General features: G+C 46.9%; 8 protein-coding genes across 9 annotated transcripts in view; 3 read left to right on the top strand and 5 right to left on the bottom strand.

The window, feature by feature from the left end:
- LOC100830740 (calmodulin-binding receptor kinase CaMRLK) overlaps positions 1 to 2,016 on the top strand; it is a 3,547-nt gene extending 1,531 nt beyond the window's left edge. Inside the window, exon 2 of the mRNA XM_003571110.4 lies at positions 982 to 2,016. Within this exon, the coding sequence (XP_003571158.2) occupies positions 982 to 1,616 (635 nt within the window). The 3' untranslated portion in view covers positions 1,617 to 2,016. The remainder of the gene's footprint in view (positions 1 to 981) is intronic.
- A 7,003-nt stretch (positions 2,017 to 9,019) lies between these two features.
- On the bottom strand, positions 9,020 to 13,660 carry LOC100830117. The gene is made up of 6 exons (XM_024461347.1): positions 13,361 to 13,660; positions 13,060 to 13,251; positions 12,411 to 12,971; positions 10,279 to 10,539; positions 9,998 to 10,195; positions 9,020 to 9,884 (listed from the first exon to the last, which is right to left on the bottom strand). Exons 1-6 carry the CDS (start codon positions 13,568 to 13,570, stop codon positions 9,321 to 9,323), a joined length of 1,986 nt encoding a protein of 661 aa, XP_024317115.1. The 5' UTR covers positions 13,571 to 13,660; the 3' UTR covers positions 9,020 to 9,320.
- Positions 13,661 to 26,296: 12,636 nt separating this feature from the next.
- On the bottom strand, positions 26,297 to 27,952 carry LOC100843065 (peroxidase 70). The gene is made up of 3 exons (XM_003571871.4): positions 27,619 to 27,952; positions 27,290 to 27,481; positions 26,297 to 27,159 (listed from the first exon to the last, which is right to left on the bottom strand). The coding sequence occupies exons 1-3, from the start codon at positions 27,823 to 27,825 to the stop codon at positions 26,599 to 26,601; spliced, it is 960 nt and encodes a 319-aa protein (XP_003571919.1). The 5' UTR covers positions 27,826 to 27,952; the 3' UTR covers positions 26,297 to 26,598.
- An 8,673-nt stretch (positions 27,953 to 36,625) lies between these two features.
- LOC100829809 (thermospermine synthase ACAULIS5) lies at positions 36,626 to 38,955 on the top strand. 2 transcript variants are annotated; one of them, XM_014901380.2, is made up of 10 exons: positions 36,626 to 36,901; positions 37,019 to 37,085; positions 37,192 to 37,286; positions 37,407 to 37,509; positions 37,611 to 37,699; positions 37,819 to 37,975; positions 38,092 to 38,167; positions 38,273 to 38,331; positions 38,440 to 38,580; positions 38,704 to 38,955. In XM_014901380.2, exons 1-10 carry the CDS (start codon positions 36,729 to 36,731, stop codon positions 38,713 to 38,715), a joined length of 972 nt encoding a protein of 323 aa, XP_014756866.1. In that variant the 5' UTR covers positions 36,626 to 36,728; the 3' UTR covers positions 38,716 to 38,955. The 2 variants fall into 2 exon arrangements, with proteins under 2 accessions (XP_014756866.1, XP_003571155.1); XM_003571107.3 differs by having other exon boundaries at positions 38,440 to 38,576; positions 38,704 to 38,952.
- Positions 38,956 to 40,565: 1,610 nt separating this feature from the next.
- Positions 40,566 to 42,249, bottom strand: LOC100840634 (peroxidase P7). The gene has a single exon (XM_003571865.4). The coding sequence runs from the start codon at positions 41,856 to 41,858 to the stop codon at positions 40,854 to 40,856; it is 1,005 nt and encodes a 334-aa protein (XP_003571913.1). The 5' UTR covers positions 41,859 to 42,249; the 3' UTR covers positions 40,566 to 40,853.
- A 1,447-nt stretch (positions 42,250 to 43,696) lies between these two features.
- On the bottom strand, positions 43,697 to 45,000 carry LOC100829502 (peroxidase P7). Its single transcript, XM_003571106.4, has 3 exons — positions 44,776 to 45,000; positions 44,507 to 44,701; positions 43,697 to 44,439 (listed from the first exon to the last, which is right to left on the bottom strand). Exons 1-3 carry the CDS (start codon positions 44,998 to 45,000, stop codon positions 43,885 to 43,887), a joined length of 975 nt encoding a protein of 324 aa, XP_003571154.1. The 3' UTR covers positions 43,697 to 43,884.
- A 10,487-nt stretch (positions 45,001 to 55,487) lies between these two features.
- Positions 55,488 to 57,508, bottom strand: LOC100837890 (peroxidase P7). The gene is made up of 3 exons (XM_003571859.4): positions 57,095 to 57,508; positions 56,793 to 56,984; positions 55,488 to 56,463 (listed from the first exon to the last, which is right to left on the bottom strand). The coding sequence occupies exons 1-3, from the start codon at positions 57,311 to 57,313 to the stop codon at positions 55,906 to 55,908; spliced, it is 969 nt and encodes a 322-aa protein (XP_003571907.1). The 5' UTR covers positions 57,314 to 57,508; the 3' UTR covers positions 55,488 to 55,905.
- Positions 57,509 to 67,886: 10,378 nt separating this feature from the next.
- Positions 67,887 to 69,549, top strand: part of LOC100835733 (shaggy-related protein kinase eta) — a 10,001-nt gene continuing 8,338 nt past the window's right edge. Inside the window, exon 1 of the mRNA XM_014901188.2 lies at positions 67,887 to 68,398. Coding sequence (XP_014756674.1) covers positions 68,266 to 68,398 — 133 coding nt within the window. The 5' untranslated portion in view covers positions 67,887 to 68,265. The remainder of the gene's footprint in view (positions 68,399 to 69,549) is intronic.

Raw genomic sequence — 69,549 nt, 5'->3', positions numbered from 1 at the left:
GCAGTACCGATTGTAATTTTGTATTCTTCCAACATTCCTATTCAAACCAAAATACTACGCCAATTCGAGGATCCGGATCCTCTAACTTGAAGAAGTGAAGTCACATGGTAACTTTGCTTCAGCGAACGGACATTTCCCAAAAAAAAGAGAAATAAGAAAAAGGAAATGGGTGCGCCTGTCGAATGGAGGCGCGGACGGCGCCGGCGTGGGCGATTCGCAGTCGTCGACAAACGTGTGGACGCCGGTGCGGTCGAGTCGATGGATGAGACGAAGGCGAGGCATGGGCACAAACGAGCCGCCGGCGACGAGTGGATGGAGCTCCGTCGTCGACCAAAACGACGAAGTGGCGCCTACGTCGGTGACGACGACATACAGCCGGCAGGCAGAACAGCTTGGGGATTCGGTGCAGAAGGAGCACCGTGTAGTTTGCTTGATTGCTGTGTTGGGCAAGATGAGGAACAGAGCATCGATTTCCACAACTTCCAATCCAATGTCCTTCGCATGTCATCGTCGGTCGTTGCATCGTCTGGTGGCCTTGTCGACGTGATTCCTTGCAGCGGGAGATGGAGTGCGGCGGCTGAGAGCGGTTGGAGCACAGCGCCCGCGAGCGAGGTCCTGGAGCACGTAGGCGGCGGAGGCTGCGGCGAAGGCCTAAATAGACGGGTCCTGACCGAGTGCCGGAACTCGCGCAGCTCCGCCGGCGGCGGCGTGTTATCGTCGGCGTGGTACATGGCGCTGATTCCGTGGCCAAGCATGCCTGCGATTTCGTTTTTCTTTTTTTTTAGCGGGAAATGTTTGTTTGCTAAGCAAAGTCACCTTCTGACTTCTCTTCTTCAAGTTAGAGGATCCAGATCCCATGAATTCCATTGAACAATTGTATTGCTACAAAACAAAACAGAGAAGTAGGCCAAATACACGCATTATTTTCCATTCAAGTTGCTGGTCAAATTGCACATATTATCATAACGATCACATTTGCAGGGACACAGAAGCTTCTGCTATACGAGTACACGGAGAAGGGCGACCTACACCGGTGGCTCCACGAGCTACCAGCCGGCAGCATGGACATCCAAGAATCAGGCATCATCATCGATCCCACATGGGACGCCACGGAGGACACCTCCAACAAACCCATAGGCGACTGGCCTACCCGGTACCAGCTGATACTAGGGATCGCGCGAGGGCTGGCATTCCTGCACCAGGGATCATCAGGCCGGCCAATCGTGCACGGCCATCTGGTGCCCACCAACATCCTTCTCGGCGACGACCTGGAGCCTCGGATCTCCGACTTCGTGCACCCTGGCAGCAACGAGACGCCAGAGGGCGACGTGTACGGGTTCGGGGTTCTGGTGTTTGAGCTCGTGACGGGGCAGGCGAAATGGGACGAAGCGACCGTAAGCTGGGCTCGTGGCGTTATACGGAACAAGAAAGGGGCGAATATCGTGGATGCCAGGCTGAGGGAAGAAACGGAGACGGAGACGAGGAGGACGGAGCGGGAGGCGGAGGAGTGCCTGCAGGTGGGGCTCCTCTGCACGGCCCACTCGCCTGAGAAGAGGCCCACCATGCAGCAGGTCGTCGGGGTGCTCAAGGACGTCAGGCCAGCGCCCGCAGATTAGCCACTGCATGATTCTTTCAGATCCACCAACATTCGGAGCCGGATATATGTGCGGTGGTTTCCGAGGGCTGTAAAATATGCCCCCGTGCTTCTTTTGGGAGGGCCTCCTTTCGTTGGGTTGGCTTGTTTCTGTCTCGTTTTCGTCCCACTTTATTGGTTGGTGCAACTACTTTAATTTGTGGAAGTAGCAGTGGTGTGCTTAATCACGAGCCGCCACGCATGCACGTGATGAGAGTCCGTTTCGATTGCAAAAGAGCGTGTGCTCCGGATAACATCCAGAGCTAAGGCTAGGCTGACCGATATGGATAAGTCCAAGGACACACAGGTCCATCAACAACTTGTTTTGTTTCAAATGGATATCGAAGCTTAATTTTTTATTTATTTAGGGGAGCTTAAGTTAATGTGAGGGGCTTCGTTTCTTTTTGTTCTTCATTTCTGTTTGCTCAAGTTGACACGCCACGTAAGTTAGCACACAAGAGTCAAAGCTATTATTGCCACGTTATAGCGAAGTGTGCATGGGGATCTTGTTTCCTGAATGGAGAAAGACAAGCTACCAATGCGAGAGTTTGCTCTGTAATTACACCTTCTAGAATTGTAGCGTTTGTTATGTTGATTTCTTCCAAACTTAAAAAAAAATGAAAGTCTAGTAAAAAAATTACATACACACACAGGCTAGATCAAAATATCGAAACACACTACTGGAGTTATCTCCGGAGTCTGTTGGAATTCACCGAAATAGTTTTGCTAAAATTCAACGGATTAGTTGCCGCCACTGCTGGCTGCGGTGGCCGTCGGTCGCTGAATTAATTAGTTCAATTTCACCCAATTTGAAGAGGTGGCTTGCAATTAATTGGGAGGGAGTTGTTTTAGTTTAAGGACAATACCAAGGAATTGATTGTCCAATTCCACTTCTCAATGCTATGGACACCTAGTCCAATTCATAAAACTCAATTCCAATTCGGAATTCCCAGCTTCAGTGTCTAGTGTCTACATCCAAAAGGATTACTTATTCGGTTGCCATTTATGCAATTTGACCGACATTTCTATTTGCAAACAACTTTGTAATACTCTCAAGTTCTTTTAACGGTTATAATGGTCTGAAGTGTGTAACGTAGGAAACATTAACAATTAAGTTTGTAAGTCGTCTGGTTAAGAACAAGAGAGAAATTAGCACAACACGGATCAAATGACCTTATGTTTGAAACCTTGTGTGTTTGATTAAGTTGCATTATTCGTTCAGTAGAAAGAGATGTACTTGTCGAACCAAGGCTACCGTGATACCGTGATGGTTTTGTCAATCTTCGAGCTGAACGATTAATCTTCAATACATGTGGCGCGAGTGAGTGTGTGTGCTTACGAGTGTGTATATGCGTCTATGTGTTGCACTTTGCTCGTTAACAAAATCAGACTCCGGGACGAGTCCTGGGAAAAAGGGGTCAACATATGTTAATTTAATGGGCATCTTCCATGGCAAGCTGTTACTAATTTTCATCTCTCTCATCTTTCGGTTGTTTATTCTCTTCTTTTTTCTAATGAACTCACGTGTCATTCTCTTTTCATTCTTGGTACCCGTGAACAAACTGTTTCTTCTGCAAGTAACTAGTACTAACATTTTCTTTTCATCTCTCCGTCATGCAGAACTAGTACCTACTTAGTATCTTTTATCGGAGATGTCAACTTGAACTGAAATACTACTGCTGTAGGAGCAGATTTGGATCACCTGACCAGTTCACACACACAATCTCCAATCATGCAATCAGGACCTGCCACTCCTGTCACTCTCTTAGCCACATGTACCTTGTGCTGTTCCGGAGACTAGAGAGCGCCCTGCCTGCGCCGCGTCAACCACGTACCATTTGACCGTGCACAAGTCACCGTTCGCTAGGACAGGACAGCGAGAGGATGCTCCTCTGTTGGACCGACCCTGCCCTATCCAAGTGTCCAGTCCCGCTGCGACGGGACGGGTGCCGGCCGAATCCGTCGTTTTGCTCCTTGTGCCCTTCTTCCTCAGGAATCCCAGTGCCCACCAGATCGATCCCATACTGATCTATTGACTGGTACAGTGGTCATACCTTTTGGAAACATTTGATTAGATCCTAGCTATCTGTTCCTGTCTTTGGTAATGACAGCATCCAAGTGTCCAAGTGCATATATACCGACTTGTTTTTGCAACCATTCCTCGTCTTATTATCAAATCACTCCCGCCCCTTTCTTGTAGAGAAAATTGCATTGGAGATCCTTAAACTTGACAGCCATGTTCACTTTCAACCATAAACTCGCGGATTTAAAAAACGGCTCCTTAAAGTTGACAAGTTGGGTCCACGCTGACATCTGACGTGGCTCGGGGGGTTCTTTTTGCAAAATTGCGGCTTCTGGAATCTTGCGTTGGCCCCCTTGGAAAAATATGGGTTCTAACCCGCAGCTTAAATCCCTAACCCTAGCCTCAGAAATTCCCAAATCTTCCCACTGCTCTCCTGAAGCAAGCGCCGGCCGTGTCGATGTTCCAGTAGTTGCCGCAGAAGCCATCGACGTCATTCGTGTGGACGTCGATGGAGCCGCCGTTCAAGTCGTCGTCATCTACGCGATTCCATCTATGTGGGTGCCGCCGGTTGTGCCGTCGGAGATTGTTGACAATCGCCTCCGGCAGTCTGGCCCTTCTGTTCCGTCGCTTCGTCTCCCTCGGACGAGGCAGTGTAACTGAGGAGGACAAAGGCCCAACGGTCTAACACGCAACGAGTGAGGTTTTTTTTTTAATAAATCAAACATGCCACCTCTTTGTAGCGATGCCTGGACCGCGGGGTTATAGGTCAAAAAATACCTGGGGTTCAATGAAAGAAAAACAACGGTCGCAAATTTGCAAAGAAGACCCCCCCAGCCATGTAAGATGATAGAGTAGCCTAATTTAGCCCGAATTCATCAATTTGGACTATAAGTGAACCCACATGCCAAGTTTAAGGGGACGTTTTTCAAATCAGCAAGTTTATGGATGAAAGTGAACGCCACTGCCAAGTTTATGGATCATGCATGCAATTTCCTCTTCCTGGTACTCAGCTCTATATTGTTGTAACTTTGTGATCAACATTAGTCTTTCCAATAAGGGCTTGTTCGGTTAGTGATTTACATATGGGGATTGGCAGGGATTGTTGGGATTTTACAGCTCGTTTGGCACCCATAATTTAGGCATAGAATTCTGAAATTCATTTTGAATTCCAGAAACCAACTTGTTTGGATGGCACGGAATTGGCCATAGGAATCCGATCTCAAATTTCATGAAATTACACTATAACTAACCCCAATTTCTCTCTAAAAGCCATCATTTCTCTAGAGTTGTCTCTCACTCTACAAATTTCATGTGGTAGACAAACATGATTTTTGAACCCGGAATTCAAATTCAACCAAATGAAATCTTATTAAAAATTAGATTTCATTTCCTTCCTACCAAATGAAATGAATTCTTGGTTACCGAACGGGCTGTTAGTTCAAATCCCTGCCAATCCTCTCCAATCCCCCCAAGGATGGGGAGCACCGAACAGGGCCTAAGGAGGATTAGAGTAGAGAATTACTCAGAAGTTTGACGTTGATTGGATTAGTCAGAGAAAAAGATCTCCTGGTTCAATTTTCCATCCACGACCCGTACCATCAATCAGGCGATATTACGACGGTAACTTCTCATCATTATCCTTCACGTAGCAGTGCCCAGTATAGGCCAGTAATGATGTGTTTACTAATAACTGTAATTTAACTATTTTCTAATAGCAGTAATTTAATAGCTGGCTAGGGAGTTTGGGAGCTCAGGGTTGGGGCACGATTTCTTTGTTACCTGGAAATTTGGGAATCGGGCAGAGACAGATGACGAGCCGCGTGAGTCAATCGATCAAGCGCATCGAGCGACCATCGGCGTGGTGCCAGACTGCCTGGGATGCCCGTGCTGTGTGCCGGGTTAGTATGTTTCTCAGTCGTCTTGAAAATAGCAAACCCGATTTATTTATAATCCTAGTACCCAAATGACTCTCTACTCCTCGGCAGCGGGATGGGTGGTGGCGCTTGCGTGAGAAGGAAGAGGATCCACTAGCGAGGGTGAGCGGTGCCAAGGAGTAAATGAGCTCAGATACACGTGTACATATATTCATAGCAAATTAACAGTTCAGTTTACAAACTTATAAAATGCAAGAATAACATCTTAAACTAGGATTGGTGATACTGTTTAAGAATACAAGTACGAAAGAAGGACAAACTCGAGTTAGATGTCGTAACCATTGCATCAAATTGTTGGCTATGCGGATTAATTCTAAGACAAATTATTAAATTGTTGTTAGATGTACATTTTTTGAGCCCTTAGAATTTGTATCTGCGTCCCCGTATAAAATAAATCTGCAAACTTTCAACTAATATAACTTTGGATTATTAGAGGCAGCGATGACGATGACTTGTCAACCTACGCATTTGGAAGGGGTCGGAGAAAGATGTCGTAGGAGGTAGCGACGACAGGTCAATTGTCGTCCACTTCGACGACGACACCCGTTTAAGGCGGTGCATGTGCATTCCAACGTGCCTTAGCGCAATCGACAACGATTTGGCCTCGAAAGACTAGCTCTCCGGGAGACACAACTTCCTACACTCTTAGTTATTTTGGCTATGTACTATTGATGTCCATGTACGATTGCTCACTGATGTCTTAAATGTCGTTCCTTTACTCATATTTCTTGCTTAATGAAAGTTGATATAGAAATCATTTTACTTAATAACAGGAGATATGATAATCATGTCCAGGTGTTGTATTTTTCTTTTAGCGAGTTCTGATTTTGACATATCATGTTTCAGATTGTGTATTTTTTGCTGATAAGATAGCATATCTCTCGAAGTATGGAGAAGGGCGTTGTTATATGCCAAATAGCTACTTGATATTTTTAGGTCGGTAAGGATGAAGATATATTTGGAAGTAAAATTTAATATATTTAGTCTTTATAAATATTTGAGTTGTTCATCGTCTACTCACTCCACCGGAGAACTATTTACAAATCATAGTAATTTTCATATATTCTATGTTGTAGATATTTGTATTACGATCATTCGATTTTTTTTTGACTGGGAAACAATAGGAGAGGTTCCTACTGTGGTATATTAAAAACTTATAGTTACCAGCCGGGGCATGTCCCTGCTGAAATTAAAGAGAGTTTATCAAAACAAATAATTCAGTGGGCAGGTTTTGAGGCACCCTAAAGCCTAAAAAAGTAAGATCAGCTCTAGTCTTAGTCCTCCAGGTTTGCAAAGAGGCGGCTTCTTCCTTGAAGATTAGATTGTTGCGAATTTTCCAAATGTTCCAGGCAGCCAAAGCAAAAACTTCAAAGAAGACATGTCTGCCAAAATTGACATATAATATGAGGAAAACTAATATTTAACAGAAATATCACAGGGCAATATATCATAAGATGTACCAGACAAAAATGCATGCTAAATAAGACCCGGAATTTTTTTTTTATTAAAATATATTTTCCAAACCTAGAAAAATATTGAATTCGATATCTATATTAACTCATAGTGTTATCTAGATGCTTTTTAGGAATAGATACATCTGTTTTAGGTAAAATTTGAGACAAGAATATCACTGGCGCTCGATGTTTCCATCGGGGGAGGAGGAACGCCACCGGCTGCCGTCGCCGGTAGGTTGCATAGCCTCTCAAATGCGAGGAGGGTGCCGATCTTGGTGGCGAAACGAGAAATCTGGCCCACCTATAGCTCGTCGGATGTGGGCTGAGGCCCATGCGGTTTACTATTCTATCGGATATATACGGATTTAGTCCCACATAATAGCTTAGACCCGTTCTTGTACTCGCCGGGCTTGGTGGTGCTTGCCTTTTACCCAAGATGATTGAGGGGACTTTGCTAGATCTACAACATGCTGCGAAGTTGGTAGCATTTCTGTACGAAATCCAACGGATCTATATCAGGTCAACTACGCACGTGGCAGCATTTCTATCAAAAATACTGATTTACAGTAGGCCCAATTCCTGCATATTTCTATCAAAAATACTGATTTACAGCAGGCCCAATGCTGGGCAACACTTATGTTATAAACCTTTTTTGGACTTATACTACCTACCTCCGTTCACAAATAAAACCAAATTTATAGATAAATGCACCTCTGAATATAAAAGGTCACAACTTTGTTTTAGGTCAAACTTGGTAAAATTTTGAAATTTGACTTACCACAAACTTAAAACATCTAATATTTATGAACGAATGGGGTACTTTTCCAAATTTGACTAATTTTATAGAAAAATACACCATCATCTACAATATCTATAGTATGAAAATATATATATCGTGACATGTAAAACTTTTTTAAGTTATAAATGTTGGTAGATTTTTCTATAAATTTGGTAATAAATTAAAAGTTTGACTTAGGAAAACCTAGGATATCCTATATTTACAAACGGAGAGAGTACGTGTCTAGTCGAACTCGTCCGATCTTTGTACCCACACTTTCGACCATACACAATGCTCGAACATGTGCCACTTGGAACATCTGATTTGGATGATTTGACGAGTAAGCTTATGTCAAAGAACAATCTGAAAGATCCCCTACGCCTGAGTGCAACTCTTGAGAAAGAATCTCATGTAATAGTGCGATACAAACTATTTGAGATATCACTTTCGTGTGACCGGGTCATGCGGTCAATCAGAGTACTAAAATTATGTCTCTTATTTCTCCTTCCCACCGCAAAATGATTTTTCATTGAATTGCTTAGACATGAGTTGTTATTTGTTGCTCAGGTTGGAGATGCATTGCCACGAAATTACGGTTTTACTATATCTGAGTTGTCTGATTTTTAGTTAGAGATAAGTTGATTGCTCAGCCGTTGGATATGATTTGTGCTTTAAGATTTGAAGAGGATAATGAAAAATAAGGGTAAAATGATATCTAGATACTATTTAAACGCCTTTGATTTTTCAACTTAGATTTAAACATTTTATTCTTGAGTTGATGTAAACTAGTCTATACAGTGTGGTTTGTAGCCGAGACGTACTCCCCTTTATGAAGGACCCTACGATTCATGCACATGATTTTTTCCTTTTCCTAATTAGCGTGGTAAATTTGTAGGAAGTTTTTCTTCTTTAAGAATTATTGTGGCGCCTTCAATCAACCTCACTTGTTTTTACTTCTATAAAACATTCAATTAGTGGCGGTGGTCCGTCACCATTAGACGAAGTCGTCAGTCACTTGATTTTTTTTCCATTGTCTGTTGATTTGGCACAAATCTGTAAGGTGAAAACAAAAACGAATTATATGAAATCGAAAATAATAGTACAACATTTTTTCAAACATGCTTTTTTTTAATCCGTAGCAATCCACGGTTATTGTGCTAGTTATTTATAGAGATATAGATAGACAACCATGGAGAGTGAGATCAGGAAACATAAGTCGTAGATCTGTGGTAGATACACAAGCAAAGAACATGCAAATGGCTTGCGTCCCAGAATATAACAGCAAGTGGTTATAATAACAGTAAAGGCACTGACACGTGCAAAGTGCTTGCGGCAGAGGTGGGACTTAATTAATTTGACCAAAATAGAAAGTAAAAAGAAAACCCGCAGAGGTGCCCGGGGAAAATAAAATAAAATACTTGAGGTGTTTGACGACAAACGACGTACAGAACTTATAAAATCTTGGCAGAACGAAGTTTGAAATTAGGAGAGTCGACGATCAGCTGCTGTTGACGGCCCTACAGTTGCGCCTGATCTGGCCGGCGTTCCCGGTGAGCGGGCTAAGGTTCCCCATCTTGATCATGGCCGCCGCGAAGTCGGCGAAGAAGAGCGCCTGGTTGGCGCTGTACTGCTGCACGAGCGCGTCCTGGGAGGCGCCGTTGAAGAGCTCCTGGTCGGAGTGGATCAGGCCGCGCTTGGCGAGCAGGTTGCCGTAGTAGGCGTTGTCGAAGCGGAGCTGCGTCTGCACGTCGAAGGGCGCCAGGTTGGTGTCGCCGTTGGGCGCCGCGGCGGGGCAGTTGCCCCTGCGAAGAGTCGCGAACGCCGGGTCGATGTTGGTGTCGTTGTAGACGTGGTCGCGGAAGTTGAGGCACTGCGAGAAGCCGATGGTGTGCGCGCCGGAGAGCGCCGTCAGGTCCCGCGCGCTCAGGCTCTTGTTGGCGAACGACTGGATGAGCGCGCTGAGGTTTAGCGTCGGCGGCGGGAGGTCGTTGTTCGCTGCGTCCAGGCTCGCCGTTGTCGAGTCCCGCCGGCCCAGAGGCACGGCCCAGCTTGGCCCGCCCAGCTGTTCGATATCACAATGTCCAGATCAGGCGTGTGCATTTCAAGTTATATAGATCGGCACAATGTCGGAGTCAAGCATGCATGCACACGCACGTATGGTATATATGTACGTACCAGAACGGTGCCCTCCCGTGCGGCCAGGGCGAGGATGTCGGCGCAGGAAACGACGCCGGGGCAGAAGTACTCCACGTTCCTCTTGATGTCGTCGATGACCTCGAAACCGCGGACGGAGTTCACGTTCGGAAACGCGGTCTTCTCGCCGGTGAAGTTCTTCCCGGGCACGTCGTCCAGAAGAATGGATCCGTCACATCCCTTAAACAATTTTTTATATGTCTCAATCGTAAATTGATGACGATCGAATGTAAGTAACCTTGTGCTGTCCGGAATATGAGTACCTGAACAAAGCAGTCGTGGAAGTGGAGCCTGAGGAGGGATGCGCCCATCCGGCGCTCGGTGAGGATGGCCTTGAACATGCTGAGGCGCACGATGAACTCAAGGTGCGGGCAGCTGTAGTCATAGAACTTGGTGTTGAGCTGCCCGTAGGCGGCGGAGGAGAGGAGGGAAAGAGCAACAAGGCAATGCCAGGTCGTAGTGGACCAAGCCATAGCGACCTTGCACAGTGAGTTAATTAAGCTCTCTCGATCGCCTTTGCTTTGCTAGCTAGCAAGCTGGGCTTTCCTGGGGCCGGCAGGAACAACTGATGAAGTGTTATGCATGCATGATGCCGTATTTATAGCGTCCTTTTGCGCATGCATGCATGCAAGCGAAAGGAGTTGCTAATTCCAAGCTCCCCCCATGGCCATGTGGAGTATCTTGACAAGTGTGTCACGATAAGATAAATTTTTAGTGTGATCATTCGTCCTTGATTCCTGCACCCGTCGTTTGGTGCAACTACGAGCAGTTGCCGTCACGGACATAGTTAAATAAACGCAGGGCATGCCCCAACTTTTCAACGCGGGACGACATACGTGTGGCCTCGGCAGAGGTCGCATTGCAGCTGTATCATCAATGTGCTTGTGCTTGCCGGTGGCCAATGGCCAGTAGTGACTATACGCGTAGCCTCGGCAGAGGTGGCATTGCGATATGAAAATACTCCTACAGTCCTACGTATATAGCTCGCGCGACTTGCGGTCAACTAACCTTGGAAGTTTCAGCCTTTCAGGCCATGGGAATGTTGAGTAGCTTTGATTATTACTCCTAATTATAGGAGATTAGGAGTACAGCTCAAGGTCAATGGCATGCATGCATGCAACTCGTATATTACGCAAAAGTACGATATTCTAGCGAACATTCATGCTGTCTGGATACACCGCCCTCACTTTGTCACGACGTGATTCCCCCGTCATTGATCGATGCCGGTGAGACCCAGAGAAAATACAGAATTCATATTTTCGAGTTGCCTGGAATTAATTTTATTTTTAAGTCGACGACATTCTTTTCAGTTAGATACTACTACTACTAGATGATAATACAACAACTTTCATTTGATTGGAGATAATAGATGATGGTGCTATTTTTTAGAAATATGTTCCATGAGTACTATTAAAAAATGTTAAGGAACGTTCATGATTTTTTAAATTTTAGAATATATATTCAAAAGATTTAATAAAGTTTTATCACATATTCGGGAAAAATATTTATATACATAAAAATAGTTCATGTATTTCTTTCTCAAAAGAATAAAAATAAAATTAGAATTAAAAATTGAATAAAAGCTAGAACCCATGTTTGGATGTTTTATATCGCAAAACCATAACTCTTGGTCTTCTGCCTGCTTAACCCGAACCTTTGAACTAATCTGTTGCGAAAACCCCATAATATGGCAATCACGCGGGCGAAGCGGGAATTTGACTGGTGAGCCCGCATGTCATTATGTCAGCTACTCGCAGTAATTTGACATCAGGTTTCTCTCCTGACCCTCCGGTTCTTACAGGTCCGGTCCGTTTCGTTTCGGTTGGCTATCTGACTGAGAACACGAAAGAAAAAAAAATCCGAAAAAACGAAAAAGTAAAACAAAACACTATTCTTAATTTGGGCCGGCCCAATTTAATCTAGGTGGGCGTGGGCTCCTTGGCCGACGCCCTAGGTGTCTAGGTGTGTAACTCACTAACTCCGCACACCAAAACAGACCAGGAAAAAAGAGCTAAGCCCATGTGGCCTAGCAAAATAATATAACCCATCTGGAGCCTACCGTTTCCAACGCCAAACCAGCACTAGATGTATTTCCTGCACCTACTAATCGAGTTCATGCGAACACTGATGCAGCTGACACGTACGTACTTAACAGGGACCACTACGAGCACAAGTAGTTAAAATTAATATCAGAAGGGGCCGGGATCAGACATGACATGAGTATACGGTAGTAGAGTACAGCTTATTGCAGAGGTGAAACAACACATATGTTTTCCACCTGCGCTCCAACAAACGATTTACATGTAGTATCGAATTTTACGTAAGTGCGTATATATAGTTGACGGCAGTCCGTCCTGAAACAATCAATCGATCGATCAATCAATCAGGGGTTGACAAGCCTACAGTTGCGCCTGATCTGTCCGGCGTTCCCGGTGAGCGTGCCGATGCTCCCCATCTTCTTCATGGCCACGACGAAGTCATCAAAGAAGAGCTTGTTGTTGTTGCTGTACTGGTTCACCAGCGCGGCCTGCGACTGCGGGCCGCCGCCGTTGTAGAGCTCCTGGTCGGAGTGGAGCAGGCCTTTCCTGACTGCCAGGTTCTTGTAGTATCCGTTGTCGAAGACGAGCTCCGTCTGCACGTCGAAGGGCGCCAGGTTGCCGTCGCCGTTGGGCGCCGTGGCGGGGCAGGTGCTCCTGCGCAGGTTTGCGAACGACACGTCGATGTTTGTTTCCTTCCAGATGTGGTCGCGGAAGTTCATGCACTGCGCGGATCCCACGGTGTGCGCGCCGGAGAGCGCCGTCATGTCGCGCGGGGTCAGGCCCTTGTTGCCGAACGCCGTGATGAGCTCGCCGACGCTGGCGAAGAAGGGCGGGAGGTTCTGGAGCGCCACGTTCGGGCTCGCCGGCGTCGTCGCGTCGCGCCGGCCCAGCGCCACGTCCCAGCTTGGCCCGCCCAGCTTCATGCATGTACTCTCCTGTTAATCTTGGCCCCCTGATATGTACACGACGATATTCTGTACGTGCATGTATATACTGTACACGTACCAGAAAGGTTCCGTCCCGTGCGGCGAGGGTGAGGATGTCGGCGCAGGAGACGACGCCTGGGCAGGAACTCTCTACGCTCGCCTTGATCGTGTCGATCACCTCGTAGCCGCGGACGGAGTTCACGTTCGGGATGGCGCTCTTCTCGCCCACGACGCCACCCACGTCATCCAGAAGGATCGACGCATCGCAACCCTAGCACATAAATAAGAACATATGATGTGCAGCCGCGCCAGTCGATCATATACAAGGTGGACGAAGAGCCAAAACTTCCATAAATTAAAGAACGATGATAATTTTGTACCAGGACGAAGCAGTCGTGGAAGTGGAGCCTGAGGATGGAGGCGCCCATGCGGCGGTCCTTGGCGATGGCCGTGGTCATGTTGTCGCGCACGATCTGCGACAGGCCCGGGCAGGTGTTGGCGTAGAAGGTCGTGCTGAGCTGCCCGCGGGCGGCAGAGAAGGCGAGGAAAAGCGCAAGGAAGAAGCAACGCCAGCCTGTGAACGACTCCATGACTTATACGCGAGATGAGATCGAGCTGGAGGGAAGTACGTACGTACGTATATTTGGCTTTTGCGCTTGCTTTCGAAATGGGCACGATCGGGATGTGATCGACTACGCATCGTACGTGCCGCTACTTATAGTGTGCTGTCGCGTCGCATCCATGCAAGATAGCTGGCCGGCCTTGTAAATGTATCTTACTCTTAATTAATCAAGTCAAAGTTTACCTCTCGAGGTCGATTGCAATGCACGTGGAAGCTTGTACAGAGTCGGTCGTCGCGTACAAGCTAGCCTCTGCTCCGGCGAACTTCGCGGCCTGCCCAGCCGCCGCATGCAGCTCTAGGTACGTAGCGTCCTGCATATGCATGCCCCTTGAATCGAGCTGGAAGAGCTACATCATACGACGCGCTACGCTAGAGAGAATACAGTAGTTGTCGGTTACGTAGTAGAGGATCGACGTCCTAAAAACGTATGTACTGCCACTAGCTAGCTTTGTGTCTAGCTAGCTATAGCAGATTCCCCGCCGGTTCTTCATCGTCACTCCACAGCTAAAAATATTGACGTGCTTGTGTAATTTGGGTGTCAATCTGCTGGCTGACTTTTGATACATGAATGGCTGCAGTCACACGCATGGAATCTCATGACAAAACCACCCATACGTGGAAGTGTCAATGTAAACCCCTTTGAAGTGCCAAATGGCAGATTTTTGTTACTAGCTTGGTCTCATGACAGATTTTTGTTACTCCGTACCATGTTTGGTGGCCACTTCGTCTTTCCAAATATACAGAAAACGACAAACAGACAAAAACAGCACCGTACTAAAATTCCAACTCACCAACAATTAACAAATGGGTTTGCAATATCTAAGTTTGCTTGATTTTAGTTATAGATAAGTTGATTCTTCAATCGTTGGATATGATTTGCGCTTTAAGATTCGATGGATAATGAAAAAAGAAGAATAAAATGAGATCTACATACTAATCCAACACCTCTGATTCGTCAACTTAGATTTAAACCGTTTGCTTAAAAATCTGTCAACTTAGAATAGCCACACCCGCAAAAATATGAAAAATAAGCATGCATGTATAACTTACTTAACAAACCAACATTATGTGAAACAAATGACTTTTGGTACATGAATGACTGTACGGAATCAATGACAAAAAAACCACCCCGATACATGGAAATGTCAATTTAACACCTTTGAAGTGCCAAATCATAAATTCTCCTCTAGGCTATAGATTGGTGGGCAGTGCCATGTCATCTGTCCAACATACAGATTACAGAAAACAACAATCAAACAAAAACAGCTCCATACTAAAATTCCAACTACTAACAATTAACGAAATATGAAAACAAGCATGATTTTATAACTTACTTAACAAACAAGTATCGTGTGGCACAGCTTTGTTGATAACTTTTTTTTCTCTAGAGCAACGATCTGGCTTTACAGTTTTGGAACAGAAAAACTACAATAGATCGATAGAATCAAAACGAACACTTAGGAAAAAATAAAATAAATGCGAACTGAGCATAACTCAAGTGGTTGGTTCCTTGTGGTGTGGAACCAGCCAACTTAGACTCAATCCCAGACTGGATGCTCATATTTCCTGGATTTATTCCAGGACGGTGTTGTGCTTTTAGTGGGAGTGATGTACCCGTCAACTACGAGGTGCATGTGGTGAATTCGTCAATCTTAAAATGATATGTCGGCCCAGTCTCTCGGATGTGCTCATATGGGTGTGTGCGTGCCTACATTCATAGGAGTGAGTGTATGTGTGTGTTTGTGAGCTTCTGCGTTTGTACTGTGTTTTCTCATGAAAACAAAATACAATAAATCGATAGAATGAAAACAGACAAAAACAACGAAGACCCTCGAAATACTAATAGCTCCATGGTCCTTCGAAGTCTTCTCTAAATCCACCATTTTCATCTTGACGCACTTGCAAGACAAACTAGGAAACCGCTGGTCCATGGATGGGAATAGACAAAAGGCCGAAAAGACGAGCCCCGAGAACCAATGGCTCTATGAAGTACGTAGGTTGCAACGCTTACACCAAGACGAGGATGGAGTGAGGACACCAATCTTCTAGACGATGTTTGTCTCCATCCTAATACACAGTGGCAGATCTAGAAATTGGATTAAAGGTCTGGCTGGCACGCGATGGGTTTGGGTACAGGTATAGCCCAACCATACCCGTACCCGACACCCGTACCCGACGACCTGACCCTCAACCGCTACCCGTACCCGTACCCGCTGTTGGGTATGATATTTTACCAAACCCGTCACCCGCCACGGGTATGTTAGGTTCGTTGCATAGGAAACAAAAAATTTCCTACGAGAAGTGCGGAAGAAAACCCAAGAATATATATACTAGATGTATGTAACGAGAGGGACCATGAACACCATACCCTCGTAGACCGCTAAGCGTTACGATCACGAGATCGTTGTTGGTGTAGTGGAACTTTCAATGAGATCAATCTCAGTGCCGAACGGACAGCACCTCCTTGGTATCCACACGTTCAGCTTCACGTTGTCTCCTCCTTCCTCGATCCAGCAAGCGTGAGGGAGAGGTAGACGAGATCCCGGCAGCACGACGGCGTGGTGACTATGGTGAATATTCTCACAGGCAGGGCTACGCCGTGCGCGTGAGAAGAGGAGGAGAGGAGGGCTCAGGGGAGAGAGATCCAACTGAAAGCTTGGGGTGTCTCTCTCCCTTGCCCCCCCCCCTTCTATTTATATAGGGGTAGAGGAGGCGTGGCCGGCCAGGACTATCCCGTGGCCAGGACTCTCCGGCGGCCAGGACTCTCATGCGGCCAGGACTCTCCCGCGGCCAGGACTCTCCTCCTGGCCGCATGGGCCCTGTGGGCTAGCCCCTCGGCCCATTAAGGCCAGGGTGCTCCCTCACAGGCCCATTTAGCCCAGGGATAGGTGGGCCTCAAGGTGGAACCCTCCGGATCCCTCCGGAACCTTCTAGAAGCTTCCCGGTCAAAACCGGGAAATATTCCAAACTTTCCAGAACCCTGAAAACAACTTTCCATATATAAATCTTTATCTCCGGAACATTCCGGAGCTCCTCGTTGCGTCTAGGATCCCATCCAAGACTCCGAATCATAATTCGATATCATCATCATTTATCTCATCTAACCCAAGCAACATGAAACGTTAAGTGTGTGACCCTACGGGTTCGAGAACATGTGGACATGATCAAGTATCAATAACCAATAGCGGGACCTGGATGTCCATAATAGTTCCCACATATTCCACGAAGATCTCATCGGTTGAACCACTATGTCGAGGATTCAATTAATCCAGTATCCAATTCTCTTTGTCTCGCGATATATTACTTGCCCGAGATTTGATCGTCGGTATCGCCATACCTAGTTTAATCTCGTTACCGGCAAGTTCTCTTTACTCGTTCCGTAATATAATACCCCCGCAACTAAACACATTAGTCGCATGCTTGCAAGCTCATTAGGATGTTATATTACCGAGAGGGCCCAGAGATATCTCTCCGTCACAAGGAGTGACAAATCCCAGTCTTGATCCATACAACCCAACAAGCACCTTCTGGGATACCTGAAAAACACCTTTATGATCACCCAGTTACGAGATGACGGTTGATGCCCACAAAGTATTCTTCCGGTACTAGGGAGTGGCATGATCTCATGGTCTAAAGAAATAATACTTGACATAATAAAACATAAGCAACTTAAACTTAAGTGACACGATCAAAAGCTATGTTTAGGTTTGGGTCTGTCCATCACATCATTCTCCTAATGATATGATCTCGTTATTAAATGACAACACATGTCTGTGGTTAGGAAACCTTAACCATCTTTAATCAACGAGCTAATCTAGTAGAGGCGTATTAGGGACACGGTATTTGTTTATTTATCCACACATGTATTTGAGTTTCCAATCAATACAATTATAGCATGGGCAATAAACATTTATCAAGAACAATGAAATATGATAATAACAAATTTATTATTGCCTCTAGGGCATATTTCCAACAGGGTACGGGTAACCCGCGGCTATTTCTACCCACCCGCTGGAGGATACTCTGCCTTGTGGGACCGTTAGGTCAGACGTTCTGGAACTTCTGGTCGAGCGCAATGATGACGCCCATGCCGCCCGCCAGCACCACCAGAGCTGCTCCCCGGCCCAATGTCCATCTCGCCGACAGCCGGCCGGATGGCAGCAGGGTCTTGCCCCAGGCACTAGGAGGGGGGAAGTGGTGGGCTGCTGGAGTGGTGCCGTGGTGGTGGGCTGTTGGCTGAGGAGTGGAGGAGGCGGGGCGGAGGACTGGTGGGCTAGCGGCGGAGGGCGGAGCCGTGGAGGAGGCGGGGACTGGGAGGCTCGGTGTGTGGGGCTCCAGGACGACGGCGTGGTGCTTCTAGACCTGGCGACGGGGTCGGGGGAGTGCGGGAGCGGTGGCGCTTGTCGCCGGACTTGGGGAAGAAGAGGAGAAGAAGCAGGGAGGAGAACGAGGGGACAGATCGATTGGGGCTAGGAGCTCGTGGGCGGCGGAAAGGGATGTGGGGAAATGGGAAGGGATTAGGGTTAGGTACTGTTGGTGCCAAAACGTATTGGGTTGGGCCATTAGGCAAGGTTTTATGGGCCTTTGTACTGGGCTAACAACTTAGGTGCGGGTAGACGGGTAGGCAGGTTCGGGTAGTCCAATATCATACCCGTACCCGCAATACCCGTCGGGTACAAAATTTTACCATTTATATACACGTGGGTATTTTTTCTTACCAAACCCGCATCTTATTCGGGTAAATACCCGTTGGGTAAGCGGGTATCGGTACCCATTGCCATCCGGAATTAAAGTGGGGCTAATCCTATGCATATTGTGTGAATGGGGGCTGATTAAGCATCTATCATGTTTTAACATTAATCTTTCATACAAACAATGTAAATATAGCTAGATAATGATGGATTGGACAAGTGCTGCAGCCACAGCAACCCTAGTTCTAGATCCGCCCCTGCTAATACGCCATCATGAAGAACACACAAACCTAACAAAAGAGGCAGCAAAACGAGATGCGAGACCCTCTATTCGCCGAAATCGATCAAAGGTTATTTCAATTGCATCGTTTTGGGCTTTTCCATAAGCATCTTTTACGGGGGACTAAATGTAAATATGCAAGAAGTCATTTTCCTCCGTTTATTATTGGAGGCCCAACACATAGTGATCACAATTTCCACTTCGTGGTGACTTACATCAATGGGCCAGCTCAGACTTTCAAGGTTCTTTATCGGTTGGGCCAAATAAAAATCTTTAGATTAGCACATCTGCTGAACTGTGACTGCATGCATCTAAAAAGAAGTGAGACGGCGGTGGAACGCGCGCAGTTCCACTTTGGCGGGCGGCAGTTTCTTATCCTGCCGTGGAGCGCGGAACGGCACTCGGAGTGGATCACCATGCCGCTCCACGTTCGGCTTTGTGTCGAGAACGTGCTAGTCCATGCCTGGACTCACGACACGGCGGCGCACATTGTCGGGCACCAGGCGAAGGTTCACTTCGTGGAAGACAGCTCTCTCCGCCGCGACGACACCACAACGTTCAATTTCTGGGTGTGGACGGCCAACCCTGCCGCCATCCCCCGCAACTCTTGGTTCTCGCTCATGGAGAACCGCGATGAGACACGCTCCACCGCCCCTTTGTTCATGCCGGTTGTGGCGCACGACGCGCCCTCCTCCGGCCTCGAAGGTCGCCGCTCCGAACTCATCATCCACATAGACGTCGTCAAGGACCTCACCGAGCTCACCCGTGCCAAGGAGAGCAACTCCATGGCGCCACGAGGCCGGCGCATCATCCAAGGATATGCTTGGATCCATGGCGAGCTCGACACTGGAAGACGGGACGATGGGCGGCGACACACTGCCCCACCTCGGCACTGCAACGACGGCCGATGTAGTGACTGCCGCGACGATCGGGACCGCGATGATGACAGGGATGGACGCCGCGACCGCTCGGACCGCCACAGCGGACGCAAGGAGGCTCCTCCGCCGGGACGCACTACTCGCCCCAGCCCCTACCAGCGTCGAATGGGGCATGATAACGCCTCTTCTCGCCATGGCGGTCGGCGCAATTCCTCCTCGGTGGGTCCTCTGCTGTCGGCTGCTGGCACGGAGGGCGGGCGCCTCGGCACCCCCTGGTGACTGCCGCCCTCGTCCTGCGCTGCGCGACCCCTCCCCTCCGCCACCGCCGGCCACCTTTTCTCCACCGGCCCCGACCACCAACGACGCTCCTAACAGTGCAGCGGTGCTGACCATGACGCTTACTAACTCCCCCCTGCAGGTTGCTCCTTCCCCGTCGGCACATGCCACCCCACCGGCAACGTTGCCGGCCCCGCCGATGCTGCCAAACCCAGCGCTGCCGTTTACGGACCTCGATGACCACTCTACACCGAGCACCGCCAAGACTCACCAGCGGCATCTGTAGACGACTTTGTTCAGGCCATCAGACGGGACCTACCACCGCCGCTCCTGATGACGCCCCCGCCACCTCCGGCGCTTGCGGTGGCTGTGGGGGTCCGTCGCAGTGCCAGACTCGCCGGCCGCCAGGCCTCTGGTCTCACTGCGGAGCTACAGGCCCAGGCTGCGGTTGCAAGGCGCCTCGGCTCCCTTCCTCCGACAGCCCCTTTCGACGAAGCGGCCCGGGCGGCGTACATTCAGCTGTTTGCGGTACCACACTCCGACGCAGCCATCGCGGCCATTGAAGACTTGGTTAAAGAGGCCAAGAAGTGCAAGAAGGTGGCCCCGACCCATGGGACTGGAAGAGGAGCTAGACGCGGCACCGGACGCGGCCGCGGGGTCCCAGTCATTTAGATGTTGCTGTATGTTCTGCTATCCTGGTCGGCATATTTGCTGCCGCTGCGTTGTGCTCTGCAAGGGCCCATATCTTGTTTGCAGAATTGTCGTAGTTGCAGATTAGGTCATCGGCCACCCAGTTGGCCTGTGTCACTGCTGTCTCTTTTCATTCCCAATGCAATGTGTGTTCTTCAACCCCACCGATGACGACAACTGCGATCCCTCCTCCTGTGGTGTGCGATTCCACCCATCTTCTTTGCTGGAATGTTCGTGGCCTCAACAACCCCGCCGCTGCTCAGCTGTGAATGCTTTAACAAGGGAAGCCAGAGCCTACATTGTTTTCCTGCAGGAATCGAAGCTTCAACACGTCGATCGCCGATTCATTGCCAACCTACTCGGACCCGACTTCGTTGATGATTATGGATTCCTTCCGGCTATCAGCACCTGTGGAGGCATCATCCTTGCTGCATCTTGCCGCTTCTTCTCTATGTCCGACTTCACCCTCTCGTTGAATACGATCTCCGCCAAAATCACCTGGAAAGCAGATGGTTCCTCTTGGCGGCTTACAGGCATGTACGGCCCACAAGGCGTCGCAAATAAGCTTGCTTTCATCCGGGAATTGAAAGATGTGGCGGCCATGCAAGGAGATAGATGGCTGGTGCCCGGTGACTTCAACCTCATCTACCGCGCCGCGGACAAGAATAATACACTGCTCAACTGGCGTCTCATGCGAAGTTTTAAGCGTGCACTCGACCTTCTTGCTCTCCGCGAGCTCCACCTCTCGAGACGCCGCTTCACTTGGTCTTGCGGGCAGGACAACCCCACGCTCTCCCGCGTTGACCGTTTTTTCTGCACTACGAGCTGGGACCTCCTCTTCCCCGCGGTGTCGTTACAGGCTCTCCCGGCTGTCGTTTCCGACCACGCACCATTGCTACTCTTGGGCTCCGAGGCCTTCCCTCGGACGGGCGGCTTCCATTTTGCATCCTTTTGGACGCGGATGGATGGCTTCCAGGAAGTGGTGAAAGATGCCTGGATGGCGTCGGTTGCTACCCATGACTACACCAGGAGATTCCACGTCAAGTTGGCGAGAACGAGCAAGGCGTTGAAGGCATGGCATAAGTTGTGCTTCGGCAACACTAGCCTCCAGATGGACACTGCCACCGAGATCATCGGCCGTCTGGACGTGGCACAGGAGAGTAGGGACCTCTCCCCCGCCGAGCGAAGCCTCCACGCTTCCATGAAAAACAAATTCCTGGGGCTTGCGACCATCGCCAAGCGCAAGATCCGGCAGAGGGCTAGGCTGGCCAACATCAGAATGGGAGACGTCAACTCTAGATACTTCCACATCCGTGCCAATGGAAGGCATAAGAAGAACTTCATACAATCTCTGGACTACAACTCCGGCATGGCGATCACCAATCTTGAGAAAGAAAACTTAATCTTCGAGCACTTCAGCGCCTTCCTCGGCACTGCCGTGCCGCGGACAGCTGGGCTCAACTGACAAGCCCTCGGCTACACTCCTCGAGATCTTAGCCATCTCGAGCAACCCTTCTCTATGGATGAAATCAAGGTGGCAGTATTCAGCCTTCCAGCGGAAAAGGCTCCCGGACCCGACGGCTTCATTGGGAAGTTCTTCCGCAGTTGTTGGGAGACCATCAAGGATGATCTCAAGCTGGCCATCGACTCTCTTGCTAGCTCAGGAGGCCACGCTTCTGCCCTTATCAACTCGGCACACATTGTGCTACTGCCAAAGAAAGGAAACGCTTCTTCCATTCGAGACTTCCGCCCTATAAGCCTCATACACAGCCTTACAAAGATCTTCTCCAAGCTTTTGTCTCTACGGCTTGCCCCAGTGCTCCCGGAACTGGTTTCCGCTATTCAATTGGCCTTCGTCAAGAAGCGATGTATTCACGACAACTTCATCTTGGTGCAAGGAATCATTTGGGATTTATACCGGAAAAAGGAGCCGGCATGCTTCCTGAAGCTTGATATTTCCAAAGCCTTCGACTCGGTCTCTTGGCCTTTCCTTATGGAACTCCTCGACGCGCTCGGATTTGGTCCCCAATGGCGGCAATGGATCTGCCTCCTCCTCTCGTCCGCCTCCTCTCGCGCCCTCCTTAACAGAGTGCCGGGCCCGAGGATCCGCCATGCCCGTGGGCTGAGACAGGGAGATCCACTGATCTCCCCGATGCTCTTCATCATCGCGATGGACCCCCTCCACCACATCTTGCGCAAGGCGGCTTTGGACGGTCTTCTCCAGCCTTTCCGCTCGACCACAGTCAACGTGCGCGTCTCTCTTTACGCAGATGACGCCGGGATTTTCTCCTCCCCCTCGCCGATGGATTTACAAGCAATCCACCGCTTGATCGTGCTCTTCGAAGACACCTCCGAAATGCGCACCAACCTCGACAAATCAGAGATCTTCCTCATCGGCTGCAATGAGGCGCAATCTGCTGCCGCCCTTGCCGCCTTCCCGGCCAGGCTGGGGGCCTTCCCTTGCACTTACTTGGGCCTCCCTCTCTGCCCGTCCAGGCTCAAAGGCACCGCCTTCCAGCCGCTGATCGACAAGGTGGGCTCCCGCCTTGCGGGCTGGCGGGGTACACACTTTACCCGGGCGGGACGTGTCGTTCTGGCAAGATCCGTCCTCTCCGCCATGGTCACTTACCCCCTCACGGCCTTCAAGCTCCCTGCCGGAATCCTCCGCCAAATAAACAAACTCATTCGGAACTTCATCTGGGCACGCACTCATCAGCCAGGCCAAGTGTCGTCCTCTATACTTTTGGTGAATTGGGCCACGGTGTGCCGCCCCAAGGAGCTTGGTGGGCTTGGAATCCTTGATTTGGCCAAGTTCGGCAGGGCTCTCTGCCTCCACTGGCCTTGGCTCGCGTGGGCTGATCGTGCCCGCCCATGGTTGGGACTCCCCTCCCCTTGCGGCCAGGAGGACTTGGCGCTCTTCAGGGCATCGACGAAGATTTCCCTTGGTGCGGGAGAGAAGGCGTTATTCTGGCACGATGCTTGGCTCCCTGACGGATCCACTCCGAGGAATAGATGGCCCAGCCTTTCTGCGATTGCCTCCAGAAAAAATCGCACGGTCCAAAAGGAATTGTCTGGAGGAAACTGGATTCGGGCCCTCCTTCGCATCAACAGCACGGAGCAACTTTCGGACTTCGTCGCACTTTGGGAGTGCATTCAGGGTGTCCACCTCTCCGAGGAGAACGATCCCATCTCCTGGAGATGGACCCCCTCGGCCTCATACACCACCGCCTCGGCATATCGAATTCAGTTTGCTGGCTCACTCCCCCCTTTTGAGTCAGGGAAAATATGGAAGGCGGTAGCGGGCGCCAAGCTGCAAATTCTTTGCATGGACGGCGGCACATGACAAGATCCTGACGGCCGACAACCTGGCCTCTCGGGGATGGCCCCACGACCCGGTGTGTAAGCTCTGCCATATCCACGGGGAGACTATCATCCACCTTTTCCGCGACTGCAGTTTCACCACGGAGGTATGGCGACATATACAGACTTGGAGCTTGGCCACGGTGGTGCCCATCCCTTTGACCACCGACATCAACGCCCACTGGGAGTGCCTTATTCACAGCCTTCCAAAGAAGGAGACGAGGACGCTCAGCGGAAGGCTCATCACCACCTAGTGGGGGATTTGGAAGGAACGCAACAGACGAATCTTCCGTTCGTCGGCCTTGACCGCTTTAGCGGTAGCTTACTTAGTTTGGGAAGAGGTGCAGAGCCGTACTTTGGCGAGCTCCATAGACCCAGGAGACGTCTAGATTTTCCTCTCGCGTCTTTATGCTTTGCTTTGGTTTCTCTTCTCTTTGATCCCCGGGGATTGAGAGCTTGTACAGTTCTATTTTTTCTCTCTAATCGAATGACGGAAACGACCGTTTTTTCCTAAAAAAAATTGGCCCATGGGTGAAGCTAGGACCAAGTTGGTCTATATGACCAAGTAGGCCAACATTGAAGGACTTGGGGTACATGACCACACAGAACCCTTATTGGGCTGAGTAGAATACAACCGAGTGGGACCTATTGTACACCGTCCTATGCGTCTTGCGCGGCCGTGATACCGGATCTAATTGGAATTTTCGGCTAGTGTGCCTATTCCAACTTCCCGCTGTCTCTCTAGCGTCTATTGTGGCCCAGCGATTTCATTTTCCAGTTCTTGTACGCAGGTCGAGTAAAAGACAGAGCTGTTCATGCAGGTGGAAATGGACAGTGTTTGGCGTTTCAGGGGTTGCAACTGGGACACATTTGGCTGCACTGTTGGCTGTGCTCGGTTATTTTTCAAAGCCAGAAAGCAACCAGTCTGTTCTTTTTGCTGGGACAAATTGCCATCGTGATCACTTGGCCCCTGCCTACTGCCTTCTGGTACCTGCTTAGACCGGTCAACTGCCTCAACATGCCTTTCTTCGGTAGTAGTTCTTCCGTTTGTTGCTACCATGAGCCGCAGAAAAGAATAATCTGAAAGGAGATCCAACAGTGTAAAAATTCGAGAGAAAACATCATAGCAACAACAACAAAAACTCGAAGCGAGAAAAAGATAATCATACAGGGAGCGAATATAGCTCAGTCAATTGAGAGCATCTGAAAAACACTCTCGTGCTTCTAGTGCCGACCCACACACGACGTTTGGGCCGGGGTCAGAGATTGGAATGCCTTGTGCCCGTGTCTACGCTCAACATCCGAAAGGAGATCCACGGTGAAGAAAACCAACAGACAATAGCAACACAGTAACACACACAACAAACTGGTACAGTACAACACAGTAACACACACACAACAACGGGAATGACTGTGGCTCTTCTCGGTCGAACCAAAGATAGATCAAGATTTTATTCCTTTTGCACTCGTAGGAATCTCAACAACCGACCAAGCTATAGCTACGCACGTCAGAGAAATAGCAGAACTGGTAGGTATATATCTCTAAACCGCAAACTTTTATTTCTGGCTATGCCATCCTTTTTAACCAAAACGGAAACAGAAGTGCTTTTGTGTTTCCTGCCAATGCTCGATCTTGATAGCATAACCACCAGTGGTTATTAAAACTTGCGGTGTCACTGACATGCATGCTGCAAATTCCTAATTCAGTAATTGTCATAATCAATCAGTTGCGTTATTTGCAATTATCGTACATGTCATTACTGCAGGTTGTGTGTTCCTTATCCAGTGGAGCCATGTGCCCATCCGAGTCGTCCAACTGAAAGTCTCCCCTGTTTCCTGTACATTCACATGGAGAGCAACGGGGTGTCCGCTTCCTCTGCAGTCCCTTTTGGCTCTTGATGTCCGCTTCCTCTGCAGTCCCTTTTGGCTCTTGATTATGAGAGGTCAGCACTGTTTGACCCCTCGATTGGTTTATTTTGGACCAAGTTCCAGATAGAATGACAACGGCTAACTGTGTGCGCTGGCACAAGGCTCGCTTTAGGATTCACCACCTCCAGCATACCGATAGTCTAGATAGTGAAACTCCACTGGTCCATACATCGAAACACGAACGGAACATCACAAATTAAGTTACTACTCGTTAAGATAATTAAGAAAGACTGAAAGACAATGCTCCCTCCATTTCATAAGGTTGACGTATTTTCTTTCGTTAAGACAAGGTTTTGACTAATGATAACTCTATTAATATGTGTTTTTACATACATGAAATTTATATCAAGAGATTCGTCTTTAAAAGTTCTTTCTAATAATCATGATTTTGTATCATATATGTTACATATTAATATTAATAGTGTAATTCTTAGTCAAAGTCTTGTCTTAGCGAAACAAAATACGCCAACCTTTGTGAAATAGAGAGAGTACAGGAAGACTGACTTGTTTCCTTATACTCCCTCCGTCCCATATTAAGTTACTCAAATTTGTCTAAATATGCATGTATCTATAACTAAAAGGCATCTAGATATATGAAATATATAGTCACTTAATATAGGACGGCGAGAGCCAATTACATGATCAGGCACAAAGGTATCTTACAACCTGGAAGCAGGGTTACTCACTTTTGAACCCCAGGAATTATTTGAACCAACCGTACATCTCTTATTTTTTCCATCCACGCATGCAAGCTGCTTGCATGGTTGGGTTCCTTTGTAGCCAACCAAACTATACACATGCATGTCCATCACCACATATCGTACTTACTTGTACGCATGCTCACGTTGCACACTTAGCACTGTGAAGTTTATAATGAGACGACGACGATTGATCAGCTGTTGACGACCTTGCAGTTGCGCCTGATCTGTCCGGCCGTCCCGGTGAGCGGCCTGAATTTCCCCATCTGTATCATGGCCGCGGCGAAGTCGGAGTTGAAGAGCGCCGGGTTGGCGCTGTACTGCCTGACGAGCGCGTCCTGGGAGGCGCCGTTGAAGAGTTCCTGGTCCGAGTGCAGGAGCCCGCGCCTGACGAGCAGGTTGCCGTAGTAGGCGTTGTCGAAGGCGAGCTGCGTCTGCACGTCGAAGGGGGCCAGGTTGCCGTCGCCGTTTGGCGCCGCGGCGGGGCAGCTGCGCTTCCGGAGCGTGGCGAACGCCGGGTCGATGTTTGTGTCGTTGTAGATGTGGCCGCGGAAGTTCTGGCACTGCGAGAAGCCGATGGTGTGCGCGCCCGAGAGCGCCGTCATGTCCCGCGCGCTCAGGTTCTTCTTGGCGAACGCCGCGATGAGAGCGTTGAGGCTCGATGTCGGCGCCGGGAGGTCCGAGTTGGCCTCGGCGAAGCTCGCCGTCGTTGAGTCGCGCCGGCCGAGCGGCACCTGCCACGTGGGCCCGCCGAGCTGCATGCAAACGACCGGTGATGAATTTAATTAATCCTCACATGCACACTAGGTAGCTAGTTGCGTGTATGCATGACTAGCTTCTATCTAATTTATGCACGCACGTGTCCATGTCCATATCTGTACGTACCAGAAGGGTGCCGTCCCTTGCGGCGAGGGCGACGATGTCGGCGCAGGAGACGACGCCGGGGCAGAGGAGCTCCACGTTCGCCTTGATCTCGTCGATGACCTCGTAGCCGCGTACCGATCTCACGTTAGGGCCGGCAGTCTTCTCGCCCACGAAGCTCCCCACGTCGTCCAGAAGAATGGATGCGTCGCAGCCCTATATATGTACGTAATCAACCAAATTTCACATCAATCAATGCTTAAAGTGCACGTATTTACGTAAGGTTGGCTCTACAGCGGGCTATACTGAATACAGACAGATGTTCGGCTAAGCGTTAATTAAATCATGATTACTTGAACGAAGCAGTCATGGAAGTGGAGCCTTAGGAGGGAGGCCCCCATGCGGCGCTCGGCGAGGAGCGCCTTGATCATGGTGGCGCGCACGATGAGCTGCAGTGTCGGGCAGCTCCTGGCGTAGAACGTCGGCGAGAGCTGCCCATACGCGGCGGAGAAGAGGAGGAAGAGGGCGAGCAAACAATGCCACGTACTCCTGCAAGCCATGGCTAATAAGCTCACAAACCTTTATCTAGCTACGCAAACTGAGTGTGTGTTCAGTGTTCTTCACCACACTGCACTGTGCGATAGTTAGCTGATCAGTGGCTTTTGCTTAATTGTGGATGCCACGAGCCGCGCCTATTTATAGTGTCCTTTCAATTCGGTTGCATGCGGCGCATGCAGAATGGTCAAAGTTAGGCCACTATGTGTAGAAAAAGTAGGACAAGTTCCACGAGCTTTCTTCTCTGATTGACAAAAAGCGAACTCATATATGCGTAGATGCCAAAAACTTATCTATCTTTATATATTGCTCAAATGTCACAACCAAACATCATGTCGATATATGTACTCCGTACGAAAACTATATATGGTTATTGATCGATCTTAATATGCGGGTGAAGATCATACTATCATATTCTGCCAGCTAATTCTAATTATGTCGTTCCATATGTCCCATGCTTCGGTAGGGTTGCTTCGTGAAAGTATTTTTTATATATAAGTTATCTTATTCTGCTAGTTAATTATTATTAAGAGTATACTAATGATGCGATGACATGTATTTTTGAAATATAATTTAGTGATGGGATTTGAGAGAGCTGAAAGGGTGTAGCCGGCCGTGGTGTGTATGCATAATCAAGACATGACAACATGACATGTAACGACGTTCATAAAGAGGAAAGAGAACTCGTAAGATAGATGAAATGGCAAGAATATATGCTCCTTACTCAACAGGGTGTATACGAGAAATTGGAGGTCCGACGCGAAAAGTAAAGTTAGACTCAATGAGGCTACAATGGTAAATCAGAGGGAGGAGGAGGACAGTGTCGAGCGCACGTGGCAGAACTCGTTGGCGACCAGGCATGCCGAAGACGGCACAGGGGCCTCTGCAAGGGCAAATCAGAGGGAGTATGAATTACTCCCAAACAGCTATTGTTAGCATGTTAATTTAGGTTTAATCATGTTCCGTTATGTTTAACTATGCTTAATGCAGTTTTGAACTAGCTCTATATCAATGAAAACTCATCCGACCATTATCCATACAAAATGAATTGATATGATATATCCATACCATAACATAAAAACTTGAATGATACTAGACAAAGCATAAAAACAATAATAAGATATTTAGAGAGTTACTGTGCGAAAGTCATCATACGCAGCTGGTCTTCGCACGTTGTGTGATTGGGTTGTTCATTGCACATTGTTGGCCCACATAAACCATGCGCAAGTTGTCATATTTTTTTTAAAAAAAGAGAGACTCCTCGGTCTTTGCATCGATCGATGAACACAACTATTTTATTGCAGTGTTTGAAAGTATCCATTGTATAGTTCAAGGATCACACAACGTTGATACAAAAGTCAGTCAACGGAAAAAGAGCATCATGAAAAGGCTAAACATTGTTGATTCTATTAGTGGACCGTCATCCACCTTGGTTGAACAAAGCCCGTGCAACCGTCTGCAGTCGGTTGCACCCAAAGGTCATAGATTCCCGCTGATCCATGCGAAGTAGGTAGAACCATAAACGTATCCAATGCGTAACCTTGTGAATAACCTGCAAGAAATGAACAACTTCAGTCTTGTTATAAACTAAATCATTTCCACAATTCGAAATAGCCCAACATAAAGCTAAAACCTCAACACGAATGTGAGCTTTCGTTGTCTTGTTCACTCCAATCAAACAATTCTCAAACATATTTGTGATATTGGTTGGTGGAGGTAGATTAAAAGAAATGTGAATGATACGCGAAACGCAACGAGCCAATGGACAAGACATGAACAAATGATAAGTTGTCTCTTCATGATAACAAAAACAACATAACTTGCAGCCCACCCATTTTCGCCTAATCAGATTATCTTTGGTCAATAAAACTCTTTTATTAAGAATCACATAAAAATATTTATCTTCAAAGGTATCTTAAGTTTCCACACAGAAAAATCTAGTGTGGCCATTCAACAGGTCCTCATAATAGATTTAACTGAAAACATGCTAGAGCTGGTCGGCTTCCATGAGAAAACATCCAACTCAGCAGAGAGGTTAACCCTCATTAAACATCAGACTAAATGCGACCAATCCGTCCATTTTAAGAGAGATGGGTACCGTAGGGCAACGTGCCATGCATCTTCCCAAAACCGAATATTAACCCATTACCTACAAAAAAAACATTTGGATAAAAAGCTTCTTTGACACACATGAGACCTTTCCAAAAGGGAGAGTCAAGAGGTCTCACTGTAATCTGAGACAAAGTTTAGAACAAAGATAGTTATTCCGTAGCAACTCTTGTCACAAACCTTCCTCATTATAAAGTTTAAACAACAATTTGCTGAGACTTATTTTTATTATCCAAAACCTCGACCCCCAAACCCCCTTTTCGTTACGTAAGCGGATAATATCCCATTTAGTGAGGCAATGTTTACAATTTTGTTCATTGCTTTGCCAACAACAAAAAGAAGAAGTCCAGTCTTTTTCGTACCCTAAAGACAACATGAACATTGGCAGGGTAGTAAGAACGGAATTAATCAAGACTAAGTCGATCCCCATACGAGGCATGGTTGCAATTTCTAACGGTGTGTGCTCATTTTAATATCACACACGGTTGCACAAAAGGCACACGGCTTATTTATTTTTCAATCGCGTTACTTCAGTTTGTATGGCGATTGGGAGCTCTAGGCGCACTCACCGATCACACGAATGTATCGCAAAATCCATCTCCGATCCGGTGGTTGTCCAAAGGACACCGCCTATCGCAGCCAGAATAGTCGTCAGAGATGCGACGAATGTCCACAGCAGGTCCTACTCCAAACTGTATCGTGTATTGTATTGTTGCTCCCCTTCTCCATCACCCATTAACTAGCTTGCTTTGGTTTATAGCTAGAGGCGAGCTATGTCTGCACGTATTGGCCGGCCAGCTCGGCCGTTTCCGATTAGTTACAAATAATTCGATGGAGATCGATCGGATGGGCAGGCGCGATCGTCTCCTTCTGAGCCAGTGGCACGGACAGGAGAGGTAGCTCTCCTTTCCAGCTGGAGATCGTGTCCGTTAGTTCGCACTCAATTCGCAGATGTTTACGCGTTCCGTACCTCCTAGTGTCTATCCATTTCTGTCCTGTTACGAGTTCGATATAGGATGCATGCATCTGTCTGCTGCAAATAAGTTGAATATCATATCGATCTGACGTGTATAGAATTAACGAACTCCAGTTCTTAAACTACATATTGTGTTTTCTGATGTGGCCCGCATGCGGTACTGTTGCATACGTATTGAGTTTTGTAAGTTCGTGGCTGGATGGTGTGGCAGAACTTATCCGAGATATTTGGCTCATGGGATTTAAATTTTAAACAGATTTGTTAATCAACACTTTACTATTTTCTCAGTGTGCCAAACCACAGAATTTTTGTTTACCAGATTCTCCCTCCTCCTCTTGCTTTTTTATTCCGGGCTTATTCGGTTTGGAGGAAACAAAACGAAAAGAAAAAAATTATGAGAGAGCTCTTTTACGGTACGAACTAGAAGCGGGCTTTTCGCGAGATCTCGTTTGCACCCTATTCTAGCCTATCTTCTTCGGCTCTTCTATTGTATTTTCTTGCATTGTATAATATGCTCAAAGCTAGAGGTACGGAAGTGGATATGTTTCTTTTACTAATTTTTTCGGCACGAAATGTATGGACGGCTGGCTTGCGTGTGCCATGGCCCAAGGGCACACAACCATCCATGCTGGTAAAGCAAAAGAATGAAAGGCTGAAGCAATGTCTCTGCCGATGGCCCATTTTGGTAATTTTCATATGAATCCAGTGGAACGGATCTACGCACGAGATGAATTCGTCTACTGGATGGGTATGAAAACGAATAGATAGTTTAGCCGGATTCAAAATAGGATACAGAACCCATATTATCGGGATACCGGATTATCTGTACTTTAAGCGGATATCCATCCAAACATGGTTGTGTTCATCGATTGAAGAGGTCGGAGGTATACCCTCCATTTCGGAAAAAAAAAATCCGTCCAAACTAGTTCGGAATTATCCGTTATTAAGTTCAGCCCATCCAAATAACTATCCTACGTTTCTGCATTCCCCATCTCTTGAGTAGGACTTCAGGATACCAGCAGGGGGGTGGCGGTACATGCACACCTGCACAACTAGGTGCGCGTGGCTTCGCTCAAAAAAAAAAAAAAAGAAACATGGCGGCACATGCACACCTGCTGTCCACTACCTCCCAACGCTAGGCCCTGGTCGTCGCCCACTTGCCCCCTGATGACATTGCCCCCATTGCTGTCTTCACCGGGTTGTCAACACCTTCATGTTCAGAAACTCTGTATTGCTTCAGATACGACGGTAGTCATCAAGGGCGTCATCAAAGGATGCTGATGACAATGTTTGTGCAATGCCATTATACGTGAGATTGGGGTGCGAAGTTTGGAGTTTCAAGATGTTATTTTTGTCCAAGAAGGAAGAAAATCAAGGAAGGGCATCCACAACCTTGTTAAGAGTGCTTTGTCTTTACAACCGGATCGTTTTGTTTGGCTCTGCTAGTCCTAGAACGAGTATAATGTACCTCTATCTATCAGTCAACAAAGTCCGTGCTTTCGCTAAAAAGTCAAAGACGGGGATAGTAAATATTGCCATCTCCAAATGGTCAAAACAGTCGAAATATGCGCAGTCGAAATGTGTGGCGTGAAGTAGCGATCAATTGCCAATTTGCCAGCCCAAGGAACAAACGATCTGTGCGATGGGCCTGTACGTTTTTCTATGGGCCTGCCAGGCTGTGCTTTATGGGCTAAACTGTTGCTGCTGCGGGGCCTTTAGGAATCAGTGGCCAGAGGAGGCGAAATTGCTTCGATGCCAACTATAAAATCGCTCCTACTTGTCGCCATCCTTGAATGCGTCACTGGCCATCCTATTCTGATGTGGACATGTGTGTAAAGTTAGCTTTAACTGAAGCTATTATCAATCATCTTACGGTAAATGTCCTGTTGCCCGTGACCGTCCTTTCACTGTGTTGGAACATGGTATATCCTAGATTACGGTTAATAGCATCGAAACTGGGATACATGTCATGAGTAGATCACTGTAGCAAGATCCCAGTTAATTTCATCGCAAAAGTGAACAGAGAGGTTATCTTCTGCTTATCCACGTACACCGTAATATTCAAAGATTGCCAGACTGGGATAAGAGGTGAATTTTTAGTAACATATTTTTTTTGCGGGAAATTTAGTAACATATCTTTACTCCTATAACAAAAAAGCCAATCGTACCATAAAAAAGTTTTCACCGCCTAGTGCAAATGATAATTCTATTCCAAAATACCGAGATGAGAATGATGTTCGTCAACAAAGTTAGATAGCATTATTAGCAGATGACACAAATATACAATAATACTAGTTTTTAGTCTAATATATCTATAAGAAGTAGTTTAATTTGTTTTTTATTAGAAGCAACGCACAAATATTTAACTAGAAGACAATAATATTCTGTAGCCGCAGAGGGAGTTACTTCGAAATTCCAATCCATCGTCATACGGAGTATTTAGTAGAGAAAAGTATGCAAATGGCCCCTTTATTAACTTTTTATTTATACTATTCATGACCCAAGTGCCAAAATCGGATATCAATAGTTCCCTACACCAGGTGAGGCGGTACCAGCGGTTTGATCCTGGACTTGCCATGTTGCATGGCATTGCATGTTGGCCTCAGACTTGCCATGTCGTTGTCGTAATTGTTGTCCAGCCAGTGAGTTCGGGGCCGATGGCATGGAATTGATTCTTGAGCGTGGGCAGTGGCACACGCTGCGGATTTGCCAGATCAGTTGTGTCAAGTGCAGTCTACGGATTTCGATGTTGAGCGGTGGTACGTGGTCAGGACACTTGACCCTGATAATGGCCACTTTCTTCATCAGGATTGTAGATATATGCTGGTGGTTTTAGCATTGTTTTGATCGATGTATTTATTTTATCAGGCTTGTTAATAAATGAATAAAATATGATTGTGTGCATCATTTTGATGAAAAGACCATGCTTTCAACTTCGACCTCCTTTCCGAAAATAGAAAAGAAAAGGTGAGTTCAGAGCCAGTATGGCATGCCGGGTGCCGAAACCATAACATGGTTGCATTAATACCACTCGGGGGCCATCGGTACCTGGTTTCAGCCGTTGACGGATGAAAAGTACTCTCTCTGATTTTAAATTCTTGACTCAAATTTGTCCAAATATGATGTATCTATTCTTAAAAAGCGTCTAGATACATGTAATATTTCGACAACAATTTAGGATCGGAGGGAGTATACAAGAAAGATAAATTAAATGACCATTTTTGTGAGACAATATTTTTTCTCTATTTAGTAAACCAGCAAATCCAAATTTTTAATAGAACCAGACGAAATGAAACATCGAGAAATACAAAATATTACTACGGGAGGACAACGACGGTCACGAGAAAAGCTCAAGTGCACTGCGCGCCCGCGCGGGGCCGTAGAACTTTCACCTGGTGCCCCACGAACAATCCGCGGGCCAAAAGAAGAGCTAGCGTCATCATGCACGGGCGTGCCGGCCGGCCATCGAATGACGGGTGCCATCTGGCGGCGCACAGCGGCAAAGAACACTGCGCGACAAGCCGTCGACACACAGGACAGGGCGTGATCATAGCGGCGCTCCCTCCAGGAGCAGCCCACGAAGAGCTAATCTCTCCATCGTGCCACAAGGGCACAAGGCTTGATCGTTCTTTTAGGTCCCGGATTTTGGCACTAGCAAGTTCGTACTCCACTCCAGGCATGTATGGATCAGGCGAGCATGCACCAGGAAAAAAAATAGAATTAATGGGTTGCTGCATGCGTCCAACTAGCATTGTGGTTATGGCCGGCATAATCGCTTCGGTTTGGTGCTGTTAAAACGGTGTTTTGCTATGAAGCACTGAATGTGGAGTGGGGTGACTCACAATCATGATGGCAATGCGGCAAAGGCTTTGACCTGATTAGGGATTTAAGGGGTTAATACTGCCCGGTCACTCGGAACAGCAAGACCAAAATGAACATGCCAGGTGAGCCAGCAGCCAGTGATAATTTTGGCGGTCCAAATTTGTACTCCTTCCACTCAAATTTGTTTAAATATGAACATATTTATATATTAAAATACGTCCAGATATCTCAAATTTATCAAAACATGGACGTATTTATATACTAAAATACGTCCAGAGACATGTAATAGAAAGTCACGTGGGACCGGAGGAGTATAACAGATTAACACGGACGCTACATGAGCCAGCAGTTGTTGACATATCCAACCTTTCCTTCCCAGCGATGCGTGAATCCCTTTGCTCAGTCCCGCTGCTCGAAGAAGCGTGCGAACCCCGTGCGTCTTGATTCGGTGTACTGTTTTCAGAAAGGGAACCATTTTTTTGCGAGTGCCCTTTTTCCTTCGCTCTCAATTTCTATGCAGGTTTTGCATGCACGTAGCACTTGGCTTGGTTCTTATGCGCGCATGCTGAACCACCACCCTGGAACTGCGTCGATGAAAACTGAGCCTCTGTGACCTGCACTGCATGTTATGGTTTAGGGGTTTAAACGTGCGTTTTTTGAGTCTGTGGATTAAAGTGTTTATTTTTGTTTAGTTCATGGACTAGTGATGTATTTTACTCTGTGTCACTTTAGTCCAAAAACGGTTCAGCAAAACTTAAACACACCACGTGGCCGTCACATCGGCTTCGACGACTCCTTCACCGGCGTCCTCTCGTCAATTTGATAGCAACGACGTGGTTCTCGGGGTCCTAAGATTCCCGTCTGGGCACGGCCGCCTTGCCCCTCGCGGGCGGCTCGGGCATAGTGATTTTTGCAAAAAAAATCTTAAGAAAATCGAGTAGCAGCCCGCGGTCCTCGCCGAAGCTGACATGGCGTTTAAGTGTGCGTTTAGGGGTTTAACCCTCGCTGAACCGTTTTTGGACTAAAAGTGACACGATAATTTCAGTTTAGAGGTTTAAGTGTGCGTTTATCAAGTTCATGGGCTAAAGTGTTCGTTTTTGCCGAGTTCATGGACTAGTGGTGTATTTTACTCTTTCCACCAGTTCGACATACTACGCTGTGCGCATTTTCATGTCTGTCGTAGCACCTGTCAAACGTGTTTAAACCCGTGTTTTGGACTAGTTGAGACAGTCACCCGAAATGTGTGGTTCTGCGAGCAAACTATAAAAGTGGGGCTCGGTGAATAAAAAACCGTGGTTCTTTGAAAATTAATTATTTTAGGTCGGGCAATTTGTTTATTATTTCTAATGTTAATGATGTTAAGCATTTATGTTTTTCGAACAAAACCTTAAGTAGTTACACTTAGAAATACTCACTCTGTTTTATAATTTTTGTCGAAATATTACATGTATCTATACACTTTTTAGAAACAGATACATCAATTTTTGATCAAATTTGAGACAAGAACTATTGAACAGAGTAACTAGCTTTTAGTTGATTTAGAAATAGCAATTCAGATGATTAGAACGCTTGTTGCCCCGCCATATGAGCCTCCTTTTTCCTCTTACTGAAAGCAGAAATCTTAGCCTTCCAAAAAAAAAGGATGTTCCTGCTCCATAATTTACTACAGGAGCTAGCCAGCAAGAAGTGAGAACCGCTGCAGAAGATCTACTCACTAGTCACTCCTGTCTTCATCATGCTGCATGCCAACACAGCACTATGGCATACGCTCGATCGTTCCAAATCCCCCCACCGCCTGCCCGGTGTCCGCTTCCCCCCCACGAGGCCACGACGCCAACGGCGCGCGCACTCAGCGTCGCCTATATATAAGCGCCCGGAACCCGTCGGCATTTACCAGCTGCACCCACAGCTTACACAGCAGAGCCGCCAGTTAATTTGGCTCTCCTTTCGCGTTGTAGTCTTCAGGTGTGTGTATTTTAGTTGCCGCGGCGTGTGCGCAGGATGGTTGGTGCTGTGCAGGAAGGTATAGTTCGCGAGATGAACGGGTTTGACACGAATGGGTACGACAAGGCGGCCGCGGCAAAGCAGCAGCAGAAGGGAGATCACGAGGAGATCAACAAGTGGTTCGAGGAGGAAATCAACGACGACCTCAAGTTCTGCTTCGCCTTGAACAGGTAGAAATGTTGATGCACAGAGAATGGATTATTCCTTAGTTTTGTTTCCTTTTCGAACATAAAATGTTTTTAAATTTCCTGGCTAAGAGTACCGATCTTTCTGTGCTTGAAATTCAGTATTCTGCACCAAGGGACAAGCAAGTTCCAGGAGATTGCTCTTGTTGACACGAAGCATTTTGGGAAGGTACGTATGTAGAGATATCTTCATCCATTTTTTCTTCTTGATTCTCTGCGTCACATCACCTCTGAGTTCTCTTCAAGTGTTATCTGTCTCCCTGTTGTTCCACTAGGCTTTGATAATCGACGGGAAGATGCAGAGCTCGGAGGTGGATGAGTTCATCTACCACGAGTCACTGATACACCCGCCGCTTCTCTTCCACCACAAGTGAGCAAATAATCCTCCGTCTTATATATCCTCGCAAGATCAGGGCACTCATTCTGAAAGCAGAAGTTTCATGTAAAACTGTTCAATTTGGGATCTGCTCCTCTGTAAAAACCGTTGCAGCCCAAAGACGGTGTTCATCATGGGGGGCGGCGAGGGCTCAGCGGCGAGGGAAGCGCTGAGGCACAGGACCGTGGAGAGTGTGGTCATGTGCGACATCGATGAGGTTCGCATATGACCCTAAACTGCATACATACGCATTCAATAATTGGATCGTACTAGGTTCTTAAATCCGTGACGTGGAATACCGACCGATTGATCGAGCAGGAGGTGGTGGGCTTCTGCCGCGCGTACCTGAGCGTGAACCGGGACGCCTTCGCCAGCGATAAGCTCTGCCTCGTCATCAACGACGCCAGGCACGTGCTAGTACTAAATTTGAATCAAGAATTTAGGATCTTACACGGATGGAGTTTGTTGGAACTAGGAGTAATTTGTGTCATTTTAATTAGCCGATTCTTCTTTGAACGTGCTGCAGGGCTGAGCTGGAGAAGAGCCGGGAGAAGTTCGACGTGATAGTGGGAGACCTTGCGGATCCTGTGGAGGGAGGCCCCTGCTACCAGCTCTACACCAAGTCCTTTTACGAGCTCGTTGTCAAGCCCAAGCTCCACGACCGCGGCATTTTCGTCACGCAGGCAAAAAAATTTCTCCCCAGTACTTCCGGTCGAGAAATGGGGAGTTTTCTTTCGCTTTTGATTGTTGGGCGTCGTTTCGATCTCTTACTTGGATGACTGTACTGTATTCAACACAGGCTGGACCAGCCGGCGTTCTGACGCACAAGGAGGTCTTCTCGTCCATCTACAACACCCTTAGGCATGTCTTCAAGCGTGAGTACTTACTTGTATAAATAAATCACAGTTCTTCTGATTTGTCGGAGTATTGTGTTCCGATAACCTGCGGTAGTAATTAACTAGCTTAATGTTGACTCGCAGATGTCAAAGCCTACACTGCTCATGTGCCATCGTTTGCTGACACTTGGGGCTGGGTCATGGTAGGGAAGCCGCCTTAATTGCTTGCTTCATTAATTTGGGACTGAAAACTACAATCAAAATTGACACCTGGTGCATCTATTTTCGTTGCCAAATGCCAATATGTATAGGCCTCAGATCATCCGTTCACCCTGACTGCCCAGCAGATCGACGAGAGGATCAAGGACAGGATCCACGGGGAGCTGGAGTACCTGAGCGGGGACTTCCTGATATCTTCCACCACTCTGAACAAGAGTGTCCGCCTCTCGTCGGTCTCCTCGCAGCCCATCTCCTTTCTGAATTTCATTGAGTACTTCGTTCGTCGCGGCTAAATCAAACAAATTTCTTTCTGAATATCGGTGCGTGAATCTTCTTTTCCGGGGCCAAAATTGCAGGCTGTTGAATGAGACGCACGTGTACACGGAGGACGATGCGAGGTTCGTCCACGGACACGGGATCGACGGCGCCTTGTACTTGACTGAAACCACCGGGACACGAGCAGAGCAATGAATGGAAATTGTGATATGATGATCGACATAAAACTTGTGAAGAAGTGGTTTTCGTGTTTTTATTTCCTGTGAGAACGTTGACAACAAAAAGAAATTCAAACGAATAAATTTGATATATATTTTATGCGAATTTCATCAGTGCGTGCTGTCGCAGTGTAGTGTGTTCAAATAATCAAATGTATACTATCTCAGTTCGAAATCACGGCTTGCTGGAGCTTGCGTCGCGTGCCGGACTAATTCTATTACCAGCTCGCTAGCCAATGGCGTATCTAGGGTTTTTACCCCAAATATAAAATATAAATTGCCAACATCAAACATTATAAATATTGAGTTTTCCAACAGAGGAATTTGAATGTTTCAGAAAAAGAAATTCAGCATTGGAACAATTTTGCAACAGAGCAAACCTTGACTTGATTCAGGCCGTCCGTGGCATATGTTCGTCGTCTGCCGCGTGCCGGCAACCGGACGTGTCCTCTGCGTATCTGCGCAGATTGCGGCTGCGAGCTCTTCTAACTTCGTTCTGCATCATGATCGCTAGTCGACAGCGTAACCGCTAGGCGGCGAGATCTGGTTTCTGCTCTCGATCGCTATGCGGCTAGATGCGTACGCAACAAAAGAACGAACGAGGAGACGAAGAGATGATCCAAGAGGAGCCGAGGAGATGGGCTGGGCTGGTCGGTACTCACTCAGCCTTGGTTTTCCTTTTTTTGGGCTGAAAACACAGATGTATATGGGCTATGGTCAAAGTCGCAGGGCGGTCCATGGACCACACCCTGCAAGTCGCAGGTCCTGCGTTTGGGACCAATACATCGCAGGTCCAGCGCAGCCGCCCAAATCGGACACAAGGTGTCCGTTTTGGTCCACATTTCAGAGGTTTTTGTCCGGCCTGTGTCCGTTTGGATCTGTTGGTGTCCCCAACACGGTTACATATTTTGTCTGTTTTGTCATTTAATTTTGGTCACAGACAAATGGGCCAAGAGAGAAAAAGGAAGCAAAAAGAGGACAAGCGTAGTGCAAAGATGTTGTCTGTCCACGCCCAAACCTGGATCAATTTTGAGTTGGAAAATGAGTCACGCCAAACAGAATAGTGACGGCCGCCAAAATAGGTCGTTGGGTTGGGCATGCATTTGGTCTGCATCGACCGAAACGGACCAATCCGGTCCAAATGGGTGGTAGTGTTGGAGATTTCCTTAGCTGGTTTATGGTTTCACTCCAAAAATGAGGAAAATTATAGAAATAGTTATTTTTCCTTTGATGATACTGTTCATGTGTTTCATAGGAATAGATCATAAGATAAATAGAGAAAAGTTTCCTTGTTGTCTCTTTCAAGGAAAAATATAGGAGTTTTACACTTGAGTCGGACCTCATTTTTGAATTCATCTGTTTTGCACCTGGATTTGTATCACTTTTATGATTTTTCTTATTACTTTTTTTTCATTACCATAAACTGTAAGCCCCTATAGTGTATTCGCGGTAGAGCATTCGGACATATCTCGCCCCGTGTTCGTTGTGATCTAAATTAAATTTCTGAAAAGCATCAAAAGCCCATTAGGTGGAGTGACACGAGGGTGAAGTTTAATCATACTCCATACTTTGCTAGTGAGTTGTATCTACAATGTCTGACATGACAGACATGAAAATAATAGTGTCCTTTTGGTGATCAGCGGGTGTAAAATCTCAAATGTGCAAAAAGTATTAAATCTCAGTTGACGTGTCAAATCGGTTGGATTAAGATCTGAGGCTCGTCCTATTCCTAACTCCCTCTCCCATTTGTTATGGTTGATTAAAATCTCTAACAAAAAGGACATGCAGCTTCTCAATAGCAAAACCATATATCTAATGTGAGCTCCATCTGTGAAATGTACGTTCTGAGTATGTCTTTATCTGACAAATGATCGGCAATTGCAAATTTCTTTCCTGGATCTGGATGTATCGACAAAAATGAATATCGAGTATGTGTTACTCTCGATCGTGTCCTTTTGCATACTAAATATTTACATGTCAATCAACGGTGCAAACCTACGTAGCTACTCCACCTAGTTGGGCTTCCGACAGTTGATCCTGACTTCCAGCGGCGTCCCGGCCGCGGGCTCAAGGCCGCCCATCTTAACCATCGCCCTGGCGAAGTCGCTCGCGAACATGCCCGCGTTGCCGGCGTACTTGCGCACCAGCGAGTCCTGCGACCCGCCGCCGCCGCTGAAGAGCTCCTGGTCCGAGTGCAGCAGCCCGCGCTGCTGCAGGAGACCCCGGAAGTACCCGTTGTCGAACGCGTCCGGCGTCTCCCCGTCCAGCGGCGCCAGGCTGCTGTCCCCAACGCCGTTGGTCGCCGGGCATCCCTGCCGGATCCGCGCCGCGAAGGTGGCATTGACGCCGGCGTCCCCGCCGTTGACGCGGGCCCGGAACGTCAGGCACCGCGCGCGCCCCACCGTGTGCGCGCCGGACAGCGCCGTCATGTCCCGCGCCGACAGCCCCTTGGCCGCGAACGAGGCCAGCAGCGAGGATAGGCCGGACCCAGGCCCGGGAAGGTTGGCGTTGGCCGCGGCCTGGCTCGCGGTGCGCGAGTCCTTCCGGCCCAGCTTGACGGCCCACGCCGGCCCGCCGAGCAGGCCCACGGCGTCGCGGGCTGCCAGCGCGAGCACGTCCGCGCAGGACACGGTGGCGTTGCAGGCCGCCTCGGCCTGCGCCTTGGCCGCGTCCACGGCCTCGAAGCCCCGCGCGGAGCCCAGGTTCGGCCCGGCGCCCTTCTCGCCCGTGAACCCCGGCGGCGCGTCGTCCAGGAGCACGGAGCCGTCGCAGCCGTTGACGAAGCAGTCGTGGAAGAAGAGCCGGAGCACGGAGGCGCCCGTGCGGGGATCCGCGGCCACCGCCTGCGCCATCGCCGACCGCACGATGGGCTGCAGCCCCGGGCACGTCTTGTCGTAGTACTTGTTCGACAGTGTGGCCGCCGCGACTCCGGCGCCTCGGCAGGAGATCGTGGTGGCGACGAGGAGAGCAACCGCGAGCGTGGAGATCCTCGCCGAAGAAATGACGAAGGCGGCCATGGTCGATCGAGTGAGCTTCTTTATTTGCAGCTTCGTTAATGTTAGACTCAGAGATGGTGTGCTGACTGCTGGAGTGCCTGAGATAGGAGGAGGGGAACTGGCGGCAAAGGTGGCGGGTTTTTGTAGTGCTTGGGCATTAATGGGAGATCATATGAGGCGAAAGCTGGCTGGCCGTGGTCGGTTGACTGTTGCACGCGGAATGGGCAGAGTTGTGGACTGAAAGCTGACCACGTCTAGCTGGCGCGGGCGTCACGATCGAGCCAGCCGACGGTCCTGGCCTCCTGGGAAGAGAAGAGCTGAAGAGCAGTCACTTCAAACAAAAAGGGAAGAGAAGAGAAGAGCTGGACACATGAAAAGGAGCGGTGGTAATAGTAGGATTAGGATACTGTTGCTTTTGCTTGCTGGAGTATACCATTCCTCTGCTCGCTTGTGGTGCGTCCTTGTGCTCTGCTTCGCTTGTGGTGCGTCCTTGCTGTGCACAGGGTAACCGGCCGGGGCTTCGGGACAGGGTATGCTAGCCTGTCGAATGTCACACAGGTTCTTCGTAAGTGGACATGTTCCTTCACGCGGCACCGTTTGCTCGCAGTTGCGCGTGTCGGTACCTGCCCATGCAACGGCGCAGTGTGGGATCGAGTTGGCGGGGACGCTAGCTACAGTTGCCGTTCGAGATCGAGCGGAAGCTTCCTCCCGCGCCGCGCGCGGGCGCGGCTGATGTAACGGGGAGTCGAATGTGGAACCGGATCCGACAGTTAATGCGTGGCCACGGGCGGATACTAGCCATAGCTGTGATCAGCGGCACGGCACGGCTGTCTAGCACTGGCGCGCGGCCGTGCAAGCCAAGTGCCGCTGCTAGCGCCTAGCGGTCGACCCAACCTTGTAGTAGATCGCACCGATACTACATGTCGTGCGCTAGCCACAGCCTCAAAGCGCTGCACCGCGCGCGACACGTACATGTTTCAGTCAACGTGTCCATTGCGGCGAGAGCCAGCGTTACGATATAGGTGTTGTGTTCAGCTGACGCTGGCCAGTGAACAACAGGTCGCCCAAACAGTACAACGGCCGGAAACCCACTGCTCAATTTCTGGCGTCCCCTTCTCAGGCGGTCGGATGTTCAGGTGCGGAACTTCCGTCCCATACCACTCCTTCGGTTTCGTTCCAGGCTTATTTCATTTGCTTTTACTCTCAATACACTAGATTTTTGTTCCGCGGGAAACAATTAATAGACTAGTTATTGTTATTAATATGCAATTTAATTATGTGATTTAAATGTATATCATAAATGTAAATTACAATTTAACACTTGAATTTAGCATTTTTAAGTATGGTGACTAATCTGCACATACGTGTCAAGTTAATAGACTAATGGTGCATTTACCTAGGTTTATGCCCAAACCATGGGCCTCACTGCGGAGTTGGGACCAACTACCCTCAAAATAACGGCACACTCTTTCTGGCCATCCATCCACACAGAATCTTTATGGTTATGGACAAGAGATGGACCAACGAGGATTGCACAATCCATCGTCCATATACCGGGAACCAATCGTAATACAACCATCTGCATGTATATCCTGGCCCGGTTGCACAGCACTGCTAGAACTGCGGACAACTTGGGCGGATTTGCTACTAGTAGTTGATAAGTCCCTTTCGGAACCATTAAAAATTCAGAAAAGCCCACGTCATGCTCGACGGTCAAGACGTATCCGTTCGGCCGGATGTTCGTCCCACCCTATGCTTCCATCCATCAAAAAATTTGGAGCATGAGAGCAAAACGACCCAAGGCGATATTCCATCACGGAAAGCGCCACGGAGTCAGTTACGGACATCGCCAACTGATGTTAAAGCTTAGTTCCACGCTATTGAATCTGATCGCTAGTAAAGTTGTATACTCCGTAGTACATTTTCGAAGTCATGAATAGTACTGGTTCCATGTTAGACATCTTTCAAGAGTTTAATCAATATATTCACTAATTGCTTGACACAGCGACATTTAAAGCTTCGTCCACATGTTACTTTCTTATGCTCATCACGAATTCACTTTCCTGCAGTCGAGCCTGATCTCCCCGGTGGACCCGGTCAACGGGCTGATGTTGCCGAGCGTGATCATGGACGCGGCGAAGTCGGCGGAGAAGGCGTTGGCGTTGGAGCCGTACAGGCGCACCAAGGAGTCGACGGCCCCGTTGTTGAAGAGCTCCTGGTCGGACCGCAGCAGGCCGGCGCCGGACATGAGGCTCCGGTAGTACCCGTTGTCGAACTGGTTGGGGCTGAGCGCGTCGAGCGGCGCGAGGCTGGCGTCGCCGCCGGAGGCCGGGCACGCCTGCCGCTGCTGCGACGCGAACGCCGGGCTCACGTTGTCGTCGCAGTAGACGTGCGTCCGAAAGTGCGCGCAGCGGGCCATGCCGACCGTGTGCGCGCCCGAGAGCGCCGCCAGGTCGCGCGACGTCAGGCCCTTGGCGGCGAAGGCCGCCACGAGCGCGGCCAGGTCCGAGTCCGGGCCCGGCAGGTCCGTCGCCGCGCCCGACGGGTTCGGGGCCGTCGCGTCCCGCCGGCCCAGCGGCACGGCCCAGCTCGGCCCGCCCAGCTGCCATTGCACAAGAATTAATAATGCACTGGCAAGAATGGTTGTGGGGAGAGAGAGGCTGGCTAACCAGGTTGACGCTGTCGCGCGCGGCGATGGCGAGGATGTCGGCGCAGGAGACGACGCCGGGGCAGGCGGCCTCGACCTGCGTCTTGATGCTGTCGACCACGTCGAAGCCGAAGGTCGACCCGCCGGCGTTCGGGCCGGCGCCCTTCTCCCCCGGCGTCGTGGCCGTGTCGTCCAGAAGCAGCGACGCGTCGCAGCCCTGGAATCAGTCAATCAATCAAAGGGTCAATAAAGCCACAAGAAAAAGGCACTGGCCAAATGCTTGATGAGTACGTTGACGAAGCAGTCGTGGAAGAAGAGGCGGAGGATGGCGGCGCCGCTGCGCGTGTCGTTCATGACGGCCTGGGACATGACCTGCCGCACGACGCCGTGCACGGTGGGGCAGCTCGCGGAGTAGAACCCCGCCGAGAGCTGCGCGGCGGATCCGCCGGCCAGCGCGTGCAGAGCAACCGCGATTACCGCCGCCGACGCCAGGAGGAGGTCGGGTCTCGGCCTCATGACCACGGGGGGGGGGGGGGGGGGGCCACGACCGTGGGCTAATGGCAGATGGCTTGGCAACCACTCGATCGGGGGAAGGAAACCCGACACCGGGTAGGACGCAATAGTAACAATCAGTACCATCACAATTCACAATTTCACATCAGACTCCTGAAGTGGGAGTGGGGGAGCACTGGCGTAGAGTGGCACGTAGCGCTCTCTCGGTGCCTGCATCGAACTATTGTGGTCGACTGTGTTTGGCGTGCGCGCGTGGGACGGAATCTCGCCATCCCGGGCCCGTCCGGTTGGGTTGGGTCCAGGGTCAGCGTCTGCCTTCAAGTGGGTTAGGCTTCTTGACAAAATTGCTGCAAACGGACGTACAAATGATAAAGTGGACGCTGTGTTCGGCGCACTGTGCCGAGACGCGGACCAAAGGTCTGTTTGGTCGGTGCCCTACTCATGCTAAAATCTGAAAAGAAAAATTACCAGATTACGTTTAATTGGTTTTTTATTTATTATTAAAATTTTGTTTGTCATTACGAGTCATCTCATCTCTCTCACATATTCGTACCAAAAAGTTGACAAACAGAGAATTAAAGAATCTTTGAAAAAAAATTGGTAAGCAAATTCAAATTTTACAAACATTTTTATAGAGTTGTGATTGGCAAAAAAACTGCGCGTGTTACATATATCTATAACAATATATTAAACTGGAGTTGGTGGTGATGGTACGGACATCGCCGTACGTCCTCACCCCTCCCCTTCTCGCGAGTCCAATCCGATCCGATTTCCATCGAGTTAGCCCGCACAAGGGCTTCTTCCCCTTCGTAGCCCGCAACAACCAACAAGGCTCCCCCTTCCGTGTGTCCCCTCATGGCTCCTCTCCTCACCCAAATCATCCTCCTCCGCATCCGCCCATCTTCCTCCCCATGCCACTGCCGCACCTGCACCTCCTCCACCCGCGCCGCGCCAGCGACCCTGTGGCCGTCGCCGGAAACTCCTGGGCGGACGTCCTCGCCGAGTGTGCCACTGTGCCGGCCCCGAAAGGAAACACGGTTTGATTACGTGATTAATGGGATATCGGAATTGAATGATTGAACAATGGAATTAGTCTCCAATTTCACCGCGACTTTCCTTAGCCTCCCCCCTCTCTTCTCTCTCCACCGTCACACTCTCAATATGATGCGTCTCCTCATTTCCAACTCAAGGCGGCGCCCACCATGGAGGGCAGATGCAACGTGAAGGAGCTGTCCGCTGCCCATCTCCTCCGGCCGCCCCCATGTCCCCCCCCCCCCAAGCCGCTGCCCATCCCCATCCCGTCCCTAGACTCCACCCATCTCCATCCCCTTCCCAACCGTTGCTCCACTCGTCCCTTGCCAAAGCCACCGCCCTTCTCCTTCCTTTTCTCCGGCCGCCGCCTATCTCCTTACCATCCGCACATCCTCCTTCTCCTCCACCTGGAGTCGCCTGCCATCTCATCCCTCTCTCCTCTCCCCCCAGGAGCCGCCTCCCGTCTCGTCCCTCTGTACGACGAGCCGCCTCCCATCGTAATCGAAGGCTATTTTTTTGCTTCTCTTTCTGTACACAGCATGACAGCAGTAACGGCTTGGCTTTTTTTATTTTTTATTTTTTGTAAAAATTGGCCATGAGGATGGAATGGCTTTTGATATCGAACATAATCATCAATATGCACACGTTGTGAAAATTTCATTTGGTACATGTACAACAAACTAAAAGCTTCATAATCATATAAATATACAATTTCAATTTTTTTTCCATCCAAACTGGAATTGGAACTGGTGTCACACTTGGATTCTACAAGCCAATTCAACGTGCATCCTTATAAGAAAAACAGAATTTAGGCCCAATTATGTTTTCCACGAATATAGGTATTCATCTCAATTCAACATCTACATCCAAACGAAGCTTAAGAGATTGGTCAATACTTGACCCATATAAGACGCCTAGACCAGCGGACATAAAAACTCAGAAGTCACAAACAAAGAATACGCACACACAAAGTAGACCTGTGATTTCGGCAGGCACATATTCTTGAGTCTAGACGCTACACAGAGACAGGCCTACCGGCCGACGGATCGCCAAGAGGCATGTAAAGTCCATAAGATCGTATACAAATTTAAAAAAAAAATATGAAACCACCCGCACTGGATCACATTTTAACTCTTAATTTGGTGGTGCTACAGTTATTTTATTTTTTGTATTCCTATTTTATTTTCCGTAGCAACGCACGGGCTTTTGACTAGTTTTTATGAATTTAAACTTGATAATTATGGCAAGTAAACTAAAACAGATTAGACCATACAAATTAGAAATGTAACACGGTATACTAGATTGTAAGATGACATTTAGCATGATCAATACAAGGCAAAATTCAAATCTAACAGACTGATGAATAACATGTATGAGACGTTAGAAGAAGCAGCCTGCGCCCTGCGATGGAGGTTGCGGAGGCGTCGATGAAGGCGACGATGTAGTATGATGCCACTGTTACTAGAGTTGCAACTGCATGGATTTTGTTTTTGTCGCCCATGAGTCGAGGAAGAATCAATCACATGAGGACTCTCTCAAAAACCCTTACAGCTCGTTTGGCAACCAAGAGTTCATTTCACTTGATCAAAAGGAAATGAAATCAAATTTTTAATAGGATTTCATTTGGTTGACTTTGAATTCCGGGTTAAAAAATCATGTTTGTCTACCACGTGGAATTGAAGAGTGATAGACAATTCTAGAGAAATGATGGCTTTTAGAGAGGAATTAAGGCTAGTTATAGTGATTCCATGAAATTTGAGATTGAATTCCTGTGGCTAATTCCGTGCCAACCAAACAAGTTGTTTTTTGGAATTCAAAATAAATTCTACAATTCTATGCCCAAACGATGGGTGCCAAACGAGATGTTATTGATCGTCTCCTTGCAACGAAGGCCTTCTCTCTCGTATAATCATTCACGTGATCATTGAGGGCTAGTTCGGTTTGAAGGATTCTTAAAGGATTTCTACAATATTTCATTTCTTAGGATTTTTAGCTATATGTAGTATTCGTTTCATAGGAATTGGCATGATAGATTCCTAAGGAATGTGTCCAAATTGGTCTGCTTTTGCTATTCACATGTACGAGTGAAATTGGGTAGCAACGAAAGAGTATTCAAAACTCAAAACATAGAATAAAATTGTATGATAGATTCTTCACATGGTGAGGATAGCATGATGGAAAATATCATGCATGCATGTGCAACAAATATGAGTTTCTCACTAAATATGTGTGAACATATTAATGATGTGATGATGTGGCATGCTTGCATGTTGAGAGAAATCAAGTAGTGGATTTCTCCTACTTAGATATAGAAGATTAGTTAGGTCGTGGGCAAGTTGGGAAGCAGATTACTCGTCCATAACATCCTCCGGTTATCCTAATTTTCAAAAAAACTAAAAACCATATAAGGTAATGACCCCAAAATTTCTTCGAACTCAATTCACACCACACATGCACGTAAGGTTTATGGCATGTCGAGTGAGTGAGTGAGAGCGGCTCAATGTTGTCTGTTTCTTTGTTCCTCTAATTATTAGGTCAAATTAGCTAAATGCACGTGTATTGCTACAGAATAAGAAATATGTATTGCAGGAGCTGTTTAAATGCACACACCCTCAAAATTCCTAATTGTGTGATAAATATTTTTTTCTTAAAATATTCGTCAATCCAGTTAACCATAATCAAAAGATCGTGTACATGCATCTACCACATAATATGTGGATATTACGGTAATTTACTAACTATCTAGAAAATAATCTTGGTAGAGTGAACGGAGGATTAACAAGTCGGTTCTTTTTTAGAGTAAAGATAAAGATGTACAAACCATTGTAACGTGGTACAACTTCTTTGGCAAGGTGGAACTAAGGCTATGTTATTTGCTCTACAAAAAAGTTAGGTAGCCTAGTAAGATATTTGGTGTTTGCTTGATTGGTGAAAAAAATTGGTTGCTTATGAAATCTTACCCGCGCACCTCACAATCTTTTCACAAATCTTGTCAATTTTGGCCAGCTAAGAAACTGTTGACTACTCTGACCTTCCATTCCACTACACCCTAAAATACACCCTAAAGCTTGAGTAATATTTTGACGTCAACAAATTTTGACACAAACGAAATACGCCCTAAAACTCTCCGCCCTTCCATTTCACTACATTTCCCAACAGCTTGAATTTTCTTGCACGATCTGGTTGCCTGCCGCGCGTGGCGAGGATGGACGAGAGTGGCAACGCACCAGCCATATGACCTTGACCCACCCACCTGTTCGTTCCTGGCTGTTTGTACCGCAGGTCGGCAGGGAGGTGTCATCGTCACATCAATGGGACGGGTGAGGGGAGTGGAGGGTGGTGGTGGAGGTAGTTACGGGATCCGTAGCGAGGGTGCACGGGTGGAAAATAGGCTTGCCTGTAGTGTTGCTCGGCACCGGCCTGGCTGGCTCCATCGGGGGCTGATACTTGGGCCATGTGTCGCCGAGATGGACCGGATTGCCCAGTTTGGAATTGAAGACCTCAGTGGCTCCAGTGGTATCATCAGGCTGACATTTGACCCATGAAGGCTAACTGATAAAAATAGTTGGGCCCAAAATAAACCCTTTCCTGTTAGACGTTCCCTAAAAAAACCTGTTAACCCTCTCAAAAAAAAAACCCTGTTAACATCACCGTTCATCAGCACGAGACACTGGTTTGGTTTGCAATCTACCGATGTGGCAAACATTTGGTAAAAAGAGACGCAATGCAGCTTATCACAAGGTTTAGAACTTGCGCTTTGATTTTTGTTAAGCTTTTGTTTTGAAATTCATCACTGAACGTGCCTAGCAAGATCGCTGGCAACAAGTCATGGACAAAGGTAGGCTAACAACCGGCCATACGGCTCGGGGGATGCGAACCATCATCGCACGAAACGCCAGAAGGGCATCCGCTACCTTACTACAATCGCGTTAACTTTGAAAAAATATCTATGTCCAAACCTGCACTTTTCTGGTGGCTTAAGTAAAGGTTATGTAAATTCAACAAGGTTCGCTTTATCCTTTGGCAAGCGCCTCTAGTAACACAATTTGTTATGTGTTACTTTAAGCGGTGTTGCAAGAGCTGGGATAGTGTAACACACGATATTTGTTACTATATGTAATAAAACGTGTTACAACTTTGCTGTAGTAACACCTGTTATATGTGTTACTTAAAAAACTAGTAACACCTTTTTTCAGCTATTGTAACATAACTAGCAACATTTTTTCCTAGTTTTAGTAACACAATTTTTTAGATATAGCAACATAGCCAGTAACACATTTTCTAGTACGAATAACACAACTAGCAACACTTTTTTTAGTTCTAGCGACATGGGGTTTTGGTCCACTCTGACCAAATATCAGGCCACTCAAGAGTCGTCTATGAGCCAACCCAAATAGTTTGGGCCATTTATAGCTAAATGGGCCAAGCTCAAAATTCCAGCCCGTTTCTTTTGGGCCATGGCCAATTTGATCCAGCGTATTTGCCCATTCCATTTAATTACGAATTCTAGGTTCATTTTACAATTTTTAATGAAAATACCATTCCAGTAAAATATTTTTGAAACTATTGTCATAAATTGTTTGGTACATTTTTTGCCTGGTTACATACATTCATTTCATAATCACGAACAGTTCAATTTTTCTTAAGAATTATGGAAATAATTACATATATGTACATCACAAGCTTCGTATAAATGCTCAGAAAAACGATTACACATTTTTCAATATTTATTGACCAACCACAATGACAAACCAAGACGGTAAATCATACATACAACAAAAATACAGAAATTTAGCACAAATTAAAACAAAGTCCACATCATCGTTTTTATCTTCCATCTTCCAAAAATCATATCACCTGGCAACGGAAAAGGATCACCCATGAGAAGCATGCAAAACATAAGTGAGAATATTACACAACATAAACTGAAATGCATGGTATGTAAGTGAGAATGTGATGACATTTACAATTGCAGGCCGATTGTAGTGACGACCTTGAAGAGGAAATTATACCGGATCACAAAATTTATGGAAAATCTAGTTGGCTAACAAACTATGAAGCATAGAACAGTCCAGAAGCAAACACTTGTAGGTTGGGAAGAAGCGACTGAAATTGATAGAGATGAATTGATACCAAGAACAGGAAAGAAAATCATGTATTACATGTACTAAATGCTCGTGACCCAAGTGGTGAGCTATTCTATCTAGCACCTGCACAATCATAAAATACACAAACACTCTTGTGCACAAGCACATAGAGCCATGATCAAAAGCTCATTGTGGCTACTTATTAGCAGAGCCCACCTAGTAGCATATGGCCATAAAATTAGCAATTGCTAAAGAATGCAATGTAAGCAATTGCTTTAAGCTCTTTTACAGACAAGGAAAAGGCATAAGATATCCCATTTCAGTTAAGATGATGGAAAGTTTAGGTGAGAAGCCATAAAATTAGCAATTGCTAAAGCACTACATAGACTGCAATGCAAGCAAAGGCTTTTAGCTCTTTTACAAACAAGGAAAAGACATAAGATATCCCATTTCAGTTAAGATGGAAAGTTCAGATGATCTCACCTTGACCGTATTGTCTGAATACTTCATAACCCATGCGACTGAGCAATCCAAATATAACTCAAAACATGATAGCACAAAATAGTTAGATCAATAAGAATTAGTGCTTGCATTACTACTATCTGTCAGAAGCTAACTTATCAAATCACATGTCATGTGCCAACAAAATTAATCAAGCACGCATGCATTACTACTATCTGTCAGAAGCTAACTTATCATTAGCAAGTCAATCGTCAGGGCAGCCAATAATTAACTAGTCGGCCAAACAACAGCCAAACTCGCAGTAGCAAAGCCAACTACTGGGGAAAAAACTAGGAGTAGCAGGGCTAACAAGGCTAACCAAAGAATTTATGAGGCTAACATTTGTGTAATTTAGACATCTGGACCAGCAGGTAGTTAGTTATCTACTTCATGTCCAGATCTGTTTGTCTAAAATTTGGAATTTAGAAGCTTTGTACTCTGTGGAAATTGTGAGATTTGGTTCATATGAAACTTCATGCACATCATGGCTGTAGATTTGAAGATAGCGGAATGGTTGAGTGCAAATTCAGACAAAAAAAAATATCTATGATCTTGTGCACAATGGTTGGATGCAAAATTTATCCATAATTTAATAAAATCGACGGAGTAAATTGTAAGCTTTGATTGAAGATATTAAAAAATTTCAAATAAATTAATCTTATCTAAATTTGAAAAATTTGCTAGAACATTTTTTTATTACAAAGTTCGGCCTTCAAATTAGCACATTGACAGACTTCGAGTGTGTTAAATCAGCCTGGTTGAAACTTGGACTAGAAGCTTAATTTGTACTCTGTGGAAATTGTGAGATTTGGTTCATATGAAATTTCATGCACATCATGGCTGTAGATTTGAAGACAGCGGAATGGTTGAGTGCAAATTCGGACAAAAAAAAATTATCTGTGATTTTGTGCACAATGGTTGGATGCAAAATTTATCCATAATTTAATAAAATCGACGGAGTAAATTGTAAGCTTTGATTGAAGATATTAAACTTTTTCAAATAAATTAATCTTAGCTAAATTTGAAACTTTTGATAGAACATTTTTTGGTTACAAAGTTCGGCCAGACCAATGAAAAATGTTCAAATTAGCACATTGGCAGACTTTGAGTGCATTAAATCAGCCCGTGGTTGAAACTTGGACCAATTAGGCTATCGGTGAAGGAATTGGGCAATATGATTGTTGGATTATTGATACGCACGGTACTTATAGGCTGAGCCGAATTCAACCGACTCGAGCTCATTGGACACCATCCCTATTTGTCCTCCGTGACCGTGATACGGAGTGATCGCTTGTGATGTAATCAAGATTTCTGGTTTGTCACTTGATTCATATAGCTTGTAACACCATGCACCAACACATGATTATGTGTTACTGTAGCTATAGCTTACAACACATTTTGACCAACACAAAATTATGTTACAATAGAAATGTTGTAGCAACACATTTTTTTATCTTCACTAAAATGTGTTACTGTCTGCTTTGTAACACATGTGATGTGTTACTGCAATTTTCCTTTGTAACACATTTTTTCATGTGTTACATGATTATGTTACTTAAACACTGTTTTGTTGTAGTGTCTCTCGCAACAAGCCATGCTTCGCATATTGTGGTTGAGTAAATTAGGCAAACCATTATATTTTCCCACATGGTTGCACATAATCGTCGCTTTTGTAGATTTGTTTTCAACAAACCAACGCCCCTGGGGCGTGGTTTTCAAATGACATTATCTGGCTTCTTAGCGTGTTTCGACACTCCTTATTATTTTGTGTGCCCCCTTGTTACCGTGGCCAAGTCGATCAAGACACGACGCCCACTCCTCTATTTCAAATAGCTCTCTCACATGTATAGAGGCTTTACTTCCGTGCCCGCGAGGCGTGACTCCCATCGCTAACTCGACACTACCGATGGGTCCTCGCCGTGCTTGATACTAAATTTCTTCTCTCCCTTTTTCAATATGTTTTATTCTTATTCATTTCTTTTTCTTGATAGACCCACATGTCATCTTCTTTTCTGTCTTGATATCCGTGTAGTACCTGTTACTTCTTCAAGTAACCCCTACTTAGTTATGGTGTTCTTCTCTCTTCCATATTGGCTACTATTTTCTTGGTACCTGTGTAGTATCCTTTGTTGAAGATGCCCTTAGCAGCCATGGCTTGGCCACTAGCTTGCCTCCACTCAATCCCTCATATTCAATTCCCTCTCCTGCATTATGGGTGAAACCGGATCGGATAATATCCGGCCGAATCCGGGTCGGATATGGGAGATGAATTTTCTTATCCGGTGGATACCAGATAATTTAGTCAGAATCGGAATAGGATAAGGTATCGGTTTTATCCGCAGATAACGGATTATTAACCTGATTATCCGGCGTATCAAATTCGGATTATCTGTTTTTCATTATTTAGCCCATTAAAAAAACCAAAGCCCAGCTTTTCTTTCTAGGTTATATTGCGGACTCGTACTCATATCTAGTACAGGATTCAATCCTCATATCTCCTCATTCTCTGGTCTGGAATAATATATCATCAGTAATAACGAAACTTTACTCTATGTACGGGTGCTAGTTGATTTCTTTGATGTTGAGACTCCTGTAACGGCCAGATTGTTTCTAATATATGAGCCTGTGTTGCTGTAGCACGTGAAAACCTTTATGTGTTTTTAGCTAGTGAAATACTCCCTCCATTTCATAATTCTTGTCTCAAATTTGCCCTAAAATGAATAACTATTCATAAAAAACGTCTAGATACATGTAATATTTCGACAAGAATTATGCAACGGAGGTAGTACTAGTGTACTAGTACTACTCCCTTAATCCCATATGTCATTTGGTAAGATGTGGTTGTCGTTGGCTTATGATGTGGTTGTCGTCGGCTTAGCGGTTAAGAAGAGGTGTTTATTTATCTTGCATTAACCGTTCATCTTTGTCCGCATCCGGTCCGGCACCGTTCCGTTACCATACCACGTCCGTTTCCGCTATTTTCCGTGATATTCCGTATTTGTTTCTGTATCCATTCTGTGTCCGCACCACTTTCGATTCCGAAAAAAATATGAAATAAGATACGGTATGACAATTATCTGTCCAAATCCGATCCGGTTTCACCCCTCTCCTGCATGCACCCAACACGCTATACAACAATACAACAGGTGATCCTGCCTCACCCACTGCGCCACCGTCATCGAAGGCCGTCACCATGGTTCGTGGTAGGACTACAAGGACAACATCTTCTCCTTTGAGATGATGTGGTTAGTGTACTGTATATGTCGCTAGGATGTCAAGACCTAGGTAGAGTTAGGGTGGAGGGTATTATTTCTAGAGAGCTTTGATTAAAGTGATGCAAAATGATGGCATTAATTGGAACTGGCGAGAAACACCACTTGAAATTGTGGGTGCATGACTTCACCTATCAGAATTCAAAATCTAGTTTTATGCTAACAATTATGCTGTAGGGGTCTTTCTTACAGTCTTTTCATTAAAAAAAATCGGAATTGGGTAGATACTCCGAACTGGATTCATGATCCAACGGACGCCATGCATTTGCTAGAACGGGGGAGGGCCGGAGGGATGCGAGCGTTCGGCATAGAAAATGGTTCGAGCTTAACGGCACGGTCGGAACAAGACCAAGCCACGTCTTTGCTCACGTGGCACGAGTTGTATTCCGTAAAGGAGGCCCCACAAGGCAGAAAGAGTGTCAAAATGCCAGATGCTGCTGTCAATTATTTGCAACCATGTGATCAAATACTGTGGTTTTGCATAATTTACTGGTATTGGTTTTTCTTGTTTCGTTTGGCATATTATAGTCTTGCAGCCGTTGCTGACTTGTAAAGGATCGCTCTGTGTGTTCGTACAGCTTTTGCAAGACACGGCACATGGACATACAGTGCGTTTATTATTCATGTGTTCCCTTGCAAAACAATCATCGTTCATCTGAAACTATAACCATCATCATATGGTACAAAAAAAGAATGCAACCAAATAATCAACGAAGCAAATGCCGATGCCAATAGGTGGTGCGGTGCCGCCCGTGATGTACGTGTCGCCGGCCGCGACAATGCATGCATGCACGCACGAGCTAGCTAGCCCCCTTCTCCTCAACTTGACAGCGCCACTCCACCTAATTATTTCGTCACAACCCTTGCCTTCACACGCACTCCACCGTCTCGCGCCAGCCACACCAGAGAAAAAAGCCACGCATCTCGCAAAATGTTCCATCTTAATTACTAGCTGGCGATGTCAAGCGACCCGACGTCCCGACCATGAATCTCGATGCCATCGGTGTGTCCGTCCTTTAGTTGGGTTTCCTGCAGTTGGCCCGGATCTCGCCGTTGGCTCCCGTGAGCGGGCTGATGTTGCCCATCTTGATCATGGCGTTGACGAAGTCGCCCGCGAAGGCGCCCCCGTCGCGCGCGTACCGCTGCACGATGGAGTCGACGGGCCCGCCGTTGAAGAGCTCCTGGTCGGAGTGGAGCAGGCCGAAGCGGCCCTGCAGGTTGCGGAAGTAGCCGTTGTCGAACTTGACGGAGCTGAAGGCGTCCAGCGGGGCCAGGTTGCCGTCGCCGTTGGGCCCCTGGGCCGGGCACACCTGCCGCCGCCGCTGCGCGAACCCGGCCAGGATGTTGCTGTCGTTGTACACGCGGGAACGGAAGCTCGCGCACCGGGCCGCGCCGATCGTGTGCCCGCCCGACAGCGCCACCAGGTCCTGGCTGTCGAGCCCCTTGGACGCGAACGACGAGATGAGCGTGCCGATTGCCGATGACGGCGAGGGTAGGTTGGCGTTCGCGGCCTGCTGCGTCGTCGTCCGCGCGTCGCGCCGGCCCAGCGGCACCGCCCAAGTCGGCCCACCTAGCTGCATTATTACAACGTCGTCATCGTTGTCATGTGAACAAATTGATAGACACAGCCAGCAGCGGTGCCATTCTCATGAGAATGAGATCCACCAGAGAAAGTGCAGGCGGTTGCGGAAAGAAACCCGGCCCACGTGTCAGAGAACGTGTGCGGACTAATTTGTCGCGCGTGCATGCGCGGTTGTTAGAAATGGAGCAAACCTTTTTTTTTTCGGACAGCGAGTTCGTTGTACTGGGTGTCGGCAGGATGACGTACGGTAAATCCATATGTATTTTGACTGGTGGGGGCAATGATGCACGGTAATAAGTTCGCGCTCGCGCTGACACTCACCAGGTTGACGCCGTCGCGGGCGGCGACGGCGAGGATGTCGGCGCAGGAGACGGTGCCGGGGCAGGCTGCCTCGACCCGGGACTTGATGGCGTCGATCACCTCGTAGCCGCGCAGCGAGTTGGCGTTCGGCCCGGCGTTCTTCTCCCCCGTCAGCGTCGACGAGTCGTCCAGCAGCACCGACGCGTCGCAGCCCTGCCAAAATCGATGGATGCCCCCAGGCCATTCCAATGAGTACAGACTACAGAGCAGAGTAGCAAGGAAGAGTTTTTGATCGAGGGAGCAGAGAGTATGTATGTGCGTACGTTGACGAAGCAGTCGTGGAAGAAGAGGCGGAGTATGGAGGCGCCCATCCGGGGCTCGCTCTGGACAGCGGAAACCATCCCCGACCGCACGATGGACTCCAGGCTCGTGCAGCTGGCGCCGTAGAACGACGGCGAGAGCTGAGCCACGGCGGCGGGGACGAGCAGCGAGGCCGTGGCCAGCGCTACTGCGGCCACCAACACTCTCCTCATCGCTGCCATTGCAAGCTCTTACTGGCTAATGGCAGTATAGCGAGAGCTCCGGCCAGGCCCCTGCCTCTTCCTGGTCGACGACTAAAGTGGTAGTGAGCTCTAACTCTAAGCTGATGACCACCTCTCTGCCCGTGCACTATATAGTGCCCACTCTAGTCTCCCGGTTGTTGCCTGGAGACCGGAGGGAGAGATATTAATTGAACTACCGATCTGATATTATATATTGTCAGTCATGCATCGATCAGGGGGCAGGAGCTGTAAGTTTGTAGCCACGATTCCGTGCAGCCGTACGTCGGACCATCAGTCCCGTTCGTGACAGCTCTGAACGAGCTGCGATCCTATACCACTTTGCATCAAGTCACGAACCTATACTACCACGGTCGTGACAACAACAAAATGATCGTACCGAATCCGGTACTAACAACACCGCGTGGTATTTATCTCAACACGTTTCCCTTTTCTGCGGGAACTCAACAGCACCTTCCTGAATTAAAAGCCAACTCTTCTATCTGTGCATCTGTCTTGCGCTAATTCTGTTATACTTTTATGGATGACTTAATTGAATCAAGAAGATGTCACCATCGAATTACGGGCAATGCGTTTGGTAACGCGCGAATACGGTGGTTGCATTGGGCAAGTCGTTGGCCATGGCTAGCTAACGAGGTCACTGTGCCGCATTGCAGGGCCCGGGAACACCTAGCAAAGCAGAGTGTATAGTAGGGGCGTGTGTCTGTGCGCGCGCGGCTGTCGTCGGCTTTTTCTTGGACCCGGCCGATCGATCCTTCCCGTACGTGTCTCTTGGTTTTGCGGCACGGCCAAATTAATCTCCTGTCAACACGTATACATATACGTACGTACCAAGCATATGCGCGCGTGACTCGATCTTGTATATATCCATCGGAACAAAGGTGCGGTAGCTCGTCGGCCGATCGGAGTTATGCATGAGGTGGCCACTATGCAACGATATCCTTGTCGCGCAAGTTTTGGTTTTGCTCCGGCCGTTTAGATCGAAATAGGTTGGGACTTGTGGAAGCATATGACATTGTTATGGAACGCTCGGCAGCGTCCTCGGCCACCAACAATGTCCTCGGCCGACGTCAATGGTCGGATGATAACGCATAGTAAAAGATAGGGAGTTACGTGCATCAACTTGTATAGTGCATGACAATGGTTCATCGAGATTCAAGGTGATATGTATGGTTTGCTTCAACAATAAAGAGAGAACACAAAATACTGCCAACTTGTCAGGAAAAGGAGAAAAGATCTTCAGCAACTTTAATCATTCCAATTGTGCAAAAGTTGGGGCTGAGTTGGCTTATTGGTGCATAGGGAACTAGCTTTGGAACATCACAATCATTCTAAATGTTAACAATTGTGCATAGGGAACTAGCTTAGTAGGAATCGATGCGCTCCTTTAACAGATCGAAAACAGAAATGTCTACATAATCGCAAGGTTGTGGGACCTTTCTGCTGGGACAGCGCTGTGATTTTAGTCTTATGCCCTGGTAGGCTAGCAGGTTGTCGTGCTCCTCTCCTTATGTGGAAAGGTGCGACTGTCCCTCCTCTCGTGAGTTGAAGTCGGAGAGCGAATGTGTTTTAAACAATGGCATTACAGGCATGTTTGCTCGTTATACTTGCTGTAATGGTAAGCAAAATGTCATCATAAAGACCGTAACATGGCACGCTTTTGACACAAAAGTGTGACAAAGTACGAAGTGCAATTAAACATGTGACTATCGTGCGACAAGTCGTTTGTTTTGCCAAATTGTTTGGTTTATCTATTTTTTTCCTTTTCCATCCAACTCCACCACTATCCATTGTGCTAGTCTCATCCAGTTCCAACACAACACCTTATATCTCCTCCTCAGATCTAGCTACATTTCCGAGCCGATCCCTCTCCTCTAAATCTTGCCATATTCTTTTCTCGCCAATATTTTGCTCTGGTGTTAGGACATCCTTCTCCATCCTGATCTGTTGTTTTCTAATCGTTGAATCGTCTTCCTGATCATATCCAGGATCATCCATCATCAACACGGTCGGTGGGCTACCACCCCACCTTGCTACCCTGACTCGATTTGCCTTCACTGATGTGTCCTGCCATGTTTGGTAGTGGTGGTCAAAATGCAAATAGAATCACGCATGTATCATGTTTCTTGGATAATTTTCAAAAATTTCAAATTTTCAAGTTAAAATTTGAGAAAATTTTCTAAACTAGCAAATTAATTAAGAGGTGGACGTGTTTCTTTTTTTTTTCGATCGTGGTTCCATCTTGTGTGTGTGCGTTGTATCTCATGGTCATGATAGTAGTAAGATCAGGGGTGATCGAACATCCTCTCTCCAGATTTTTCTTGTATAAACACAGAATGCCTATGGGCGCTCCACATTTTTTCGGCGTAAGAGTATGTGATTGGCCTCCATGAAATAATGCCAGTTCTCCACCTCCTTCTTCCATAAAAAAAATAATACTCCCTCCGGCCGGAATTAGTTGTACTAAATCCGCGAGAAGTAATTCCAGCCAAAGGGAGTCTCTTTCCTTTCGTTTCTAAATATAAAATGTTTGTGCCTTTGTTCTTAGTCAAAATTTTTGGGAACCGTAGACATGCAAGTGAAATCCAATATTTAAAGTTTGATTAAGTTTATATAAAAATCTAATCACCATCCACAACTCCAAATTAGCTTTATTAAATCCGTGAATATATGTCTTTATACTTCCTCCGTCCAACAAAAGATGTCTCAAGTTTGTCAAAATTTGGATGTATCTAGACGTGACTTAGTGTATAGATGCATTGAAATTTAGTGAAAGTTGAGACATCCTTTGTTGGACGGAAGAAGTAGTATATTTATTTGGCATTGTAAATAGAGTATCCTTTTCTACGAATTTGATTAAATTTTAAGATGTTTGACTTAGAACAAAACTAAAACATCTTATATTTAAAAATAGAGGTAATGTCGTACTAATTTATACTAGCAGGTGTGCCCGCGAGTTGCTACGGGTCAACAAAATCACAAACTATTTATTTTTATTTTCTGTGTAGGCAACTCATGGCGCTGTCAAGGTCGGCATGCAGGTATGGTGGCGTCAGTGGTAAGACGGAGTAGGAGAAATCGTGAAAAAGCTGGAGAAAAAAAACAGGCAGCGGCATATTGGTTGTAATCTTAATGAAATTAACCTACTGTGGCATCCATACCATCACCACCAACTCCAATTTAATATATTGGTATAGATATAGTTTCTCTTAACGTCCAACCTTGTACATACGGCTAATACCTTCCCTAGAATTGCCAATATTTTTGGCCGTTGCAGAAAAGCAAGAATCCAAGTGATCGAGTAGGTAGGTGGGTAGGTGTCCCCTCAGGCGGCCGGCCGGCCTGGCCTACCTCAAATGTTCACTTTTGAAGGCTAAGGATGATTGCCGTAGCCGCGAGACGTACGCGAGTGCTGCTGACTAGAGTACGTACATACGTGTCTGTATCTCCCCCGCATCGGACGGTGGATGATTGGCGCAGTATTTTGCTTCTGGTTGGGCTGGCGCCCTGGCGCTATCATCCTCCCCAACGCCCATGTGGGCTGTTGTAATTAGGAGCCTTCGTGCTAATCATCGAGCGCATCTCCAGCTTTGTTACCACCTTTTTCATTAGCAATACCCCTTCCCCTTTCCCTTGCCTTAACCATGTCCATGCACGCAAACGACATGCATGATGTGCTAGCTAGCTGGCTGCTAGCTAAACCCCTTTTTTTCTTTCTTCAATTGATTGCTTTGCTGGTTAATTAGCCCATTAGATAGTTACTCTTTTCGTTTCATAAAGATTAGCACGGTTTTGAACTAGAACTGGAACGGAGGTAATAGGTATTATCATCTTGGTGCTGGTGCTCCAGTGGAAACAACCAATGCGATGGTTTTCTTCTAGCGATACCAAATAAGATAATTGCTAATTAAAAAAATGTGTTAGCGGATGAACCATGATGATGGTTATAGAATCCTATCTTTTTTCTGGTTAACCATCATGCATTTTGATATATAATAGATTTACAAGGCATAACATTGACATCATTTTATTCGTATTAAAAAAATCTGTCTATAGCTACGACTGATTACGTTAGTCACATATTAATGAAGCCAAAACTTTAGCCAAAGAAACTCTAAGACATTTTTTGAAGTAGGTATTGAAGACAGGAATTGAATTGAGATGGGAATGCCAATCCGTGTGGTATTGGAATTGGGCTCGAGTTCCAGAGCTTTGTATTGTTGGACGGAGATAGTTCCATGTTTACATCCACCGTTACTTGGCTATCCGGTGATATTTCTCCATGATCAACATAGCTCGGGGGTGCGACATTTCTCCAGATTCAAGTTCCAGACTTGGCATGGGTGCTCGCATTTCCTGGATTTATTCCAGGCTTTAACCGGCATTGTACTTTTGTGGGAGTGACGTACCCGTCAATTGCGAGACGTCTGTGGTGATTTCGTCAATCTCAAAATGATCGACCGGTGGCTCGATTTCTCGGAGGTGCTCATAAAGATAGAACGTGCGTACGTGCGTTCATAGGGGTAAGTGTATCGTGCGTGTGTGAGTGGTTGCATCTGTACCGTGTTTAAAAAAAAACATAGCTGGGTCAGGCACACCATCTAGGCTCAGCAGTAGCCTAGACCTATCATCCTAGTAAAAAAATGATGAATGATCTACCCCTGGCTCTATCATGCATGCAACTTGGCAGAGGAGTCCAAAGCAGAGCGCGCTGGCCGAACACGTTGGACAGAGATCCGTACACGTGCGCGCACACGCTGACCCAGACGATCCGGATCCATCGATGTGGACTTGATCGACCGATCTATCGGGGTCGATCGGGTTTCACAGCTGCCTGCTAGCTGGTGTCCGATCTGACGTTTTGTAAGGTTCGGTACATATGTTTTGCGTAGTTGGTGGATCGACGCTCCGATCGGGTGCAGAGAACAGAGATAGCTCCCCACTTGCGCCGACGGCGTTTTGGTCTGTTGCTGGGCTCTCTGCACATGCGATTCGGCAGGTTGCGACGGCAGGAGGGTGAAGCGGTCTGTGCCATTCGGGGTGTGTGCTATGCTTGGTTAGCTTTAGGTTAGGCTTGCATTGCCGCTCTGCTATCTCGAGAATGGAACAGAGGAGGACGCTGTAGTTTGAAAGCTCTGTTGAAGGTTCAGTGTCTGCTGACAGTTAACCAGAGAGAGGCTTGATCTCTACTCTCTAGGCATGTACACTGGTGCCTAAAAGTACCTTACAATTCAGAGAAAAAAAATATGCTCTATCATACAAATACTGATTATTTTTATGTCGTATTTTAAATTTTTTTTGACCATTTTAATTGGAAAAAATAAATTCATTTACTTATTTCTCTTCCTTCCAAAAATTAGCCGCTATCCCTCGATCTCAAAAGAAAAAAAAAATAGCCGCTATCATAAGTGGCTACAAAAATCGGGACGATCGATGTATGAGTCAGATTATAGCCTAGTGAGGTTGTTGCGGAGAATCATTGCCACTTTCTCATATAAAAAAAGGAGACGCCTGTCCCTCGATTTCAATGGAATATTTGCATTGTCAGGCTGCAGTCTACACAAGTAACTCAACAGGGGCGCATACACGCATGTGGTTCAACGACTCCCTATTTTTTTTAAGAAAGGTGCGATTTACTGCACTGAATCAGACATGGTTATATTTAAATGTGTACTGAAAGAGCAGGGAGAAAAAGGTTCAGTCACACATGGCCCACTTATCTCTAACGGTAAAAAAGACAATCCCGGATGTTCCTCGTGCGTTTTTTGTCATCTTCGTCGATGAGTGGCCTAGGATGTGGGTGTCCGCTCCTTTTCTCTGATCGTGCTGTTCTTCGTTGGCCATGGGGGTCAGAAGTGCGCCGTGATTTCCCTTTGGATACGGGGTGGATGGTGCAGCTAGAGCCTAGAGGCGGTGGATGGCGAGGCTGGCGATGAACTCTCCTTTCGACCTCATGATGCAGCGAGGTAGGGTTGCGCAACGACGGAGGACATGAGAACGACGTTCAATGGATAAGATACCTGTTGTCAGTAAAAAAAAACTGAGTGAACTTTATTTTATCCCGTGTCTGTAAATTTATGACAATGCTTATTTTATTTAAAATGTTGTACTGTATCACATTTTATTTGTAACTTGCAACAGCGACAACGAAATTTACGGTTTACCCTTTTAATAATTTTGTTTGGTCCTAATAGATTGGTCCCACTCAATAGGGCTGACGTCGCTGGTGCCTAGTGCGCTGACTCAGGGCTCCTTCGTTTCGTAGGATTTTCATAGAAAGTCTAAAGGATTGAGAATTTCATAGGAAATTTCACTGTAGATGCATTCATTTTTTAGGAAAGGGGCAAATGATTCCTTAGGAATACTATTGGTTTCTTATGTTTTTGGAGGAAAATGAACATTAGGTCCAACCTCTTTTTTTTAATAGAAATGAAGCAAAGACCATTACTTATGATGGCATGTGCCACCCTACCACAATTCTATGTATCTCCTTTTTTTATATTTTACATTTCTTTGAACCGAATAGCCCTTCAGAAATGTTGATATGCAAGGTATTTTCTTCCTACCGTTACCCATGAACAGCTTCCCCGCTAGGGCTCCTTTGATTTAAAGGATTTTTATAGGAATTTTGAAGGATTTGAATCCTTAGGAATTTTGACCTAAGGATTGAAGTGTGCATGGCTTCTCAATCCTCTATTTTTCCTATCAGTATGATTTCAAAATCCTACGAACCGAATAAGCTTTGAGTTGTTTGATTTGTAGGATTGAAGCCCATGGGAAATTTTCCTAGGGATTCCATTGCATTACATTCCACAGGAAATTTTCCATGCACTCCAACCTCTTTTTCAAACTCATTTGTTTTTCGTGTGTCTTATCAAATAAACATTGGTCTAACCACAGTCATGTATGATTCAAACAGGCATGACATTGCAATCCTACGGTTTTCCTATTCATGTGTTTTTCCTATCACGCGAATCAAAGAGACCCTTATCCTTCCACACTTCTCGATGGAGGATGAGGCATCAAGTCTATCATCTTGTGGTTGTAGATTCTTAGCGGTCTGTGCATTATTGTCATGTTTCGTTCCAATCTTATTGGCAAGAGGGTGATGACATGAAAATCATCGAAAACATGTGATTTAGAGACCGGCAAATGGGGAAGCGAGTTGGTATACTGGATAGGGAGAAAATATCATGCATGTGTATGCTTCCAAGATAACAACACACATCTACCACATCGACATTGGGCCCAAGAAATCAGAAATGAAACATTTGAGTTGAGCATGTTTTGTTTTAGGCTTCGTTTGGATGTAGATATTGGGAGGCTTGGAATTGAATTGGGTTGAATACAAATTCCATCAGGAAACTGAATTGGGTTTGAATACAAATTCCTGTTTGGTTGTGCGTTTAATTGGCTCATGGAATCTCAACGAGGCACCAATTCCAATTCTTGTTTGGATGGACAAAATTCGGAATTTGCATGTTTAAAGTTTATAACCTTCCTACACATCTATCGTACTGACATTTCACAACATGTGCATCTATCTCCATGATTACGGCAGCTGGAGAGGAGATGGGCGGGGGCCGGAGGTGACAGAGGAGATGGAGATGATGGTGGTAGCCGGAAGAGAGGGAGGAGATGGAGATGGCGGCGGCTGGAGAGGAGATGGGTGGTGGCCGGCGGCTCGTGTCGGATCTGGAGGAGAAGATGGCGGTCGCCGGTTGCAGCAGAAGATGGAGAGGCACACCGTGGGGAGAGGGTAATGGGGATGAGCACCGGGGAGAGGTGGTGTAGATGGAGCCATGGAGGTCTTAGCCTGCCCGCCTCGTCGGCGTCGATGCAGGTCTTTCGTTTTGTTTTTCTGGTCAGACGAATCGGTAAGTGAGAATGCGGGGGGAGCGCGGGGGTGAATTTCAAGGAAAACCGAGGGGGGAAGGCTCGGAATTGGGAGAAGGCGCTGTCTGTAGGGGGAAAGTCACCCTGGAATCGAGGAGTAATTCCAGCCTTCAATTCTAATACTTCCTCTGTTTCATAAAGATTGGCACGAATTTCAAATCCGTGCCAACCTTTATGGAACGGAGGAAATACCATCCAAACGGTTGAATTGGAGCTAGGGAATACCAATTTCGAATTCCACCCCTAAATATCTACATCCAAATGCACTGTTAGAACTCAAAATTGAAACCCGTCGAACATCTTGCGGCGTGCCGGCGCTCTCTTCTGTCGCGCACAGAACCCAGTTTCCTTCCCAGCGCGGCCTGCCTCCCAATCCTGCCGGCCCAGCGCTTTTTTTGAGGGAAGTCCTGCCGGCCCAGCTTCTCACCAAGTTCCCGCATCCCTGCATGCCCTGGCTGGGCCTCCAGCGCGCACGGCCCAGCCCCAGCTGGCCCGCCGTGACCGTGAAGCAAGGTCCTTTTAGTTCTTGGTCAAAAAGAGAGAGGTCCTTTTAGTTTTTTTTCCTTCTCCTCCTTTTCTCCACTCCGCCAGCCAGCCCGCGAAGCACATACCCAATAGCCCAGCCGCTTCAGCAAGGAGCACAATGCCATACGCCCCACAGTGCCCTGCCTCACAGCCCATTCGGCCCAAAACAATATCCAGGAAATAAATTTGGCATTTAAACTTATAAAATCTATAAGTAATTATGACGAAACACAAAACTATGACAAAATTTCCGTTAGTCCAAATTTTTATCGGATGTCCCCGAAAGGACATTAGTTCAAAATTTTCATACTCCCTCCGTTCCATATTAAGTGCCGACATATTACATATATCTAGACGTATTTTAGTGTATATATATATACGTTCATATATTTAGACAAATATGAGTTACCTATCTCTTCTTTTCTTTGGCATAGGTCACATATGCTTAATGGTCAATTCTTTGGATGAAACACAATATACAATATAAACTGTATGTACGAAATTTTCCCAATTTATGAAAACTTGGAAAAGGCCGCAGGCAACATGAGATACGGGAGCACCTAGTCATGGAAATCCAGGTTCCAAGAATTGACCAAATTAGATGATGCCCCGCACGTTGTTGCGGAAATTTCTAGTTAACACAAAGAGTATTTAAAATTGAAAAATATTACATTTTTCACTTAGTGGGAATAGCTTGATGGAAGTAACATGCATGCATGTCAAAATATGAGTTTTCCACTAAATAGGTGTGAACAAATTAATTATATGATGATGTGGTATGCTTGCATGTTTAGAGAAATCTAGTAGTGGGTTGGTTCTACTTAGATATGGAAGATACCCATGTCCCCAACAGTATTTGGCTATTCGCAGAAACCCCCGAAATATCCTTCTAATCACAAGCAAACTCTTGCAGGGACTCGGGTGCAAAGGTTGGCAGCAGGCCAACAGCTCGACCCGCCGGCTATTTTCAAAGCCGCCCTCTCCTTGTCCGGAAAAAACGAACGCTTCTTCCCGTAGTGGGTGGAGGAAGAAGGGAATAAAATACAAGCGGAAAAAGGCAAGCAGTGTGACTCCCTCCAACCCGGTTCCTCAACGAGTGCTAGGAGAGAGAAAACAAGGGAAGAGAAGAGAGACGGCGAGAGCAGAAGCAAGGCGAGGGGGAGAGAGAGAGCACAGAGAAGGAGCTCCATTTTGGCATCCCCGTCCGCATGAGTATTTAAGTGACTAAAATTTGTCTAAATATGAATGTATCTATACCCAAAAAACGTCTAGATACATGTAATATTTCGTCACTTAATATGGGACGGAGGGAGTAGTATATTATGTGACCGTAGTTGTGCGTCTGCATGAGTATTTAAATAACTTGCTATCCCATTTACAAATAGTTAAACATTGAACAATTTCTAGAAAATATTTGGTATCTCAGAAAATTATTCAGCCTGTTGTAGATGCATGTATTTTCCCGATCCTAAAATCTTGTCATGATTTTAGTACAAAATTTGAACTAAAACCACGACAATTTAGGATCAGAGAGAGTACATGAAACTTTTTTTCGAGGAAACACAACACAGACGCAGACGCTCACAAGCACGCACACACACTCTATCCCTATGAGCACCGTTAGCTCCTAGAATAAATCCAGGGAATGCGAGCACCCATGTTAAGCTGGAGACTTGAACCTGGGTGGGCCTACACCACAAGGAACCAACCACCTGAGTTACGCTCACCTATCTCTTCTTTTCTTTTGCATATGTCACATATGCTTAATGGTCAATTCTTTGGATGAAACACAATACACAACATAAACTGTATGTACGAAATTTTCCCAATTTCTGAAAACTTGGAAAAGGCCGCAGGCAACATGAGATACGGGAGCACCTAGTCGTGGAAATCTAGGTTCCAAGAATTGACCAAATTAGATGATGCCCCGCACGTTGTTGTGGAAATTTCTAGTTAACACAAAGAGTATTTAAAATTGAAAAATATTACATTGGGAATAGCTTCATGGAAGTAACATGCATGCATGTAAAAAATATGAGTTTTTTACTAAATAAATGTGTATACATGTTTACGGAAATCAGTACTCCCTCTGTCCGTAAAGGATGTCGCGTGCGTTTATTTGCGAAACCCCCCTCGCGTTTTCTCCGACAAGCATCGCGATCCTCCCGTCGTCTCACGCTCCGCATCGTCTCCGCGCCTCGCCCGTCGCCCGTACCGCGCCGAGCCGGCCACCAAGCCTCACTCGCGCCTGCACCGCGATGCTCCCCCGCGCCTCCTCCCTCGATTCGGACGGCTCCCCCCACGCTGCTCCCCCGCGCCTCCTCCCGCGCCGCTGCTAAATCTGAAATCCGGCGCCGGCGATTCGGGTGGCTCGGCGTAATCCGGCGGAGTCGATGAGCTGGTGATGTGGTGCTGCGGTACGACGAGGTGGACGAAGCTTCCACCTTTGTCCTCCATGGCGGGCGGCAGCGTGGAAGTAGGCGGCGGCGCGGAAGTGGGTGGTTGATGTCCCGATGAGATCTCTCGTTCGGGGACCGGCGGGCCCTCTTCCTCGTCGTTCCCCAGCTCCGCAAGCTTCCCCATCGATCCCCATCTCCTGCAAGTTAGATGGAGTACTCCGTATCACAAAAGAAGACCTTTTATCTGGTAAATTTAACATGTTTCTTTCTGCTTCAATTCTTGTGGATGCTTTGCCACAATTTACATACTCCTGGCTAAATTTTAGGACTAAATTTTCTGAGTAATATCACACAATATCACTTTTCACAATTTTCTGACTAAATTCCTCACTTAGGCTAGTGTTTTCACATACTTAGAAGACAAATTGGAGCTATTCTTGTTGTTTTATTGCAGTTTCTTTGTTGTTTATTCTCCTTTATCCTTCTGCAGTATGTTCTCAAAGAAAGAAGAAGGACAAAGTTCATGTCTTGTCTGTGATTGAGTATACTGTTAAGGTAAACATCTACTGTACTCATAAATTGTTCTTTGTCTTTGTACATATTCCTCTGAAAGAGCAAAATGAGATGGTAAACTTAATGCTGGAGTATTTCTTGAGCTGAATGTAAATTTCAGTTTGGAGTAAATGTTAAAGCACACTATTGCTATGAGTAATAGCTTTTTGGCATGGGCTCAAGACTAGTACAGTTCATATACTCCTGAAGGTTCATGTAGCTAGCTGTAGCTCTTGTAGATTGTTAGCTAGCAAATAAATTAAAAAGACTTTAATTATATAGAGAATACAGCTTGTGCCAAAAACATTAAACCATGTCCTCTCTCATCATTAATATGAACAGAACTCTCATATTAATACCAACACATCACATTTCATAATGGGAGTAAATGTTTTCATACACATGGTAATATCATACACAAGTACACACAAGTACTATCATTCTCTTCCTTTCTCTACCTCACATTTTCTTTCTCGGCCTGTCCTTCTATAAGTGCTTTGGTTTTTGCCAGTAAATCTGCCGTGATAAATGGTAGCTTCCCTTCTGCGCGCTCCTTATGCTTGTGCGGGAGGTCGTAGCCAATTCCTCCTTCCACTTTCATAGCCTCAGTCATACAGTACTGCAGTGTAATGAAGCTTCGAGCAAGCTTCTGGACATCGTAGTTATTGTATTCTTCCTCCACACCCTCTATTAGTTCTTTGATAATTGTTGGTGCTCTGCTATCGGTGAGTGACTGGAGGGACCTGAAGAAGCACAGGTCGAGGACATTCATGTACGGACTGTTTGGAGGCTGCTGTATCAACTTAATGTCCAGATCAGTCTCGTCCACGACCCGTTGAAAAGCAT

This window comes from Brachypodium distachyon, chromosome 3 (assembly GCF_000005505.3).
Source record: "Brachypodium distachyon strain Bd21 chromosome 3, Brachypodium_distachyon_v3.0, whole genome shotgun sequence".
In the NCBI taxonomy this organism is placed as follows: domain Eukaryota; kingdom Viridiplantae; phylum Streptophyta; class Magnoliopsida; order Poales; family Poaceae; genus Brachypodium; species Brachypodium distachyon.
This window is presented reverse-complemented; position numbering and strand designations above follow the sequence as displayed.

Bases quoted from the DNA above. Each gene is read 5' to 3' on its own strand.
- LOC100830117 (XM_024461347.1), bottom strand. From the start codon at position 13,570: ATGGAGTCGTTCACAGGCTGGCGTTGCTTCTTCCTTGCGCTTTTCCTC. The intron at 13,252-13,360 runs GTACAAAATTAT...TTTATGTGCTAG, and splicing joins TCCACGACTGCTTCGTCCTG to GGTTGCGATGCGTCGATCCT. The intron at 10,196-10,278 runs GTACTCATATTC...AAATTGTTTAAG, and splicing joins TCCACGACTGCTTTGTTCAG to GGATGTGACGGATCCATTCT.
- LOC100843065 (XM_003571871.4), bottom strand. From the start codon at position 27,825: ATGGCTTGCAGGAGTACGTGGCATTGTTTGCTCGCCCTCTTCCTCCTC. The intron at 27,482-27,618 runs GTAATCATGATT...GTACATATATAG, and splicing joins TCCATGACTGCTTCGTTCAA to GGCTGCGACGCATCCATTCT. The intron at 27,160-27,289 runs GTACGTACAGAT...GTTTGCATGCAG, and splicing joins CAAGGGACGGCACCCTTCTG to CTCGGCGGGCCCACGTGGCA.
- LOC100829809 (XM_003571107.3), top strand. From the start codon at position 36,729: ATGGTTGGTGCTGTGCAGGAAGGTATAGTTCGCGAGATGAACGGGTTT. The intron at 36,902-37,018 runs GTAGAAATGTTG...CTTGAAATTCAG, and splicing joins TTCTGCTTCGCCTTGAACAG to TATTCTGCACCAAGGGACAA. The intron at 38,577-38,703 runs GTCGGTCTCCTC...CCAAAATTGCAG, and splicing joins AACAAGAGTGTCCGCCTCTC to GCTGTTGAATGAGACGCACG.
- LOC100840634 (XM_003571865.4), bottom strand. From the start codon at position 41,858: ATGGCCGCCTTCGTCATTTCTTCGGCGAGGATCTCCACGCTCGCGGTT.
- LOC100829502 (XM_003571106.4), bottom strand. From the start codon at position 45,000: ATGAGGCCGAGACCCGACCTCCTCCTGGCGTCGGCGGCGGTAATCGCG. The intron at 44,702-44,775 runs GTACTCATCAAG...GACTGATTCCAG, and splicing joins TCCACGACTGCTTCGTCAAC to GGCTGCGACGCGTCGCTGCT. The intron at 44,440-44,506 runs GTTAGCCAGCCT...GTGCAATGGCAG, and splicing joins CGCGCGACAGCGTCAACCTG to CTGGGCGGGCCGAGCTGGGC.
- LOC100837890 (XM_003571859.4), bottom strand. From the start codon at position 57,313: ATGGCAGCGATGAGGAGAGTGTTGGTGGCCGCAGTAGCGCTGGCCACG. The intron at 56,985-57,094 runs GTACGCACATAC...CGATTTTGGCAG, and splicing joins TCCACGACTGCTTCGTCAAC to GGCTGCGACGCGTCGGTGCT. The intron at 56,464-56,792 runs GTGAGTGTCAGC...GTAATAATGCAG, and splicing joins CCCGCGACGGCGTCAACCTG to CTAGGTGGGCCGACTTGGGC.